At 41.5% G+C, this 60,948-nt stretch overlaps 1 protein-coding gene across 2 annotated transcripts; it reads right to left on the reverse strand.

Annotated features, from left to right (window-relative positions):
* Positions 1-6,974: 6,974 nt before the first annotated feature.
* On the reverse strand, positions 6,975-54,778 carry CSE1L (chromosome segregation 1 like). Of its 2 annotated transcripts, none has more exons than XM_030309439.2 (25): positions 54,638-54,778; positions 41,946-42,041; positions 35,824-35,966; positions 33,665-33,766; positions 33,441-33,586; positions 32,802-32,892; positions 30,585-30,692; positions 28,733-28,825; positions 25,946-26,113; positions 25,690-25,819; positions 23,294-23,359; positions 22,701-22,903; positions 21,903-21,987; positions 19,999-20,060; positions 18,692-18,828; positions 17,456-17,559; positions 15,709-15,806; positions 13,408-13,558; positions 12,832-13,040; positions 12,357-12,454; positions 12,170-12,255; positions 11,712-11,793; positions 10,246-10,392; positions 8,951-9,182; positions 6,975-7,569 (listed from the first exon to the last, which is right to left on the reverse strand). In XM_030309439.2, exons 2-25 carry the CDS (start codon positions 42,034-42,036, stop codon positions 7,480-7,482), a joined length of 2,922 nt encoding a protein of 973 aa, XP_030165299.1. In that variant the 5' UTR covers positions 42,037-42,041; positions 54,638-54,778; the 3' UTR covers positions 6,975-7,479. The 2 variants fall into 2 exon arrangements, with proteins under 2 accessions (XP_030165299.1, XP_030165300.1); XM_030309440.1 differs by lacking the exon at positions 54,638-54,778 and adding an exon at positions 51,124-51,200.
* Between the last annotated feature and the right edge of the window lie 6,170 nt (positions 54,779-60,948).

The raw sequence follows: 60,948 nt of genomic DNA on the forward strand, positions 1-60,948 counted from the left end.
AACATAAATACTTAAAAAATGTATAAAAATATTTCCTTTGGGGACACCTGGCAGGCTCAGTGTGTGACTCTTGATCTCCAGGCCATGAGTTCGAGCCCCATGTTGGGTATAAAGATTACTACCTAAAAATACAATCTTTTGAGGTGCCTGGGTGGCTGAGTCAGTTAAGTTTCCAACTTTGGATCAGGTCAGGATTTTGCGACCTGAGTTTGAGTCCCACGTCGGGCTCTGTGCTGACAGCTCAGAGCCTGGAGCCTGCTCCACATTCTGTGTTTCTCCTTTCTCTCTATTCCTTTGTAGATTGTTCCACAAATATTCATCAAAACCTGTTTCGACAGACCTACCCACTAGGCTTGCAAGGACAACTGAAAAATTTGGAAGTTATCCCCAAATCCTCCATGTTACCATTTTTTCCATCCCTTTTTGCATGTGGTTCTTTTCACGATCAGACATGCAGAGCACACAAAATGGTGCTGTTACAAAGCTGAGCAGGGCCAGAGCAGACAGGCTCCGATATGCCATCCACCCGCCCCACGGGAACCTGCGGGCTCTGGGTCAGCCTCAGCTCGTCACAGTCACCCCAGCTTCCTTTGGCCTCAGAAGCAGCAGAGTCTCCCTGACCTTTGACATTACGGAGTGGGGGTAGATGGAGGAGCACTCGGTCCCACTCTGGAGTGACCCAAATCCTTACTGTCATTATTCAGACTCTGCCTTTTACTCGTTGATTTTTGTATAAGATTTTTTAAAGTTTATGTATTTTGAGAGAATGAACAGGGGAGGGGCAGAGAAAGAATCCCCAGCAGGCTCTGCACTGTCAGCACAGAGCTTGGCATGGGGTTTGAACCCACGAACTGTGAGATCATGACATGGGCCTGAACCAAGAGGCAGATGCTTTACTGACTGAGCCACCCAGGCACCTCTATATCTTGCTTTTTAAATCGTGTATTTTCTCTGGTTGCCAAAAAGGCCTCCCCAAGAACTGGCCGGAGTTTCTCTAGGATTCGGAAGCCCCTTGGGCTTTTGTTGTTCAGTCCAAATACCCGCTGGGGGTCCGTGGCCGGTGTGTGTCCTGTGTATTGCACGCCCGTGTTCATCGGGCAGATGGTTAGATGGGGGAGACCTGTGCAGACAGCGTGGAAGGGCAGGCCTGGAAGCTCTCCTCTGGGCCGATGTTATGCTCCCGTCTGGTTGGCTCTTTCATGGACAAAAGCGATGCAAACGTGGAAGGGGGAGTCAGACTCCTCCACCTAAGGAACCAGAAATGTGCGGGCCTTCCCTAGCCTGGGGGAGGGGGACGAGTTGGTTTCTGGCCGTGTGGGACGGCGGCTGTGCTCATCACTGTACCACCAGTGCCGGCATTTTAGGCCATGTTGAACGGCTGATCTTGGGGAGTCTGGGCCTGGAGGATTTGTTGGCAAGTCTGTTCTCTGAAAGCCCCAAGGTCTGAGTGGCCCCAGACGTGGCCCAACCTTTGTCACTGCTCTCCTTGGCCATGTAACATTTTCCAGAGGGCCTGCGTGAGGGAGCAGCACGGTAGAGGGTAGACTCCCATGTGGACAAGGCTTCTGTGCTGTGAAGAGATCACCTCCTGAAGGACCAAGGTGCTATAACGTAGGTGGACGAATACCTAACGTTTGGCAGAGGAGCTGGTTGGAGGCCTTCTTGGAAGGGGAGGCAGTGTGCTGACCTAGACGGCAGTGTGAGCTGCTAACAAGCACGGGTACTGGCCAGCGGGTCAATCCCGACTCGTCCCCCTTTGCTGAGACCTCAATTTATTTCACCTCTCTGTGCCTCAGTTTCTCTCTCTAAATTAGAAAACCGCTTCTCTTGTGCACTTAAGACAATACACGTAAGTAGCTTCTCAGAGCGCCTGGTGCCGGAAGTACTTTGTAAACACCCTTCTGTTGTTCTTACGGCCCAGAGGAAGCCGTTGCTCCTGGTTTGTCTTCATGGTCCCACCACTCAGGGCAGTGGGTGGAGAGGAATTTGCCCACTTCCTTGCTGGAAATGCTGAGTCTTACTCTTGTTCATTCTGTTCTGTCCAGCTCTCACGGTCGTCCCGCTAGGATGCAGGCCCTCGTCCACTGCAAGTCTCTCAAGAAAAAGTACAGTGACACACTCCACAGGAGCGAGAATTTATGTCTGTCTCCTCTGTAACCGTGGGGAGTGGGTGACTTTTTGGAAGAGGTCCGCTAACGGGGCCTACTTACCCTCTGCCTGCCTTTGCTCCAAACTAAAGGTGTTCATTAATTGCACATCTTTAAATACGATCCCTTCTTACTTTTCAGGCCCTGGAGCTCCAGACAGCATGCACAGCTTTTACCATGTCTGTGTGTCTTCCTGATGGATTCACTTGTACTTGGCTTTATCCTGAATCAGTGTTCACCAACTTAGTTTCTGGTGCAGGAGGTCTAGGACTCAACATTTATTTCTAATGAGGTCCTAGGTGATGCTGTGGTACTTTGAGAAGCACCATCCTAAGCAATTAATACTGCTAGTGATTTGCTCCTAATACAGCACGTATAACCGTAAGTCACAGATGTTCCTTCTGACTGCACCACGACCCCTTCTACTCACGTGGAGAAGTGCTGCCTTTGAGTTAAATGGAGGACACCTCTGGCCACACGATTTCAGACGTATCTCCCCTGGCTCTGGAGACTGCTGTTGAAGTTCAGAGCCAGTCTGTCCTTGGGACTAAAGGGAGTTTCCTTCAGGACACTGGCAAGGACTGGATCGGTGGCTTGTGGCAGGAGGGTCAGAGCCAATCGTCAGGTGGTCACATGGTGTGGGGTTTGGAATGCGTCACCCGTGGCAGTTGGCTCGTTTGTTGTCCTCGCCCTGCTTCTCCCTGTGAGGGTTTTGTAGCTTCCCTGACGGACCAAGATGCTCAGCAGGCCCATGACTGCGGCTTCTTCCCTCTTTCTGCCCAACAGAAGAGCCTGTCCAGCTTTCGTAGGACACTTAAGCCTGCTCTGTGAGTGGGAGGCCCCGACAGGTGCCAGGCTCTACTTCCTGTTGTCCTGTAGACTTTCTTGGGAGACAGATCGGGACATCTGCTTAGCTGAGGTTTGCTACAGGAACCCAGGCACCTGGGAGCAGTAATCATTTTCTCCTCTAGACTCAAGGGGACTACTCTAATTCCCTGCAAGGAGATGGGACCCTGTTCCGATGCAGTAAGCTGCTTTTCTCCTAACGTTTCCCACCTAGCTTTGTGACACATCTGAGAAACTTTTCCCTGACCTGCCTTTTGTGGCTTACTCTTCACCTGGACGGTGCTTTCACGATGCCACGTTTTCTGTTTATATCCTCTTAACAGAGAAGGGAGGAAACCCAGAAATAGGTAAATGACTTCATACAGCTCCTGACTGCCTTCTCCACATATCGCGCAGCAACCCCAGTCCAGAAGGGTAGGTGGTAAGGGGAGTTGCCCACCCATGGGCAGGTGTTCCTGTGTATCTGTAGCCAGACCTTCTTAGCTCTTTTAGAGAATCCACTAGAAACTACCTGGAGTTATTTCCAACTGATCCATGAAGCTCCTTTGCCCTACAAAAGAGCAGTCCTAAGAATACCCCAGGGTGGACCCAAGGGTAAGTCCTGCCTTGTGGTCACACATCAGGGCTACCACGTCTCTCCCAACAGGAACAAAAGGGCACATCCAACAACCAAAAACAATCCTAGTATTTATACTTTTAAGGAGTATCTGGGTGGCTCAGTCGGTTAAGCGTCCAACTTCAGCTCAGGTCACGATTTCAGGGCTTGTGAGGTCGGGCTCTATCTACACTGACAGCTTGGAGCCTGCTTCGCATTCTGTGTCTCCCTCTCTCTCTCTGCCTGCCCCTCCCCTGCTCATGTTCTCTCAAAAATAAATGAAAAAACATGTATACTTAAGAAGTTATCAGCAGAGTACCTCATGATCATGCCCTTATTAACCGATTTCCTATTTCTGACTTGTGCCAAGCCCTATGCTGCCCGGGTGTAACTCCTGGTCCCATTCCCATCCAGCTGTGTGACCTGGTAGCTTCCTCCACCTCTCAGGAATAAGGATCACAGACCTCTCAGATTTTCAACCAAAGACTCACATCCAGTTCTCAAAAGTTTCCATGGAACACTGGTAGTGGGAGGCTTGACAGGGAGCCGTAGCGATCTGGAGAGCCGCAACGGCCCGTGAGAGCCAGTGAGCTGCAAAAAGAGCACCTTGGGGAAGAGTTAAAGAGATGCCATGTGACACACAGAATGAGAAAAAAGCCAGGATCCAAATATAATATAAGCTAACATGGGACTTGGCTTTCAGCAAGTGACGGGAGTATGACAAAAAAAGCAGTCCATTTGACCTTGATTCTAAGAATGTTCTCTTTTAAAGAATGCAAAAGTCAAGACCCTGGGCCCAGGGAAGAGGAAATGCAGCCTTGACACGCTGCCAGGCCTGGGACTCAGCTCTCTCTCTGCCGCCAACAAGTACTGTTCATCACTCTCTCCCTTTCAAAAGAGACCTACAGATACTGCACAGAGTGAAGCGCCCCTCCTGTGACAGCATGAAAGCGAAGGGACAGCAGACACACGAGAGACACCTTTCGTCGATGCTGAGGTGTCAAGAGACACTAGCCCAAGTTTTGAAGATAAAAAGAATCAAAGAATGGCATCACTAAAAACACCCAAAAAGACCCCAGGAGGGTAGAAGAGGGGTCAGCTGGAGTCTTACTTTCCACAGCAGGGAGGTAACAGATGCTGAAGGCTGATGTGTCAGGAGGAGGAGGAGGAACTAGGAGCTACAGGCAGCGCAGGCCGAAAGCGGTTGTCTCCAGGAGTGGAACGTGGAGACTTGTCCTCAGTTAACCTCACATGCACGTCAGTTTCATTAAAGCCAAACTGGTTATGCTGCACAAGTGGAAAAATGAGATCGCATTTTCACCCATCAAAATAGCAACAAAGGAAAAATGCCCAGTGTGAGTTGGAGGTGTGCTCAAAAATTGGCCCTGTTCGCACTGTTAGGAAACAGAGATATAAAGACTGATGTATAAGAAACACTCAGTTCAAGAGTCTATCATTTCCAACAGTAGTTTTCAGTTTTTCAAAAAGCATATAAAATTATAAATTATCTCAACTTTGGGGGGTGGGCAGAATATTTAAAGGCAGGAATATGAAGGATCTTTATATACATTTTTAAAAATCAGGTTGTTAAAAGGGAAGATGTGCATAAAGGAATCCATGGGCCCAGCAGGAGACTCTCATGAGGAACTCTGCAATTTAGCTACATTTCCCCCATGTCTCAAACTACCCTGGTCAGAGTGCACGCCTTACCTAGGCCAGGACCTTTCTGGAAAGTCTTCCCACACCCCAGAGCTCCTAGAGTACTGGTAAGATAGGGCAGTGCTCTGCACTGCTCAGTAACAAACACTTCCTCCCAGCTAGGCCCCCTGCTGGTCCTCAACCCCACCATGAAAAATTAAGTAGCAGCTTCTATTTATTAGTACTTACTCTATATATGTTCTCCTCTTTGAGTACGTCGTTATGTCTCCGCACCATCCTGAAAGTGTTTATTACTGTTTTTCAGAAGACTGAGTAATTTGCTCAAAGTCACACAAGTCCGTGGCAGAGTAATTCAAACCAGATTGGCCCTATTTCAAAGTACGAACCCAACTCTTTAAAACCACAAAGAATATGCTTCACCACTGAGGAAGTCACTAAGGCCTGTCAGAAACTCATGACAAATCATTTCAAAAATCTTTAAAAGCTAAATAAACCCTCAGATGATGGAATAAGAAACCTCAACAGAATTAACAACTCATGCCAGACTAAAAGAAAGTAAGTACCAGTCTTCCTGTTCAGAAATGATCTTAAAAGGAAACAGTTCACAACCTGATCAGTCCTCCAAGTTTAAGATGCTGTAGTGAGCCCTGGCTGCAGCAGTATGTACTATTCCACGACAGCCTCACCACAAAGAGCCAAAAAGGCGCTCTTGGAGCTTACGTAAGCAGCAAACATAACCATCGCCACCGACTGTTTTCCACTCCAGACTGTGTAGTTTAAAAGTAGATCCCAATACTATCTCAATATCCTTCCGCCGATGACCACTTACATAGTAATATAATTTAATGCCCTGTCACTATGTCAAAACAAAAGTGATTAGATTGGGACAGGAACACTTCAATTAAGCTGGACAATTTCTCAAGCAACACGACAAAAACAACGTGAAGAAAAAGGATTCAAGTCAGGTACCTGAATTTTAAATTTTCTTTTTTTTCAACGTTTATTTTTGGGACAGAGACAGAGCATGAATGGGGGAGGGGCAGAGAGAGAGGGAGACACAGAATGGGAAACAGGCTCCAGGCTCTGAGCCATCAGCCCAGAGCCCGACGCGGGGCTCGAACTCCCGCACCGCGAGATCGTGACCTGGCTGAAGTCGGTCGCTTAACCGACTGCGCCACCCAGGCGCCCCCAGGTACCTGAATTTTAAAAGAAATCAGTGATCTGTGAAGAATGAGATTCTAGTTTAATCTGCACTACATGGACAACAATTCCAGCATAAATAAACTGTGCCTCTCAGATGAGATAGTCTGCTTACTTCCTAAAAACGAATGGTCACGGAACTTGCCCAGGCAGCCTTGTTTGCTAGCATATACCCATTCCTGTGACTCACCTCGACCTCAGGTTCTAAGATGCTGTGGTTTGAAAAGTTCTAAGTAACCTCCAATCTGCAAAGACGACATGCTTTGAGTAAGAGCAGACTCCTACACTGTCTAGAGTATGGGACAGCCTCGTGAAGCCAGGCAAAGCATTTCTCTCCCATCCAGAGGAAACCATCTGCCTAGAGTTCATGCTGCCGCCTGGGAACAGGTCCAGAAAAGTTCTAATAGATAAGCTCCAAATCTGTATTAATGTTCCCTTTTCCCAGGTAAGGAAGAACTAATCTGAGTTTGAATTTGAGTTAAATTCTTCATTATTAAGTTATCAGCACCAAAAACCTGTCCTTAAGATGTTCTTGGATACATATTTGAGGGGGCTTTTTTTTATTGCTGATTACAGATTTCAAACTTGAAATGTGCATTTCTTGGCAAGTTACACCAGTGATTCTTCACTTACATTTCCAATAAAAGCTTAAGGAAACAGACAAAAATACAAAGGATGAGAGAAACACAAACAGCGATGCCTCAAAACCAAAGGATTTAGTAACAGAAAGAAGTCTCCACGCTCAGTGTCCGTCACAATTTTAAAGTTCTCCCAACAATGCAGATGCTCATCATGATCATGTACTGAACTTATTAATACCTGTCCCTTGAAGCTGCAAACTGGAAAAGTCAGCCACTTACATTTAGGATCATACAAACCACCTAATTTGCTCAGGGTTCAGCTTAAAGCAACATTTAATATTCATTACAAGATGGAATTTGTGACAAGTTCAAAAGGAAAACTTGCTTAAATGCAGCTGTACTCTGACGTCTACGAAACGTTCCCAGGCTTAGCCAATTTGGAAAATGCAGTTCAAAGCAGTGTCACGCTGGCCGCCTGAAGGTATCCTTGGAGATACTGGAGCGCTTCTGCATTGAGGCTGGTGCTCACCATTGATGGAACCTACCAGAGATGGAAAACACACATGCTAGTTGTTGGAGAGCCTAACAAACCAACACAAGCCCTGTCTTCTATGGGAGAACCACCACAGTCCGTCACCAAGGGCTCTTACTGGGATTTATAAGGAGATCAACTGCTTTATGCCTTCAAAGTTGGACAGGTCTCGGGACGCCTGGGTGGCTCAGTTGGTTAAGCGTCTGACTTTGGCTCAGGTCATGATTTCATGTTTTGTGTGTTTGAGCCTGGTGTCAGGCTCTGTGCTGACAGCTTGGAGCCTGCTTCGAATTGTGTGTCTCTCTCTGCCCCCACCTCCCCCCAGCTCATTCTTTCCCTCGCTCTCAAAAAAAAAAAAAAAAAAAAAAAAAAAAAAAAAAAAAACTGGACAGGTCTCAAAAGCAGATCCACAAGGAATTGCTGCTGTTCAGTGTGGTAGAGGTACTGTGATATTAAAAACTATATATGCATCACGGACCAACAAGGACTTTTTTTTTTAACGTTTATTTATTTTTGAGACAGAGACCGAGCATGAACGGGGGAGAGAGGGAGACACAGAATCTGAAACAGGCTCCAGGCTCTGAGCCGTCAGCACAGAGCCCGACGCGGGGCTCGAACTCCCGGACCGCGAGATCATGACCTGAGCCGAAGTCGGACGCTTAACCGACTGAGCCACGCAGGCGCCCCCAACAAGGACTTTTTCTAAAGTACATGTGGGTTAAATGACATGTTGCCCAAAGAGAAACAAATGCAACATGATTGGCAGGATGCTGATCATTTCTAAAGGTCAGCACATGATGGTTTGTTATGCTGTTATTTGTTTTTCTGTGTGTGTGAAGTTTTCCATAACACAATGGAAAACAAAAATTTTATCAGATAATCTAGAAGATTGGGTAAAAGGTGCTAGCTAATGCAACTCTACAGCCATTATTAGGTTTACTCCATGATCCATTCTTTAATTTTTGAGTATGTTGTGGCTAAAAAAACCCAAAAAACCATTTATATATACATATACGTGTGTGTGTGTGCGCGTGTATATATGCCTGCAATAAAAGATTATTTTAATCTGGGAAATACACATTTTTCTATCCAAAGAGTTTTAGGGCCCCTGGCTGGCTCAGTCAGAAGAACATGTGGCCCTTGACCTCGGGGTCTTGAGTTGAAGCTCAGGTCAGATATAGAGATTACTTAACTAAAACTTTAAGAAAATTATTTGCATAAAATCTATTTCTAGCACATTATTTTACTACAGAAAATTAAGGCCTAACTATAATTCAGTGGGATGTTTGATCACGCTGACCAGTGAAGACATGCGCCAGAGTAACTGCTACCTTCTTGGCTTCCCAAAAAACTCTCCACGACTTAGAGTTCTGTGACAGCAGTCACTTACCCTTCCTGGACAGGCGGTAGACAACTTGTGAAGTGACTGTGCCAGGTGAATTTTGGGGTTATTGACCATCTGACCTACAGGATCGTGCTCTTTTTTCCCGGCAAATGCCAGTTGTGAGAAGGCGGTCTGATACCCTGGTGTATCTTCTATGTCAATAAAATGCTCTTCATCAGGAATGGTATCATCTTCAGGTAACTCAAAAAGGCCAATCAGGGATTGTAATAAAGGAGTCCTGAATTTGAAGAAAGCAAACAGATGAAAAATTATTGTTTACATCTTCAGAAGTATTTGCTTAAACAGCAATTCTTCAGAGATGCAAAATTAGACCCACAGTCTAAAGAAAAGAACAGTAAGGTAGCTTTGAAATGGAAGAAGAAAAAAAAAAAAGCCCCAAATCATCAGATCCCTTTCTGGAAGAGGCAGCCTAAGTGAGCCCCAAATGCGGAAAGGAGATGCAAGAGGTCAAGAAAAGCCAGGAATACCAGACACCAACAAGCACAAGCATGCTATGTCTTCTCGTAGCCTATTCAATTTCTCCTTAAAAAGAAAATTGTTTTCAATGTTTGTTTATTTTTGAGAGGGAGAGAGAGTGTAAGCAAGGGAAAGGCAGAAAGAGAGGGAAACAGGATCTAAAGCAGGCTCCAGCTAATAGCACACAGCCTGACGCAGGGCTCGAACCCACCAACTGCAAGATCATGACCTGAGCCGAAGTCGGTTGCTTGACTGACTGAGCCACCCACGTGCTCCAATATCTCCTTTTAAAGATTTAAGCCAGTTTGGTTGGGTGTCATGAACAGTTCTAGATATCATGCAGACCAGGGACTTTCACCAGATTCTCAAAGGGACACATGAACCCTCCTCTAGTAAAGTTAAGGAAGCAGCAACAAGAGGTTTCTAGGCCCAGGGGTGCCGAGGTGGCTGTCAGTTGAGCGTCTGGTTCTTGATCTTGCCTCAGGTCATGATCTCATGGTTTGTGGGATTGAGCCCCATGTCAGGCTCTGTACTGGCAGTGTGGAGACTATTGGCGGGGGGAGGGTCGGGGGGGGGGTTCTCTTCCCCACTGTCTCTACCCCTTCCCCAGCTTGCTTGCCCTCTCTCTCGCTCCCAAACATTTAAAAAAAAAAATTCAAAGTTCCTTCTAGGCCCAGAAGTACCCACATGTCCTGTCTTGGATCTGATGGTTGCTAGTGGAGAACCCGAGATCAGAATCCAATTCTCAGCCCTCAAGAAAATAAGCTTATTTGAATTTGTAGTCATAAGGAAAGGAAGCTGTAATTTCTAACAACTTTACTTACCATAGCTTGGTATACTCTGTGTCCATCATTGGGGGACATTCCGTTAGTAATTTGGTTATTCCAACTGCACAAATCTTTTTCTCAACATTTCCAGAGACTTTTTGAATTTCAGGAATAATGATTTTTTCCAAAACCATTCCAAACATTCTATTAAAACAAATTTTACATTAGACTATCATTATAATACTGTGAAATTCTTAATGTTATTTACACTGACTCCTTAGGAATATAAGAGAATCCAAAATAACAAGTTGGTCAACTGAATGGCAGAGTCCTTGAGATGACAAAACAACAATAAAACCTCAGGCCTCGACTCTGTGGCCAAGTGCCACCAACAACTTCTGTGAAATACTAACAACAACTGTGCTCAAGGAGAATCTTCATGGCCACTTTTCTTTGTCTCATATGCTTTAAAAAAAAAAAAAAAAAAAAGAAATTCTGAAAAATTAGAAAACAGAAAAGCAAAGGAAGGAAGAAAATGAATTACCCATCACCCCGCTATCCAGCAGTAACTACTTTTAACATTTCTGGATTATAAACTTCCCAACCTTCTATGTTTACACACCTGTAATCATGTGAAAGTTGACAGATACATTAAAACAATGATTTGGCCAACAATTCTAATATGTTCTTGCAGACATCTGAAAGTAAAGTTTTTCATGGTACTAAATGATGCAAAATCCTCAGTGTATACTCTACCACAAGTATCTGAAGTGGAAATAGTGGGTTATCAAGGATACTGGAAATTTTAGCTCTAGATAAAATAAAAGTGTGCATAGGTTTTCCTCTATAGCAAGATCAAAGCAGTGTAGGCACCCACTAGCAGTTCATGAAACGGATTTCCTCACAAACCTCTACTGCTGGAAAGCATATTTTCTGGCATGACATTTTAGGCAATCTGGAATTCTGGGGATATAATACCAATACAAGGAGCTACCTTGAACATTTTCTCCAAATTGTTCTCTTTCATTTCTTTCTATCCTTCCTTTCCTTATTAAATGGGAAATACTACCAAACTATACTCTGTCTCTACACTAACTGAAAAGCAAGCTCCTGGAGACAACCCTGGCCATCAATAACACAGAACACTGGCTTGCAGAGATGGGGGAGAAAAATGTTTTGCAGGGGTTTTCCTTGCCACTCAACAGTCCTAAGAATATTTTGAAAACCACAAAGATACTATAACTCCACCAAGAACTATAAAACCATGCATAAAATAGAAATACTGATTTGTGCTAAAAAAGATCCATTTTTTTGCTTTAATAAATAAATTATAGGGGCACCTGGGTGGCTCAGTCTGTTGGTTTGTGGGACAGAGCCCCGCAATGGGCTCCTTATTGATAGCACAGAGCCTGCTTGGGATTCTCTCTCTGCCCTTTCCCCACTCGTGCACATGCTCTCTCCAAAATAAACTTTAAAGAAATTTTAATTGTATAAATTGTAATAAATAATAAAAACAAACTTACTTTGGTTGTATACCATCAAATATTTCTTGCAGTGCCAACGCCCCATACTTTATGCAGTACAAATTAATAAAGACTAAGAAGCCTGTTGAAAAGAGATACAGAGTATCAGTACAGAGGCCTCACTGTGCTGAACAAGCAATTCACCACTGAAGTCCTCCAAGTGAAATATTCCTAATCATCAAAACCAATGGCTAACTGTGGCATCAGTACTTGCCTTTATTATACAATTTAATATACAGTACAGACAAAAAATGTTTTGATACCTAACTTTAGAAACTAACCTTTGGAACACAATATATTTGAAAGTGATTTAGTGTTTGGAGAATACAAACATCTTAAAATATTGTATATAGACAGCTTATAACTTGATAAAACGTTTATATGTAACCAGAAAGTCTAGGAGTTTTAGCTACTTTCCTTCATTATTTGTGTAGGAATAGCCAAATGATTTTACTTACTCTTGATAAACTTTGTTGTTTTGGAATTCTGAAGTCTTTGGAACAGGAGAATGAAGATCTGCTTCCTATACTGATCAACCGACTCACTGAAGAATTGAATAAAAGAAACAATGTATCAATTCAGCATCTTCTCAGCACCTAACAGTCCTTGAATAATCCTACAGTGACGTTTTATGCTCATACTCACGGAGGCATGTGCTCTATTATACTGTTTAGAAGATAAAAACCTTGGTGGTCATTGGCTTTGGATGCAATTAGCTTCTGGAACACACCTAATAACCCAGGCTACAACAAATTAAATCAAATAATCAGTTAAAGAGACAAGGATTAATTGTTCCAAAAGTTACATTAAATAGGTGATGTCTTGGAAAAGGGTGCATGCTAGAAAAATCTGTTTTTGCTTCCGTTCTTACTTCTGAATATCCCATCGCAATAAGCCCTTAAAGTTAAGATCTTGAAATTAACCTACTGGACTCTTTATTTTCCAGCATGGAGATAATTAAAGGATACCTTATTACAATAATAAATCTACATTAATATTTTCTACTACTCCTTTCCTCACTGTTGTATTTATTTTAAATCAGGAAGTAAAAAAAAAAAATCTACCATCCTCAGTTTCTCTCAGCTACCTCAGAAACTTACATCAAAATAAATTCACTCACAATTTTGTCAGCCGCAGCACTTGCTATGGTGTTGGAACCGCGTTCTAAGAATGCTTGGAGAAGCCTCACTAGAGCAGGAATGTTTCCTGTTCTTTCCCAAAGCACCGGCTGAAGGAGATGAGGAAATAAGGCCATATAGGAAGATGGGATGTCATTTTTGTGTGTTTCCAGAAGCAAAGACATCACTTGAAAGACGTATGGAATAAATTCTGTTGATGAAAGTAAACACAGAGCTGTCAGATTCGAAAGCAATAGCTCCCATACAAAAGGCACACACCTCTTAGGCAGGCTGCATTCTATTAACCCCTTTAATAGCTGTATTCAGGGGCGCCTGGGTGGTTCAGTCAGGTGAGCATCCGACTTCAGCTCAAGTCATGATCTCATGGTTTGTGGGTTCAAGCCCTCCATTGGGCTCTGCCTACAGCTCAGAGCCTGGAGCCTGCTTTGAATTTTGTGTCTCCCTATCTCTCTGCCCACTCTACCCCTGCCGATTGCGCTTTCAAAAATAAACATTAAAAATCTTTTTTAAAAAATAGTTGTATTCGGTAATGAAGAAAGTAACTTCCTTTAACTTACCTTGAACATCATTTTGTAAAATTTCAGTAAACACGAGAAACAAAGCTTCCTCAAAATTTACAACAGCAGCAGGGTTAGCTTTGCAAGTTATTCTTATGGATAAACATATTGCTTCAAACATGTAGTGATTGAAGTGAGGTTTGCTTGGGTTCTGAAATTAAAAACGAAAGCTTATTACTGACTATATTAAATATCTAAAATAAAACACACCTACCCTTTCTAGAACACAGTAAAAGGCCATCTTTTTAAAAAAAAATCAGTATTAAAGCATTGATTACACTTGCCTGCATATATGCTGAAGTTTTGTAATTAACTTTAAAATTCAGAAAATATTGCCTTTTTCCTCGGAATTTAAAAAAAACATTTTTTATTTGAGACACAGAGGGAGAGAGACCGAGCACAGGAGGGGCAGAGAGAGAGGGAGACACAGAATCCGAAGAAAGCTCCAGGCTCTGAGCTGTCAGCACACAGCCTGACGAGGAGCTTGAACTTGCAAACCGCGAGGTCATAACTCGAGCTGAAGTTGGACGCTCAGCCGGCTGAGCCACCTAAGCACCCCACCTCACCTTTCTTTTTAATGGGCAAAATCCACCATGAAAAATACCTCTGAGTCACAGATTACTACACAAGCATCAGCTCCCAGGGCTGTAAGGAACTTGTCTAAAACCCATGTGCTCTAGAGCCGTCACTATAAACAGTGGTGGAAGAAGCAAGCAGGGACATGTTAAGTCCTGGCTATGCCACTAGCCTTGTGTGGGACGCCTCAGGCAAACGTTAACTTCTATGGGCCTCAATGTCTATATCTACAGAGTGACAATCCTTTTTATTTTTAATTTTTTTTTGACGCTTATTTTTGAGAGCGAGTGAGCGAGCGAGGGTGGGGCAGAGAGAGAGGGAGACACAGAATCCAAAGCAGACTCCAGGCTCTGAGCTGTCAGTACAGAGCCTGACGTGGGGCTCGAACTCATGACTGCAAGATCATGACCTGAGCCGAAGTCGGACACTTAACCGATTGAGCGACTAGGCATCCCTGAGTGACAATTCTTTCTATCAGTGGTTTTCAATGTTTTTTAAAGGAACATAACCCTGTTTTCCTTCAAACGAAATCCTTCTCGAAAGGCTACCACAGAAAGTAGATGAACGCAGGAGATGGTTGGGGGAGGCCCCAATGTGTCTTCTATCTTAATCCTCCAAGGCCCAAAGCAGTCCAACACCCTTACCCAGAACCCAGTGAGAAAATGATCCTTCTCCAAAGTCCCTGTAACAGTTCCAAGAATTTATCTCCTTTCCATAGAGTAATTAGGAACAGGCATCTAAAAAGGAGTTTTGGCAGCCTTAAAAGGACTTTTATTTTCTAAAACTTAGTGTCAACAAATAGGAATCAAATTATCTATAAAATTTTTAATCAAAGGAATGAAATTTACTTGGGGGAAATAAGAATAAAGAGGACCAGGGGTGCCTGGGTGGCTTAGTTGATTAAGTGCCAGACTTCAGCTCAGGTCATGATCTCGCAGTCTGTGAGTTCGAGCCCCACGTGGGGCTCTGTGCTGACAGCTCAGAGCCTGGAGCCTGCTTCGGATTCTGTGTCTCCATCTCTCTCTGCCCCTCCCCTGTTCATGCTCTGTCTCTCTCAAAAATAAACATTTTTTAAAAATTAAAAAAAGAAAAAAAAGAAGAATAAAGAAGACCAGACACAAAGGTCTGCACCGTTTTACAGAAGTCTAAGTAAGGAGCCTCTGTGTCCACTTGGTACAAAGTCTGCTTTCCTCCATCTAAGATCAGTCATCTTACCTTTTCAATTTTATTTACTAAAACGTTACTTTTTTGTTTTTAATTTTTTTTTAAATGTTTATTTTTGAGAGAGACAGAGACAGAATGCGAGTGGTTAGGGGCAGAGAGAGAGAAAGGGAGACACAGAATCCGGAGCAGGCTCCAGGCTCTGAGCTGTCAGCACAGAGCCCAATACGGGGCTCAAACTCACGAGCTATGAGATCATGACCTGAACCGAAGTTGGACGCTCAACCGACTGAGCCACCCAGGCGCCTCAATGAAACGTTACTTTTAAAGTGAGAATAAATTAAATGAAACATTTTCAAGTTACTGGGCCTGCACTTAAAGGCGAATGCTGCTAGGTCTCCAATCTAGTGACTCTCCACACTTCTCATATGTGTATTAATTGTTGGTCAGGAAGAATTCAGGGAACTTTTCCTATGCCCAGTCTATTGCCAGGGAATTCTGAGGCTCAAATAGTTTGAAGCGTAAGTTAAAAAGCAACTGCACTTTTAAAACTGATCTTGTTACCTTACTAACAGCTAATAGCTTCTGTGTAAGCTGAGTGATGAGGGTGGGGATGTAGGGGATTATGGCTTCTTGTAGGAGGGAAAAACTTCTCATGATAGCTGTAAAATATAAAAACAGCAAAAGTAAATAGTTAAACTTCAGAATAAAATCGTGATTAAGGAAAAAAAGTCCACTGATTCATCAACCAAAACTTTAAGACCCTTAAGTAACCCCCAGATAGCTCTCTATATTTCAAAATAATCTAACTTTCCTTTCATCTTAAAATTAGGCCAGGGATTGACAACAAAATCTAGTGTGCTAGGAAATATTACTTTCAGAAGGCCTAAGGCTTAAAAGAATTAAAAAAGGGACAAGAAAAAGTAGTAAGTGACTAAAGAGGCAGACACAGAGCAGGAAAAAGGGTAGAATGACTGGGGGAGGGGGCAGGGAGGAACGACAGTAGCTGGAAGGGAGTGCAGTTTCCAGTGTCTTTCACTTAGAAATCAGTGGCAGGAAATGTTTAGCCCTAGCCTAATGGACACATCACAGCCCACCAAAAACTGAGAAAAGGCCACTGCCCATCTCCCCACAAAAAGAGAGATTAGGAGCCTAAAAAAAATCTAAAAATACATGTAAAGCTATGGAGGTTCCATACTGCAAGAATACAGCCCATTAATAAATGCCTAAAAACATTTTGCACAGATTACTAAGCTTAAAATATAAATAACTGTTTCTGCATGAGTAAAATAGATGTTTACTAAGTACAGCCACTACTACATGCCAAGCAAGAGAGCACAAAAAGTCATCATCTCATCTCCTCAACTTTGTGGATGCTTCTCCTACCTGAAGCAGACTCACCTCCAACTAGCTAACCACTGCTTATCCCTCACTTCCTAGAGAAAGCTTTTCCTGAGCTCAGTTTAAGGGGCTTAGAGGATGGATCGGTTCCCCTCCTCTGGGCTGGCAGAGTCCGTTCACTCATTCATCCAACAATATTCATTGAGAAGGTATTACATACAGGTGCTCCTTGTATAGTCCAGGAACACAGTAATGGGACCACATGCCAGGTAACCTCACAGAAATGGACGTTAAACAACAGTAATCACACATCACTGTTGGGAAAAGAACGATACTGAAAACACACACGGATACACACCTATCCACATACATAAACACACGTGTACACACAAACACACAACACATGCCAGGGGCCCTGATTGGCCACGAGGGACAGTTTGTTTGAAAAACATCTATGAGTCAGACACAGCTAGGCTCTTGGAACGTGACAGTGAATAAGACTGAAATTGCCCCTCAAGTCAGAGCTGTCCGCATGACACTCTCCTAATGTAGCACCGGGCAGATGGTTTATAGCTGCCTGTGTCCTCAGCAGTAGCTCTATGAAGGCAGATCTGTGTGGAGTCTCTCAAGGGCATCCAGGTTGCACAGCAAAGATGTAACCTAGCATGCCACCAAGAAATGTCTGATCTGAGCTCTGCCCCCAAATTCAATCTAGGTAAAGAAGAAGGGAGTTTGCTACTTTTTAACAAGAGGAGTATCTACATCAAACTAGGGTAGACTTTTTTTCTGAAAACACTTGTTTTAATATATAGTAAACCAAACATTTTCCACGTAAAGATATCTAAACCTACCGACTTCATAGCCAACAGTATCTGGTCCATTGACTATGAAACCTGAAGTACAACTCAGTATTTACCCCTGTAATTGGAGATGGGATTCTTATAGTCTGTACACCAGGGGAACGGCCTACCTTTCATAATATATTCATTTTCTGAAGAGCCAGGAAGTGTGAGAGCTTTGAAAAGGTTTGTTAGCAGAATCTCAACAAACGGTGCGATTTCTGCGGCTGTAAAGCTATAGATGAAAAAACAGCTTTCAGTCACTGCCAACTCTTGAGCTTGTCACTCTGGAATACCCTTGGCAACCACTAAGTCACACTTCTTGGCATAAGAGTGAGCCATCTCCCACCACTGATAATCAGCTGACAGCTTAGGAAAGTAACTGTTTACATGTGTTCATGTTAAGTCCCTAAAAAGGGCACATCTGTGATCAAACACAAACCAAAAACCAGGCAAACCCGACATCATCTAAAGCCATTCAGGTCGTCCTTGGTTCCTATCCATCACTGTCGAGAACAGTACTCAGACTCTCAGGGTCTCAGTCATTTGTTTTTCCCGGAGGTGGAACAGATTCATAACTTCTGCATGAATTCCGGGCCTGAAGACAGGTACTGGTCTGACTCACCTCAGAGGATGTCCTTTCAACCCTTAATTGGTCACTGAGAAGATGTGTACTTCAAGTTCTTGATGAAGAAAAGAACCTAGAATTGCTTTCCATCTCTCACCCAAAGCTCAGTTTCAAGAAATAACACTGGTGGATAATGGCCTGAAAGATCTGCAGACCGTCCATCCCTCTACATTTATCCTCGGATCAGGCCAGAAGAGCTACTACCGCCTAGGTAGCTTTCTTTCACTCAGCTATGTCGTATCTCCGCAATGAGTAATAATACAAAAACACCAGGTAAAAACAACACTGTCGCGTGACGGTGCTAAGACCACTCCCTTAATGAAGGCCCATTTCTGAGATGCCTTCTGAGGAACTGTTTTAAGTTTAATCTCAAGGACGCCGAAAATTTTAACTGACCAAGTTCCTCTCTTTGCCTTGGTTTGCCAGAAGACAGCACATAAATTTCAGGAGCTTCCTTAATTCCTGTATAGGATCCTCTGACACCTATTTCCTTTTAGTAACCTTACCCCGTTATTTCCCTTTGCTCCGATTTCCTGTTTAACTTTTTGCCATTATGTATCTTCGTAGCATACTGCTTCATCCTTCTAGACTGACACACAGTATAAATAAATGAGGAAAAAGTACACATTTTTCAAACTACTAATGAAATTATGAATATAGTCAAAGAGATCTCTGACAGCACAGAACAGTTCCCACCCCAAGCTGAAAAAATAAAAATTGCTTAGAATCAAATACTTACAGAGTGGCGTTGTTAGGTCCTCTCATAGTAAACAGCCTCTCAAGTGCATGTGCCGCGTAAGTATGGACAACAATGCTTTCAGCCTGAAGGTGATTAATCAAGAGAGGAATGGAAACTAAAAGATGCTCTTTCGGTACCTGAAAAACACAGTAACGTGCAAGCTTTAACTCAATGGTGCTACCTTAGAGTAAAAGACAACTGGAATAGAAGGGCTTGACGATTCTAGAAAGTGTTTTTTCAGCTGTTACAATGGGAGATGATACGGTTGAGAAATTAAAACTTCTATCTCCATGTAATGATTCAATTCATGTTAACTTTTCTTATTCTCCTTCTCTGAGCATTAAACTACGGTTAAAATCTTACAGATAAAAAAAGAAGCACACCATAAAATAATATGGATAAAGCACACCATAAAACAATATGGATAAGCACACTAATTTCATTACTACTAAGAATTATACTTTTCATTAGCAGGTAGTTCTTGGAAAAGTTATTCAAGCTCTTTGTGCCTCATTTTTTCTTCTAAAAAAAGAGGTGGGGGCAAAGATAAGAATACTAATCTTCATTAGAAGCCTCTAAAAATTTAGAACACCCATTCATTACTCTTTAAAACAGAATAGCTTCACAAGGTTGCATGTAACCCTGGTAACTACCTGCCAAAGACATAAAAATTATAAATCAAGAAATTAAAGAATCATCCATAGGAAATAAACTGTGGCATATTCTTATGATGGGATACTACACAACTATTAAAAAATGAACTACGTCTACTAAAATGAGTAACTCTCAAAAACAATGTTAAGCACACACAAAAAAACCAAGATGTGTAGAGCAAACCTACAGCATATCATTTATACAAATAAAATTTTAAGCCTATAAAATACTACAGAATTTTTGTGGAAACAAGTTATGTAGTAAAACCATAAACACACGAGAATAAAATTGGCCAAAAATACAATGTGAGAAACTCCACAAGACAAATGACTGGTTTCTCCAAGAACTAATAGTCACAATAAAGGGGAAGGAGGACCTCTCTGTTGTAAAATAAGAGATAAGAGACAATCAACCATAAACAATGTGTGTACCTTGTTTGGATCCCAATTTTTATTAAAATCACTATATAATGATATTTTTGAGACAAAGGAGAAAAATAAGCATGGTCTGGATCCTAAGTTCTTAAGAAGTTATTGTTAATTCTGTTAGATGTGGATGTCAAGTATGACTGCACGGCAGGGAGAGAAGCTGGTATACAATAAAACTCTTAAGAGATTAACTGGTATAAAACATGTAATTCAAAAGCTACTTACTTGATTCCTAAAAATCATTATGTATTTGATACCATCAGCTTTAAGGACAGGAAATTCATTCACTATTAAAAAAATAAAGCCATAGTTATTTAAGTGCTAAAGACCACTACTCCCAAATTGGTGACATTATTGGATCTTTGAAACAGTTTGGTAACCAAAATGTCAAGTAACTGAAACTTAAGTACATAAAGATCTACTATGTAGTTATTAGTAAGATTATGAGTAATTTTATTTTTTCCCCTTGTTAAGTTTCATTACAAATGAACATGTACTACTTACATAACTGAAGGACCACAAACTAATGACCATGTATCAACTTCTTCCTAGAAAGGAAGCTATTCTGAATCAAGAGTATGTGTCTCTGGAAAGAATTTGCTTTAATATTTGTGCTACCGAAGTGAGCAATGGCTGGGATTTGCTTTAAACTACTCTAATTATGGGAAAATAAATTAGTAAAAAAGATAGAATATTGGTCAATTATTAAAAATTCTTGAATCTATCCAGATTCAAGGTACATTAAAATATTCTCCCTTTTAGTGTATTTAAAAATCCATACAAAAGTATTTTTTTCTTTATTTTTAATATTTATTTTAAGAGAGAGAGAGAAAGAGAGAGAGAATTCCAAGGAGGCTCCATGCTGTCAACACAGAGTCCAATGCTGGCCTTGATTCCACAAGACTTGAGCTGAAATCAACAGTCAGACACTTAATCAACTGAGCCACCCAGGTACCCCCAAAAGTTTTTTAAAAAGGGATTAAAAAAAAGGGGGGGGGGAATACATAAGGTATCTTAATCAACATACTTTCATAAACATAGAAAATTATCCTTAAGACTTACTCAGTTTCAAGTACTTTAAATTTGCTTCAATTTTTAAGATTTCAGTTTTTATTTTTTTCTGCCATTAAATATAAAAATATTTTTAAAAATTTTAAAATTCATTGTCAATTGGCTAACATACAGTGTAAAGTGTGTTCTTGGTTTTTGAAGTAGATTCCCATGCTTCATCACTTACACACAACACCCAGTGCTCATCCCAACAAGTGCCCTCCTCAATGCTCATCACCCATTTTCCCCTCTCCTGCCCGCCCTCCCCTCCCCCATCCACCCTCAGTTTGTTCTCTGTATTTAAGAGTCTCTTCTGGTTTGCCTCCCTCCCTCTCTGTAACTATTTTTTTTCCCCTTCCCTTGGGGAAGACGATGGGGGCATGGTCTTCTATTAAGTTTCTCAAGGTCAACGTATGAGTGGGATTTCAGTTTTTAAATAAGAAGGAAAAGAAAACTAAAGTATAATTCCTATAGGAATTTGTAGCTGAGCTACAAATTTCGTTTTAGTTGTTCCCATTTTCCTTCTACACAAGCAACATCTTCTTTAGACTGTTCATTTCAACTGGGCAAGATCTGGGGAAACCATGTGAGATTTTATTCAGTAAAAGAAGTAACTTCAACAAGGATAGGAGCCATTTTTTTGAGTGTCATGGTGATGCAGAATCCGTTATGTCTTTTGCCATAATGTTAGTTATTTTGCAGTATAAAATAACAAGCAGGGGTGCCTGGCCTGGCTCAGTTGGTAAGAGCACGTGAATCTTGATCTCAGAGGATCATGAGTTCAACTCCCACATTGGGTGTAGAGATTACTTTACATACATACATACATACATACATACCATTGCAAGTAAAAAATGTTGTAAGCTGTATTAAAAACATTTTTAACAGGGGAGCCTAGGTGGCTCAGTCAGTTAAGGGTCCCAAATCTTGATTTCAGCTCTGGTCTGGACTCCATGGGGTTCATGGGATTGAGTCCTACATTGGGCTCTGCACTAATAGCGTGGAGCCTGCTTGGGATTCTCTCTCTCCCTCTCTCTCAAAATATATTAAAAAAAAAACCCCCCCCCCCCCCAACTCACCGTTAGCTGATTTTAAATCGGGGAGAATGTGATTCACAAAGAACTCAGTCAGGTTTACAAGTTCATTTGCTTGTGTAATTCCATGCTGAAAAACAAATTTTTAATATGATAAAATAAAATACTTCTATCTATCTAACACATAAGAAATTAAGGCAACTTTTAAAAAACAGGTTAAAAATGGAGATGAACACTTCAAATCACAACTGCTTAAATATATTAAAAAAAAAAACAAGACTTTTTTAATAAACAACAAAGAAGCGTCCCTAAATTAAAGAACAGCTAAATTTAAATTTAGCACATTCTATACACCAAGTCTCAGTGAAGGGAATCCATCAGTTTTTTGTCCAGGAGAAAATGAAGTGCTTCATACATCAATGTCAACTCATCTTTGGAGACTATATGATTCTCATCAGAACAAACAGGTTACCTAGCAGAGTAGGCTGCATCATTAGAAATCTATTACTTCTTTCTGATTTCTGTGGTTACCACCAAGACTAAAAAATTCTAACGTTTATTCATTTTTGAGAGACAGAGTGCGAGCAGGAGAGGAGCAGAGACAAAGAAAAAGAGAGGGGGGGAGGGGGAGAGGAAGAGGAAGAGACAGAGACAGAGACAGAGACAGAGACAGAATCCAAAGTAGGCTCCAGGCTCAGAGCTGTCAGCACAGAGCCTGACGCGGGGCTCGAACTCACTGACCTGATCATGACCTAAGCTGAAGTCGGATGCTTAACCAACTGACCCACCCAGGTGCCCCACCAGCAAGTCTATTTTAGAAACAAAACTACATTGAAGATTCACCTTCTGTGTTTGGGCTTTTGATGCCAACGATGTCACGAGGTAAATGGCTGCATCTTTGTGTTTCCAGTTGACAGACGGATTTTTTGCATATTCCTGCAGCATGGAATTAACATAACCAGAGAAGATTCCTGTCACGGGTCCCTCAAAAAACTTGCACAATCCTCGTACTAGATCACAAGCAGCCCTGCGTCTAGTATCAATATCTATAAAATCAAAGGGAAATACATCACAGGATAAAGAAACCACCAACTGATCAAGATTATAAGGCAAAAAATTGCCATTTGATAGCTATCAACAACATAAACAATGAAAAAGACCATTATTTTATTCACAAGACACACAAGAATGGGAATGAAACTAAAAAGATTATCGTAGTAGTTACACACTAATAAGTATGTAAGAGACAGAGGACATTCAATGCTGGACACTTGGATAGAACTCAGACGAGAGCTGCTCTTAAAGGTGTACAAATTAAAGGAGGAAAGGCAGTTGAGACAACACACTTACTCTGACTACTCCTCCTCCCACAGTGACAAGAACTACTTTAAAAGTGCCTTGCTATCAGACTAACAGTTAAAAACCAAAATACATACCAGATCCTTCCAAATCTCTCCTTATGTACTCCTCAGAATTATCTTCAAAGGCTTCTTCATCGGCAGCTACAAAGAGAGATGGCATTCCAAATAACCCCTCAAAAGACATGACAAGCCACTGTACTTTCATAACTGAGTACACAGAAGAGTATGTAGATGTGCCATATTTTATAGCAAAGTGTTCCTAACAAATGACGACTTAGTGTATTCTTTTTTTTTAAAAAATGCTTATTCATTTTGAGAGAGTAACAGCAAGAGCAAGACAGAGCATGGGCGTGTGAGCTGGGGAGGGACAGAGAGAATCCCAAGCAGGATCCACGCTGTCAGCGCAAAGCCCAACACGGGACTTGATCTCACACCCGTGAGATCATAACCTGAACTGAAATCAAGAGCTGGAAGCTAAACTGAGCCACCCAAGCTTATATATATTTCATTTATTCTTAATCATTACTTAGAGCACAAATGCTACCCTGAGAGGGTAAGTATAGGTAATTCACACAGCTCACCTGTTCTAATGTGATAGTGTCCCCAGAACGGGACTTTAACCACCAACATCAAAAAGGTGACTGCTGGAGCCCAAGCTAGGGATGCCAACTTTTTATTCTGCTAAATAAGGACATTAAAAAACCAAACAGCCTAACAAATATAACCACCATTATTTCATAAAAGTCATTTCCACACCAATAAAAGTAGGATGGACAATATCAGAATAAAGATCTGTCCTTTATAGTTTCATGAAAAAAACACAAAAGGAAATAAAGCCTTACATGATATTGTCCTTTATTCCTTTTAGTTCCTGATAATTTGAGAACCACTGATCTAATGAATACTTTAACATAAAACACAATTCCTTCCATATTTACTACCTGTCCTTCTCAGCTCTAAGAAGGAGAGACAATTTGTACACTAATACTCTTAAGACTCTCTTAACCTTGGGGCGCCTGGGTGGCGCAGTCGGTTAAGCGTCCGACTTCAGCCAGGTCACGATCTCGCGGTCCGTGAGTTCGAGCCCCGCGTCAGGCTCTGGGCTGATGGCTCAGAGCCTGGAGCCTGTTTCCGATTCTGTGTCTCCCTCTCTCTCTGCCCCTCCCCCGTTCATGCTCTGTCTCTCTCTGTCCCAAAAATAAATAAACGTTGAAAAAAAAAAAAATTAAAAAAAAAAAAAGACTCTCTTAACCTTAATTACAAACTAGGTGGGCTTCAGCTCTGTATTTACAGGTTATCAATCACTTCCGCTCTCAACTACACTGTTTGAAAACTGCTATCTGCCTTGGTGAAACACTAACTCAAACAACACCATCCTGGATGGTTTACTTTCTTATCCATGGAATAGGAATTTTTTTAGTCTTATTCAATATTTCTGTGAAAAACCCTCCACAGTGTAAAACAAACCTCACCACAGTGATACAAATGTCTTTTATTTTTAAAATTTATTTTTTAATGTTTTATTCATTTTTTTTTTGAGACACACACACACACACACACACACACACACACACAGTGTGAGCGGGGGAGAGGCAGAGAGAGAGGGAGACACAGAATCCGAAGCAGCCTCTAGGCTCTGAGCTGTCAGTACGGCGCCCCACACAGGGCTCAAACCCACGAACTGTGAGATCACAACTTGAACCAAAGTCGGATACTTAACCGACTGAGCCACCCAGGCCCCCCCTTACAAATGTCTTTTAAACTACACTTTGTCTTAGTGTAGAAAATAGGCAGTAAGTGGGGGAACCCCAGTGGCTCAGTCGGTTAAGCATCTGACTCTTGGTTTCAGCTCATGTGATCTCACGAGATCAAAACCTGGCATCAGTCTCCTCGCTGACAGTGTGAAGCCAGCTTGGGATTCTCCCAAAATAAATAAACATTTTTTTCAGAAATAGGCAATTAAATGACCTGCAGAAGTTTTAATTAGCAATAAGAAAAAAATCAGACTGGCTTCCTGGGTGGCTCAGTTGATTCAGCGTCCAATTCTTGTTCAGCTCAGGATTCTCTATCTCCTTCTCCTGCCCCTCCCCTGCTAGTGTGGCATGTGAGCTCTCTCTAAAAATAATTAAGTTAAACTTAAAAAAACTAGGGCGCCTGAGTGGCTCAGTTGGCTAAGTGTCTGACTTTGGCTTAGGTCATAATCTTGTGGTTCATGGGTTCGAGCCCCCACATCAGGCTCTCTGGTGTCAGAGCAGAGCCAGCTTTAGATCCTTTGTCTTCCTCTACCCCTCCCCCACCTGCACGTGTGTATACTCTCACTCTCGCAAAAATAAACATTTAAAAAAAAAATCAGACTCAATATATTATATAAAAAGCAGCAGGGAACAGACTTACTAAATTTATACTAACATACTCTTCAAAAAAACAAGCTTTTAATCTTCTGAAAAGGCTTCAGACTTTGCCATAATTACCTCTAAATTCCATGTTAGGCACGATAACCTTTTCACAGATACTTGTCAGCGTGTTCTGGTCCTCAAACAGATTCTTATAGTGAGGTCTCTCACAAACTGAAGCCAGAAACTGAATTGCATTACTTACTAACTGGGAAAAAACAAAAACAAAAACACAAAAACAGGCATATTTTTAAGAGCAAAACTAAATCATTTCTTTCTTGGGGGAGGTAGGGAGGGAATGTCTTAATTATCTGTCTCTCCACCATCATCTTACCAAGTCATATTTAACCTCTTGACCTGTTGTAACCAGTAAATTCCAGATGGCTGTGACAAAGCGAGGCAGGTACCGCTGAAATTCCTCATCATACTTCTGTGCATAGAGCGCAGCATTATCACAGATCTGGGATTTTAAGAGCTCCAACAAGCCGGCTTCCTCTTCATCCTCATATATGAGAAAACAGAAAACTCAAACATACACGTATAATGTTATCATACATAGAGAATAGCTTTAATTCCTGAAACAAACTCCTTAAAAATGTAATCCAAAGCCTAGTGTTACAAATGGCATTGATGCCACTATCAATTTATTCATTTAGTCTTTCAAATACAGAACAAATGAAATACTTCTCATTTATTAATCAGTGAGAGTAATTTCAAGTTTTCAAGTTAAAAAGACTTTTCTTGGGGCGCCTGGGTGGCTCAGTCGGTTAAGCATCCGACTTTGGCTCAGGTCACGATCTCGCGGTCCGTGAGTTCGAGCCCCGCGTCGGGCTCTGTGCTGACAGCTCAGAGCCTGGAGCCTGTTTCAGATTCTGTGTCTCCCTCTCTCTCTGACCCTCCCCCGTTCATGCTGTCTCTCCCTGTCTCAAAAATAAATAAACGTCAAAAAAAAAATAAAAAAAAAGACTTTTCTTCAGGTTGTTGAATTATAAAATATTTACATGTTAAAGTGAAAATAATGTATTCCTACAGAAATCTAAATGATAAAGGCCATATCACACTTTCCTTTGCAACATGGTCAGGTGTCTTGCTATCTCCTCCCAAAAGGCTGTCACTTCAAATATATAAGATAATGCTGTAAGATTCTCACCAACAATACTCTGGTTATAAAGTATTAAACAGCAAACTAATTCAGGGGTCAAACTACGGTCTGCAGGCCTGCTGCCTATTTTTGTAAGTAAAGTTCTACTGAAATACAGCCTTGCTCATTCCTTCTTTACATTTATATAATTTATAGTATTGCCTATGGCTGCTTTCAACTCCAAATGGAGGGCTGAGTAGTTGGGACAGAGACTGTACAGCCCACAAAGCCAAAAATATTTACTACCTGAACCTTTACAGATAAAGTTTGCCAACCCCAATCTAAACCATGACAGTCATTTATATGATGCTCTCTACTGTAACAGCAATCCATAAACACCTTTTAAGCTATACCATGTGACAAAGAATTCAAATTTAGAAGAGATAAAAAGAACTCCCTAACAGGTGGCTCCTCAAGGCATAAACATAAGGAATGTTACATAGTAAGAGGACATAAAGTATAACTGGTTAAACGGGCTAAGAGCTCCCTGTAAGAATCCTAGGTGAAAATCTTCCTTTAAAGTGTGAAGACGAGCTTTGTTTTTCTGAGGGCATTGTTTTTATTTCACTGGACTGAAAGAATTATGTCATAGGAACCATAGATTTTTTTGTTGCTTTAGTCGGTAAATCTCAGAGAAAATTTGCTATACACCCACTGAAACAATTCTCTCTGCACCCCACTCCCCAAAATTGATTTGAATCACCTATTCTAATTTTATCTGAAATTGAAGCATTCTCAGTATTTTATTTTTATGTTTTTTATTTCTTGGGAAAGAGGTAGTAGATCACGAATCTATTAATAAACAAACAAACGAGCAACACAAAGTAAGTGCCCTATGTTGGAAAGTATGCATTATTACAAACCCCAGACCAGAAACTATAACACATTACAAACCTTCATAATGTCCCCATTTTCCCATGCTGCGGATGCTTTTTATTTTATTTTTTTTAATTTTTTTTTTTTTTTAACGTTTATTTATTTTTGGGACAGAGAGAGACAGAGCATGAACGGGGGAGGGGCAGAGAGAGAGGGAGACACAGAATCGGAAACAGGCTCCAGGCTCTGAGCCATCAGCCCAGAGCCTGACTCGGGGCTCGAACTCACGGACCGCGAGATCGTGACCTGGCTGAAGTCGGACGCTTAACCGACTGCGCCACCCAGGCGCCCCGCGGATGCTTTTTAAAAAGAGGCTATTGTTGCAAAGGTTTATGTTTTCTTAGTATCTTCAGTGACGGTTTTCTATTTCATAAAATGGTCATAGTGTGAATACTCTGAGGTTTTCCTTTTAATAATGTAATGATATAGCCTTCTCTATAAATCATGGAACTACCTACACCAGGCCCACAAGAAGAGTAATTCTGTATGTTACAAATAACCAAACATAGAACATCCCACATAATTAAATATTACTTGCCTTCTTGGGTTCTACCTATCAACAGTGCAAGAGTAAAAAAAATTTTAGGATCCAGAATTTAATGTTCAGTAAAACAGGAGACTTTTGATCTCTGGGTCTTGAGTTCGAGCCCTATGTTGGGCAAAGTTTACTTAAAAAATAAAGTAAATGTGGGGCGCCTGGGTGGCTCAGTTGGTTAAGCGGCCGACTTCGGCTCAGGTCATGATCTCACGGTCCGTGAGTTCGAGCCCCGTGTCGGGCTCTGTGCTGACAGCTCAGAACCTGGAGCCTGTTTCAGATTCTGTGTCTACCTCTCTCTAACCCTCCTCCCCCATTCATGCTCTGTCTCTCTCTGTCTCAAAAACAAATAAACGTTAAAAAAATTTTTAATTAATTAAAAAATAATAATAAAGTAAATGTTCTCAAATAACTATTTCATTTTTTGAAGTCTAATTATATTCCAAAGGTTTCAGAGGGCATTTTTTTTTTACATAGTTAAAAACTGAGATATAATCAAAATCTAATATTTCAAACAATTCTTCATTTAAAAAAAGGCTACTTGGGAAACATTTTAAAACAATACTTACATCAGTTTGTAGAAGCTTGTTATCTAATGTCAAGAGGGTATGAAAATTGTTCATCCAAGTTTCCATATTATCTTCAAAAAACTCAGGGAGATCCTAGAATAAACACTGACTTGAGACTTTTGATTAAAATAAATGTTATTTTAGTAAGTTTTGCCCCATGCCAAACATTTCCCACATACCTACTGCCTGAAGTCCACACTTTTCAGCCTGAGCCAACCATTAACTATTTAGACAAGACTTCTCTATTCCAGCTGGGTCTGGCAGCTGAATAAACCATTGTGTCTTATGTTTATACACTTTCAACCACAAAATGAGGCCACCTTATTTCCTGTCCCAATCTAAATTTACTTTCTCTCGGAAGGTCTAAGACTGTATGAAACCTTTCCTTACAAAAACTCAGTGCTTACCAATATCTTCCTTTTCCTTTCTGAACTATCGCATTTATTGTAAGATGACCACCCATTCAAACTCATCATCTTACAGTTACTGATTTCCTGTGCCATAGTACTGCCTTTTTAATGAGGGATACGCCCCCCAAGGTAAAGATTATATTTCCTCTTTTGGTTTCCTTAACTATGCCTAACAAGTTATTAAGAGCCTCAATTCTACCTGATTTCTAAAAATAGAATTCAAAAGAAGGTATAAGCAAAAACAGTGATATCCTTTAAGTAAAAATTTCTCAAACTGGTGTCCAGCGGAACACAGATGCGGATATGCCATTTTGGGATGTTCATCTCCTATTCCACCCATTCCTTTTAGAGAATGCTTTTCCTACCACTGTGAGTGTAGTCATGTTATGAGGATGACGTTCAGGTACTTGGCCCTGGCTCTGAGCAAAGAAAAAGCCAAATACCTTCCTCCTGTCTATTTGACATCAAAGAATCAAAAGCAAGAAATACAACAAAACTGGGGCACCTGGGTGGCTCAGTCGGTTGAGCAACCAACTCTTGGTTTCGGCTCAGGTCATCATAGTTCGAGGGATGGAGCCCCCCATCAGGCTCTGTGTTAAGACCCTTCTTCTCATTCTTGGAGCCCTGAATCTTAAAGTAACATTTCAAGAAAAAGAATGGAGGCCACTATCTCAGTAGCAAGAGGGGGACCAGACATTTTCTACTAGAAGTCCATGGCTGTGTTTCCTCTGAAATGCCACAAATTCTTACACCTTTCAACACCTGGCTCTTCAGCCTTCTGTACCCTATGCTTCCAATAAAAGCCTTTTTTGTATAAGCTAGCCAGAGACCTGTAACCAAATCATGGTTCCCCCAGTGTTAATATCCACTTAAATGAATAAAAGAGAAAGGCCTGAAAATGTGATCTCTCAGTGTCTTCAATACTGTATACAGGGTGACTCTCCAAAGCAGTGATTTAGGAAATGGGGTTTCTCTAAGTTATTGGACTACAAGAGAACACTACCTTTCCCCACAAAATACCCACCAGAAATATCCTAGAAATATCTCCAGAACAACTATAAAGTAGAACAGTATTTGCAGACAAAAAATGGAGGAAGTCAGAGAAATACTAATTACTTTCTTTGCAGAAAAATCAATGCTGGCCAAGAAGTCTTTATCAATTCAGAACCTATATATTTGACATCAAAGAATCAAAAGCAAGAAACACAACAAAACTGGGGCGCCTGGGTGGCTCAATCGGTTGAGCATCCAACTCTTGGTTTCGGCTCAGGTCATCATAGCTCGTGGGATGGAGCTAATAGCTATATGTGCTATTATATGTGCTATATATTAGCTATCTGTGCTAACAGCATGGAGTCTGCTTGGGATTCATTCTCTCTCTCTCTCAAAATAAGTAAATAAACTTAAAAAATTAAAAAAAAAAGAAATGTAACAAAACTCACCTGAAAGTTTAAACTGTAGAACAATTTTGAGATAAGGATCAGGGAAGAAAAAAGGATCCTTAGGGCAGAGGCATCATTTGCATGGGTACTGCAGAGTTCAATAGTGGCCTTGGAAAGGAAATTAGGAACACAGTTTTAATGTTACTATAAACTTTAGTCAAATAAGGTGAGACTGCTTATATCTTCTCCAAAATTTACCTTTTAAATAGTATACGGTCATATAAGAGATTCTGAAAAAATATATTACAACAGTATATATTTTTACATTGTCCATAATAGCACTACTAAAAAGTCCAATGTTAATATTTCAACTAGATCCTTCTACTCTCCTTTGTGCATATAAATATATTACAAAATTGTCTTTATCTGCTCCTATTAAATAATTCCCCTGCCACCTGGCATTTAATTTGTTTCCAATTATTTATTATTCTAACTATAACAGGCTTTTCTAAAACTATGCATACCTCTAATTTTTGCAGTATGAAATTCTAGAAGTGTATTACCAAAGCAGAGCACTATGCTATGAGCACAGGTTTTGCAAGCCAGATAAAACTGGATATAATCCAGACTCTTGTTCATCATGAGCATTACTTTGAGCAATTATTTTACTGAGCCCCAATTTCCTCCTCTGTAATCTGAAAATAATGCCTACCTCAGAGAATGAGAATGAAGAAATACACATAAAATATCCTAGTACTTCGTGGAATATGTAAAAGACACTCAACAAATCTTACTTCCTATATCCTGGAGTTAAGAAATATGAATATAAAGGTTTTCTTAATGAAATGTCAAACTCCAGACACTACCTTTTATAATCCAATGGACAGGACATCAGACTTCATTTCACTGCACTCTAACACTTTTAACATTAGTAAAACGAAATAAAAATCTGTGCCAACCCAATAGGTGGAAAATCTTGATTACATTTTATCCAATTTTATTTTCTCAGATAAAAATGTACAGTCGGCAGGGAGCCTGGTGGCTCAGTCGGTTGAGTGTCTGACTTTGGCTCAGGTCACGATCTCACAGTTCTGGGGTTGGAGCCCCTTGCTCTTGCTGTCAGCACACAGTTCACTTCAGATCCCCTCCCCACCCCGCTCTCTCAAAAATAAATAAACATTAAGAAAAAATGTACAATCAGTAAGACATCCTAACCATGAAAAATTTCTGTGCACACTTTACATCTTAGAAGTTGTGAGTATCATACAACTTTCCTTTTTTGAAAATAGGAAAGGAGTAGCTTTTCCAGAGTTATTAGCAAAACTAGGTTAAGGCTTGGCTCCCTTTTTTATTAGCTGGGGGATACTGAATCCTCTCTCCTTATCTGAAAAAAGGTTAAAAATATATCTCTTTCGGGGTGCCTGGCTAGCTCGGTCGGAAGAGCATGTGACTCTTAATCTTGGCATCTTGAGTCCAAGCCCCTTGTTGGGTGTAGGGATTACTTAAAAAAACTTAAGAGGGAAAAAAAAAAACGGGGGCACCTGGATGGCTGTTGGTGGAGCACGTGACTCTTGATCCCATTGGGGTTTTAAGTTCAATCCCCACATTGCACGTGGATATTGCTTAAAAATAATTAAAAAAAAATTTTTTTTTAATCTTTCAATCTTATAGGATTCTCAGAGATAAAGAACATGTTTAGGAAAGCAGCCTGTTCACCATAAGATGTACAAATATATAAATTCATTAGTTGAACTATATGTAAAATCAAATCAAAATGGGGAGCGATTCCTTTAGAAACACACATTCAGGCAAACCGTAAGAGACTCTTAAGGACTGAAAACAAACTGAGGGTTGATGGGGGGTGGGGGAGAGGGGAAAGTGGGTGATGGGCATGAAGGAGGGCACCTGTTGGGATGAGCACTGGGTGTTGTATGGAAGCCAATTTGACAATAAATTATATTTTAAAAAATAAACATTCAAATACTTGAGTGAAATATGATGTCTGGGATTTGCTTTTAAGTATTCCTACAAAGGAGAGGAAGGGAGGGGGAAAAAGTAATACTGTTAACCTTGTGTAACAGTAACAGATACATGGGAGTTAATGAGATCATCTTCTCTATTTCTGTACAGGTTTGGAATTTTTCAAAAGAAATGCTGCTCTAAGTATTACCTATCAAATAGACTTAAAGCATTCTCTTAAATAAAATCCACACAAATAATTAAGCAGTTTAAAATATTAAGTAATTTTACAGTATCACAAAGATAGTATTCCATTACCTTAAATAGATTAGTCAAAGGTAAAGCAAAGGCATCCAGAACAAGTTTAATTTCAGTCCATAACTCATTAGACTTAAATTCATGGCGATATCTAAAAAATTAAGGTAAAGTAGGTAAATTTACAAGCTTTATGTTTATTGACTTTAGGCCTTCAAGGATAGATTAGACTACTTAAGAAACAAACATAATAATGAACTGAGAAGATTATCTCTTATTCTAAGATTACCAAGTTCAAAGGAATGACAACAGTCACAAAAATACAACTATTTACACAAACAAAAGCATTTGAAAAAAAGTATTTTGAAAATATGAATTGAGCCTCCTGGGTGACTCAGTTTAGCTTCCAACTCCTGATCGCAGCTCAGGTCATGATCTCACAGTTGGTGAGTTTGAGCCCTCTGTGTTGACAGCAGGAAGCCTGCTTGGGATTCTGTATCTCTTCCCTCTGCCCCTCTCTCTCTTAATAAATAAAATTAATATTTTATAAATATATGAATTTATCGGGGCACCTAGCTGGCTCAGTTGGAATAGCATGAGACTCTTGATCTGGGGATTGTGAGTTTGAGCCCCAAGTTGGGGGTACAGATTACTTACAAATATTAAAAAAAAAAAAAAAAAAAAAAAAGAATTTATCAATACCTTTTAAATAAAGAATGTGCTGTACGAAGGACTCCATTAATAACATGGAAATCTCCACTCTGAAAACGATTCACCATTTCTGTCAACAAGTCAGGCCATTTCTGAGGGAAATCTTCTCTGCCAATAATGCTAATAGCATCACTTAACTGGAGCGGGAAGGGAAAAGATTAATTAGATCAAAGCTTTGCAAACAAGCCTCCTTAAATAGTAGGGCCTTACATTACCTGCTTCTGAATTTGCTCTGGGCTGCTAAGCATCAAGTGCACTATGTTGGCTTTAATAGCTACACGGTCAGCTTCGCAAATTTTGTTCGGTTCATCTTCAACCTTAAAAGCAAAACATCAATACCAAGTAACATGAAGTCCATATCCATGACCATATTTATAGATAAAAATGTATATTCTATCCCAAATGCAAATATTTTACATACAAATCAATGAGCTTCACTGGCTCCCTGATGCCAATGAAAAATCAGAGTTCTATATGTCACCATTCTCAGAACACATGGTTAAAGTCTTTATGGACATGCACGGCACAGGCCACATCCATCTCCAGAACCTTCAATCTGACCCTTGCCTTAAGTCAGAGGTCTTTTCAATGAAAACTTCTTGATCGTTACCAGTTGGAAAACATCCAGGACTACATCACTCAAAGAGGTTCTGGAAGTCTCACCACTTTTACAAATCAAGACAGAAGAAGAGGGCTAGCATGTCTGCAGAGGGATGGATTTTTAAACATCCTACGTTTCACTAGTTGTTTCTTCACTATGTGTGGTAACACCTAACTGCACAAGCTTAAAAAAACTACTACATTTACTACCTCATAAACTCTTTCACGAAATGAAGACAAAAGAAGAATTCTAAATAAATATTTAGGCATATTTATAGTTGACTTTTTAGAAAAACTGACCATTTTTGTCAACCTTAATACTTTCTAAATATCATCACTGCTATCACTTCAAAACAATTCTTTTTTTTTTTTCTTTACCCTAAGTCAGGGTTTCCTCAATCGCAACATTACTGGCATTCTGAGTCAGATAAATCTTTGGTATGGAAATCTTTTTTGTACGCTGTAGGGCAGTTACCAGCAACCCTGGTTTCTACCCACTAGACCGTAGTAACACCCTGGGCCCCCAGCTATGACAACCAAAATGTCTCCAAAGATATTTGCAGGCAAAATTATCCCCCATTGAGAACCACTGTCATAAGGTAGGGAAAATACCTTAATTTCTAATTTTGCAATTAAACTTGCAATATAATAGGATTCACCTTAAAATTAGAATCTATTTCCACATACCCCTTATCAAAAACTCCAAATCTAAATTATTTCACATTCTGCAAATTTTTAATATATGTAACATGGTTTTACAACTGTGTTTAATTTTTTCCAGTCCATGAGAGACACTGCTTCAATTATTCAGTAAGATCTGTGTCTTCCCACAGAATCTCTCTTCAGTTGACAATGAGCTGATGTATAAATTCAACCATAATGGATGGGCGCCTGGGTGGCTCAGTCAATTCCTGATCTTGGCACAGGACATGATCTCGCAGTCTGTGGGATGGAGGCCCATACCAGGCCCTGTACTGGCGGCATGGAGGCTGCTTGGGATTCTCTCTCTCCTCTCTTACCCCCGTCCATGTCTCCCCCCCACCAAATAAATAAGCTTAAAAAAATTTTTTTTTTCAACCATAATGGAGGCAAAAACCAAGTCTCACACTCTACCAACCTGGGTTAGCAAGTTCAAGTTATCTACATGAACTCAAATGAAACAATAGGAACTTTGGAGAAGCATCCTGTCTAGCTTTTGTTAAGTCTTTCAGAATTTCTATACAGACAAATCATGTCATCTGTGAACAAAGTTTTATGTTTTCCTTCCCTATCAGTATACCTTTTCCTTCCTCTTATTCCATTAGCAACAACTTCCAATACAATGTTGAAAAGGAGTGATGAGAGGGGACATCCTTGCTTTGTATCTCATCATAGTGAAAAAGTTTCAAGTTTCTCACCATTAAGTAGGATATTAGCTCTAGGCTTTTTGTAGTTAGTCTTTATAAAGTCAAGAAAGTTCTCTTCCATTCCTAGTTTACTGACAGTTTTACCATGGATGGGGGTAGGATCTTGTTAAATGCTTTTTATTCATCTACTGATACGATGCATTAACTGATTTTTCAATGTTGAACCAGCCTTGCATACCTAAGATAAATCCCACTTGGTCATAGTTTGTAATTCTTTTTACACCTTTTTGGATTTGATCTGCTAATATTTTGTTGAAGAGGGTTCTATTTAATTTTATCTTTAATCTGTGTCTGAATCTTTCAGGAGCGCTGCATATATAAATCTTAAACATACAGGTTGTGAGACTGTGTGTTCACAAAATACTTACAATTCTCCAATTTCTTTTAATATAGTTCTTGAATGTTACTGAGGCACACACTTTGATAACATTATCCTGGGACTTTTCCAGCAAAGTTAAAAGCAACAGTGGATAATTCTGATTTCCTTCTACAGATTCAAGAAACTTCTCAGCTGTAAAAGAATTTTCATGTTAGAAGATTTGTTACTTTAACCAAATCTTTCCATTTTATATACAGGTGAGCTATGTAGATCTGATTAAAAGCATCAAAAAATTAGGGGCACCTGGGTGGCTAAGTTGGTTAAGTGTCCAACTCTTGATTTCAGCTCAGGTCATGATCCCAGGGTTGTGGGACTGAGCCCGCATCAGATTCCACACTGAGTGTGGAGCCTGCTCAGGATTTTTTCCCTCTCTCCTCTCTGCCCCTTCCCTTCTTGCACTGTCTCCCTCTCTCTAAATAAACAGTTTCAAATCACTTTACCATCCATTAAAACTCACTTGAGGGCACCTGGGTGGCTCAGTCAGTTAAGTGTCAGACTCAGGCTCAGGTCATGATCTCAAGGTTTGTAAATTTGAGTCCCATGTTGGGCCCTGTGCTGTAAGTTCAGAGCCTGGAGCAGGCTTCAGATTCTGTGCCTCCCTCTCTCTCTGCCCCTCCCCTGCTTGTGCTCTCTCTCTCTCTCAAAAATAAACATTAAAAAAAATTTTTTTTTTAGTTAAAAAAAAAAACACCTCACTTGATTCTGGCAAACCTGTAACATGGCCTGACTGACTGATCACCCCTGCAGAAGGAAAATCTGCTTCTCAGATTAAGTGACTCTCTGGCAAATTCATAATGAGATCTTCTTCAACTTAGGATGGAACTATGTCCCGATAAAAGCATGCTAAGTTCAAAATGTCAGAAGTCAAAACTGCATTCATTATACCTAACGTACTCATTAGCCCAGCCTACTTGAAAGTGCTCAGAACACTTAGATTAGCCTACAGTTGGGCAAAACCATCTATTGCAAAGCCTATTTTATAACAAAGTGTTTCTATCGCATGTAATTTGCTGAGTACTATACTGAGAGTGAAATCAGAAAAGTTATATGGGTACAGAATGGTTGTCAGTGTGCTGGTTGTTTACCTTTGTGACAACATGACTGAATGGGAGCGTGGCTTGCTGTCACTGCCCAGCACCGTGAAACAGTATTGTACTGCCGCCTATCACTGGCCCAGGGAGAAGTTCAAAATTCACAATCTGAAGTATGGTTTCTACTAAATATGTGTTGCTTTTGCACCAACCTATCATCAAAAATTCACTGAGGGATGGATGGGGCACCTGGGTGGCTCAGTCAGTTGAGCGTCCAGCTTCAGAGCAGGTCATGATCTCAAGGTTTATGGGTTTGAGCCCCGCGTCGGGCTCTGTGCTGGCAGCTCAGAACCTGGACCCTGCTGCAGATTCTGTGTCTCCCTCTCTCTCTGCCCCTACCCCACTCACGCTCTGTCTCTGTCTCTCAAAAATGAATAAATGTAAAAAAAAATTATAAAGAATTACAGTAAAAAAAAAAAAAAATCACCAAGGGGCACCTGGGTGGTTCAGTCAGTTGAGCGTCCAACTTCAGCTCAGGTCATGATCTCACGGTTTGTGGCTTCGAGACCCACACTGGGCTCTCAGCTGTCAGTGTAGAGCCTGCTTCAGATCCTGTCTCCCTCTCTCTCTGTCCCTCCCCTACTCATTCTCTTTCAAAAATAAATAAAAACAAAAAACAAAAATAAATAAATAAATAAATAAATAAATAAATAAATAAATAAAAACACTAAAAAAATTTTCACTGAGTGGAACCATCAAGTTGAAGACTGTTCTGGTTTATTCCAGAAGGATTATTATTAGTACTATTAGTAATGGCAGTAAAAAAAAATTTATACTACTGTGATGAAAATCAAATGAATTAATGCATGCTAATGTATATTTTTATTAATCATATGGGTCTGGTGCTTTACTCACATCTCGCATCTATTATTTCCTTAATTGTCACTACTACCCATAGGTATATTATCCTTATTTTAAAAACAAGACCCCTGAAAATAAATAAATAAACAAACAAACAAACAAATAAATAAATAAATAAATAAAAACAAGACCCCTGGAGTTAGGTAGTCTTAAGATCACACAGCTAGATTTCATCACTGATAAAGTTTTAGTGCAGTCCTTATCCTATCATACTGGCCCTCAATGTTCTTCTCAAACTAAACACTGTTAATACCAGCAAAAAATATTCAAAGATTTTACCCACATATTTTCAACTCCTACACTTAAGGGATAATCAGTCTTCTGAGTTTACTGATCACAGTGAGGGTTTACAACATTTCCTCTTTACAAGCTTCATAAGGCAACACCTACCCTAAGGTCCCGATATGTATTGAGAAGGTCTCCTTTTAGCATCTATTAGTTTCTACAATTTAGTATTTTCTACAATCTACACCTCTCTTCTTTCTGAACTGGGTCCCAAGAGTTTGACGTCCATCCTCAAATCTTCCCTACTTTGTGCTCATCATGTCTTTTTTATTTTTTTTTTTTTCCAACGTTTTTATTTATTTTTGGGACAGACAGAGACAGAGCATGAACGGGGGAGGGGCAGAGAGAGAGGGAGACACAGAATCGGAAACAGGCTCCAGGCTCCGAGCCATCAGCCCAGAGCCTGACGCGGGGCTCGAACTCACAGACCGTGAGATCGTGACCTGGCTGAAGTCGGACCCTTAACCGACTGCGCCACCCAGGCGCCCCCATCATGTCTTTTTTAAAAGATGAGGAATATGGGGCACCTGGGTGGCTCAGTCAGTTAAGCATCCAACTTCAGCTCAGGTCATGATCTTATGGTTCATGGGTTTGAGCTTCACATCGGGCTCTGTGCTGACAGCTCAGAGCCTGGAGCCTGCTTCAGATTGTTTCTCCCTCTCTCTCCGCCCCTCCCCTGCTCACATTCTGTCTCTCAAAACTGAATAAAACCGTTAAAAACATTTTTTTTTTTTAATAAAAAATAAAAGATGAGGAATGCTAGGGGGAGCCTGGGTGGCTCAGTAAGCTGAGAGTCAACTCAGGTCATGATCTCACAGTCAGTGGTAAGACTGAACACTGCATCAGGCTCAGCACTGGACATAGAGCCTGCTTAAGGTTCTCTCTCTCCCCTTCTACCCCGCTCCTACTCACACGTGCACGCTCTCTCTTCTCTCTCATTCCCTCTCTCTCAAAAAAAAAAAAAAAAAAAAGATGAGGAATGGTAAACTGGAAAATGTTGGGGCGCCTGGATGACTCAGTCAGTTAAATGTCCGACTTTGGCTCAGGTCATGGCCTCACAGTTCGTGAGTTTGAGCCCCATGTTGGGTTCTGTGCTGACAGCTCATAGCCTGGAGCCTGCTTTGGATTCTGTGTCTCCCTCTCTTTGCCCCTCCCAAGCTCACTCTCTCTCTCTCTCTCTCAAAAATAAAAACATTCCTCTTGCACTGTTGGTGGGAATGCAAATTGGTGCAGCCGCTCTGGAAAGCAGTGTGGAGGTTCCTCAGAAAATTAAAAATAGACCTACCCTATGACCCAGCAATAGCACTGCTAGGAATTTATCCAAGGGATACAGGAGTACTGATGCATAGGGGCACTTGTACCCCAATGTTCATAGCAGCACTCTCAACAATAGCCAAATTATGGAAAGAGCCTAAATGTCCATCAACTGATGAATGGATAAAGAAATTGTGGTATATATACACAATGGAATACTATGTGGCAATGAGAAAAAATGAAATATGGCCTTTTGTAGCAACGTGGATGGAACTGGAGAGTGTAATGCTAAGTGAAATAAGCCATACAGAGAAAGACAGATACCATATGGTTTCACTCTTACGTGGATCCTGAGAAACTTAACAGGAACCCATGGGGGAAGGGAAGGAAAAAAAAAAAAAAGAGGTTAGAGTGGGAGAGAGCCAAAGCATAAGAGACTGTTAAAAACTGAGAACAAACTGAGGGTTGATGGGGGGTGGGAGGGAGGGGAGGGTGGGTGATGGGTACTGAGGAGGGCACCTTTTGGGATGAGCACTGGGTGTTGTATGGAAACCAATTTGTCAATAAATTTCATATATATAAAAAAAAAAAAAGTTAATTTCCGAAGAAATAAAAAAAAAAATAAAAAAATAAAATAAAAACATTAATAAATAAAATGAACTGGAAAATGATTTTCAAGAGGGACACACTATGGTTTTGTAGGAGTCTGGAAGGCTTTGGCTGTTTCCTCTCAGTGGTTAGCACTGCCCACAGGGCAACACACTGTATCCATGCTCTGGGGAAAGCCCATATAAATTGCCAGATCTCTTTCTTAAATTGAAATCAATACCCTTAAAGAAATCTCATGAGTTTAAGTCAAGGTATTTCTGTGCTCATTTCCTTCAACTTGCTCACAAAATATTTACAACGACATGTTTCTACACACTCAAAGAGCCTCAAACTGTCTTCCAGTTCATCCATACCAGTCTCATCTCAAGAACCAAAGGAGCACAGTGCTATCTATAAGCTGAGATCCGCTACACATTTCAACCTCCAGATCATTTTCTAAAGATGTTGAGTTGGTCTAGTACAACCTGAGAAATGCTATGTTCATAACTCTTTTCCAGAAAACATCAATTTATTCCTACACTCTGTCCCTGAAATCGTAAAACAGTAACCACCTCACCTTACAAACACACAATTATTAAAAATCATTTTCAACAGACAGGGTTTGCAGAGGCTTTCTGGGAAAGTCTAAGAAGATTACAGCCATTAATTTTCCTTCCTCCAAGAACACATTACTTCTTTAAGCACTAATGGGGAAAAACCACAATTTTCCCTCTCAGAAATCACAAGGCTATCCTAGAAGAGAATGGATGTATTAACATGTTTACAATTCTACTTATTTTACAGAACATAAATCTTCAACACACACACATACACACATGCACTCACTCACTCATTTCTTTGTGAGGCCATGCTAAAAGCCTCTTTCTGAGCATGCACATTAGTATGTTCTGCAGAAGTGGGATGAGCATACCTGGTTTTAATAAGGCTTACATTGAGAACCATCAACTTACTACCCCTCCCACAAGAGACATCTGGCTCTCAGAAGTAGTTTGCTTTTTCTGCACAGTATTTTAATTTTTTGAACTCAGATGCTATCATTTAAAAATGAGGACATTGCACACTTCACAGAGACGTCTTTTATTTTTGAAGCAAAGCTGGAAATCTGATCCAGCAAAACTGGTTTGAATCCCCCAAAGTTAGCTCATCCCAAAAGCCCTTAACCAAGGTATGTAAGTCACATATTACCAGTCCCCACTTGGCCTGCCTCCATCATTTACCTTCACATCTGACTCCTGTGGGCATCTGAGTTTACAATTCCAAGCTTAGGGGCACTTGGGTGGCTTACAGGGTTAAGCATCCAACTCTTGATCTCTCTTGTCTGACTTTGGGTCAGGTCATGATCTCCCGCGGTTCAGGAGTTCAAGCCCCACATTGGTCCAGCACTCCGTGCAGAGCCTGCTTGGGATTCTCTCTCTCCCTCTCTCTCTCTGCCTCCCCTGCACTTGACAGGCACTCACTCTCTCTCTTTCTCTCTCTCAAAATAAATAAACTTAAAAGAAAATCTAAGCTTATACTAAATTTCTAACAGAAACTGGTCAAATACAGAAGAGAGGAACCTTGGTCTTAAAATGTATTAATTAAATCGAACTCAACATGGGGATTATGAGACTGTCTCATTACCTGATTTAATTAATCACTTTTTAGGCAATTAACTTTCATCTCTGTGCCCTAATTATTATCTCTCTAAAACTGGCAAATGTGGGGATTTTCAGAAAGGTGAAGGGACAAGGTATTCTAGACACAGTGCTTTTTAATCCAAGACACCGAATAAAAGAGATTTTACTCAAAAAAAAAAAACCAAACCAAAAACACCCATCACCATACATTACAGCAGCTATAAGCAGCCAACCATCTACTTTATAGCTGGAGAATGAAAAAGAAACTATGCCTGAAAATCAAAGTGTAAATCTTTTTTTTTTTTTTTAACTTACAAATACAGGTAGATTATGCAAAGTTTTCCTCACCTGTTCTTAAAGAATAGATCAAACCACAAAACATCTATTCTCTTTACCTGGACGTCTGATGGCAGGATCCGGATCAAGAGTTTTCTTTAAATATTCTGTTAGCGTTTGCAAATTTGCATCGCTGAGCTCCATTGCCATAGAACCTAAAACAAAAAATGAGGTTTGGTAAATTGGTCACATTGGGACATAGTGATTTACATAAAAGAGTACTTTTGAACTATGGGTCTTCCCTCTCTGAAGGTCATCCATTTGTTACATTTTAAGGTATGGGCTATATAAGCCTGACTCAGCTCAGACAAGGTTCCAGAAGATAATGGGCTTTTTTGAAAATGGTTAGCTAATTTTGAGATGAAGAATATACATACCACAAAGTAAAAAAAGAAGGTGCAGAAAAACAAAGCTGAATAATTGATCAAAGTCACATAACATTTATTAGATTTAATGCTACAAAAAAGGGCAGACAAGAGTTTAAAAAAAGACTCAGTAGGAACTTTTTTTTAAAAAGGCCCACCATGGGGCGCCTGGGTGGCTCAGTCGGTTGAGCGTCCGACTTCAGCTCGGGTCATGATCTCGCGGTCCATGAGTTCGAGCCCCGCGCTGGGCTCTGTGCTGACAGCTCAGAGCCTGGAGCCTGCTTCCGATTCTGTGTCTCTCTCTCTCTCTGACCCACCCCTGTTCATCCTCTCTCTCTGTTTCAAAAATAAATAAACTTAAAAAAAATTAAAAAAAAAATAAAAAATAAAAAGGCCCACCATAGGGGTGCCTGGGTGGCTCAGTCGGTTAAGTGTCCGACTTTGGCTCAGGTCATGATCTCACAGTTCGTGGGATGGAGACCCATGTCAGGCTCTGTGCTTTCAACTGGAGCCTGGAGCCTGCTTCAGATTCTGTGTCTCCCTCTCTCTCTGCCCCTCCCCTGCTAGCACCTGTCTCTCTCCCTCTCAAAAATAAACATTAAAAAAAATAAATAAAAGGGGCCACCATAAGAAATTACAATTTTAAGAAGTAAGGATCCCATAAAGAGTTCTGAGATTAAAGAAACTAGAATAAATTTCTTTGTGCACAACATGCAATCACAAGCACTGACAACAAACCAGATGCTAAGAATCTGTACCTGGGGAGAGAACGCTGGGGTTCAGAGGATGACAGCTATCATTATGATGAAAAAGGAACCTTCTACACTAAAAGCAAAGATAAGCAAGTGGGACTACATCAAACTAAAAAGCTTCTGCACAGCAAAGGAAACCATCAAAATAGAAAAGGCAGCCTACCAAATGGGAGCAATTATTTGCAAATCATATATCTGATAAGAGGTTAATATCCAAAATATATTTTTAAAAACCCACACAACTCAGGGTGCCTGGGTGGCTCAGTCGGTTAAGCCGTTGATTTCGGCTCAAGTCGTGATCTCGCAGTCAGTGAGTTCCAGCCCCGCATCAGGCTCTGTGCTGGCAGCTCAGAGCCTGGAGCCTGCTTCTGATTCTGTGTCTCCCTGTCTCTCTGCCCCTCCCCTGCTTGCTGTCTCTGTCTCTCTCTCTCTCAAAAATAATAAACATTAAAAAAAATTAAAAAAAAAAAACCCACACAACTCAAAAGCAAAAAAAAAAGAAAAAAAAATCTGAGTAAAAAATGGGCGGAAAATCTGAACAGACATTTTTCCAAGGCACAGAGATGGCCAATGGTTACATGAAAAGGTTCTCCACTTCACTAATCATCAGTAAAATGCAAATCAAAACCACAATGAGACATTACCTCACACCTGTTAGAATAGCAATCATCAAAAAGACAAGAGATAACAAGTGTTGATGAGGATGTGGAGAAAAGGGAAGCTTTGTGCATGGCTGGTGGGAATGTAAACTGGTGCAACCACTGTGGAAAATAGTATGGAGATTCCTCAAAAAATTAAAAAAAGAACTATCACAGATCATGTGATCCAGAAATTCCACTTCTGGGTATTTCTCAAAGGAAGTGAAAACATTAATTCAAAAAGATATCTGCACCTCTATGTTCACGGCAGCATTTTTTTTTTTTACAGCAGCCAAGACAGGGAAATAACCTAAGTGTTCATCACTGGATAAATGGATACAGAAAATGTGATAATGTGTATACAATGGAATATTATTCAGCCATAAAAAGGGTAACCCTGCCACTTGTGACAAAACAGATGGATTTTTTTTTTTTTTTAATTAGGCTCTATGCCCAACATAGAGGTTGAACTCATGACCCCAAGATCAAGAGTTGCATGCCCTGAGCCAGCCATGTGCGCCCTGGACGGACCTTGAGGGCATTATGCTAAGTGAAATAAGTCAGAGAAAGATAAATACCGTATGATTACTTTAATGTGGAATTTAAAATTTAAACAAACAAAACACACCAGAGCTCATACATATAGAGAACCAAATGGTGGTTACCAGAGGTGGGGCTTAGGGGTGTATGAAATGGGTGAAGAGGGTCAAAATGTACAAAATTCCAGTTATAAGTAAGTCATGAGGATATAATGTATAGCATGGTGACAAGAATTAATAATATAGGGGACACCTGACCAGCTCAGTTGCGGGAACATGGAACTCTTGATCTTGGGCTTGTGTGTTCAAGCACCACAATGGGTGCAGAAATTACTAAAATAGATAAACAAACAAACAATACTGTATTGTGGGGCAGCTGGCTGGCTCAGTCGGTAGAGCATGGGACTCTTTATCTTGGGGTCATAAGTTCCAAGCCCCATGTTGGGCACAGAGCCTATGTAAGAAAAACAAAGTTCTAATGACAAAAAAAAAAAAAAAAAAAAAAATCTGTAAGGGCACCTGAGTGGCTCAGTTAAGCATCTGACTTCAGCTCAGATCATGATCTCACAGCTCGTGAGTTCAAGCCCCACATCCAGCTCTGTGCTGACAGCTCAGAGTCTGGAGCCTGCTTCAGATTCTGTGTCTCCCTCTCTCTCTGCCCCTCCCCTGCTCTTGCTCTGTCTCTCTCTCTCTCCTTCAAAAATAAACATTAAAAAAAACTTTTTTTTTTTAATCTGTAATTATGTTTAGTTATGGATGTTAACTAGATGTGCTGTGGTCATTTCACAATATATACATATATTACTCATTGTATTATACACCCGAACCTAATGGTAATGTCAATTACAGCTCAATAAAAAAAGATAACAACTTAAAAAGGGGGGGAGGATGGAAGGTCTCCATGGCTCAACTGGTTAAGGTTAAACGTCGATTTCAGCTCAGGTCATGATCTCACAGATCGTGAGTTCAAGAAGCCCCCTATCAGACTCCTCACTGACAGTGCAGAGCCTGCTTGGGATTCTCTCTCCCTCTCTCTCAAAATAAGTAAACTTAAAAAAGTAACAATTTTATTAAGAAAATATTCAAATCTTAAACAACACCAAATATAAATCACAGAATACACTGCCACTGACCAAAAAAAATTCACATCTAATACATTATAAATTCTAAACTAAATCTATGGCTTATACCCACATGACTGATGACATAAAGAAATACAGACAGAAAAAACAGCACATATATACAGATTATAAGAGTGAGTGCATGCACACATCATTCTCCATAAACAAAAAGCTTGAGAATGCTATAAAAGAGGACTCTGTGGTCTCTGGGTTGTTGCTGAGTAGGTAAAATTAAGTGCAAAATGACAGAACTTTCTGGGGCGATAAAAAATGTTCTAAAACCGTGCTGATGAGATGGTGGTGACAGATGCACAACTGTATACAATTATTAATGACACTCACCAAAAAGTACACTTCACATGAACTCACAGTAAGTTATACTTCAATAGTTATTTTTTAAAACTGCACTTCTGCTTAGATCCCAGGACCCAGCTTTAGGGAAAAAGTCACACTAGCTCCCAGGAACCTAGGAAATGTCGCCTTTTCAAGGCAACCATGCACCCAACTAAATTTGGAGCTTCTAGAGCAAAGAAGAAAAAAATTAAGTATGTAATAATTTTTGTAAAATGTAATTAAGCTAAGTGGAAAAAAAGTCAAATACACCACAATTCAAACTATGTAAAAAAAAAAAATTTAGGGGTGGCTGGCTGGCTCAGTTGATAGAGTGTGCAACTTTTGATCTCAGGGTGCAGGGTTTTAAGTTTGAGCCTCACACTGGGTACAGAGATTACTTAAAATCTTTAAAAAATGTACACATACCCCCATCTATAGAAAAATACACTCCAAAATGTAAACAGTGATAAATGTCTATGTGATGAACACTGGACATTTTTGTTCTCTTCATATTCTTTTAGATTTCCCTGATATCCTACAGAACTACCTATATGTATTACACTTACAATCAGAAAGTTATTAAAATTTTATGGCATTTTTAAGGGGACCTAGGTGGCTCAATCAGGTAAGCATCCGACTTTGGCTCAGGTCATGATCTCAGTTTGTGAGTTTTAGCTCTGCACAGGGCCCTCTGCTATCAGCATAGAGCTCCCTTCAGATCCTGTCCCCTTTTCTCTCTCCTCCCCTGCTCGCACTCTCTCACTAATAGTAAATAAACATTAAAAAGTAAGTAAATAAAATTTTGTTGTCTTTTTAAAATGACCTTGTCACAGGTAATTAAATTTAGGCTCTCAATGGAGCTTATATATTAGTTGGAAGACAAGACACAACTGTGATTCCAGCTACAAACTAATCCCTTTCCTGCAGTTTTGAAATCCAAAAATCTATAAACTGAAAGGTTTTTGTTGTTGTTGTTTTTTAAGTTTGTGGCAAACTCATTTAGCAGCAAAACCTGGCCCAAACTGCCTGAGGCTATAAATAAAGTATCTTATTTTGTATAAAAATTTGTCTTACTTAAGAAATACTAACGTGTTTGCAGAGTGCTACCCCACATCCCACAGAGAAAGTTGCATAATCCACAGTATGTGCATCCAAAAAGAAAGCCTGAAACACATTTGTCCCCTGGAGTAGAGGTGCCAAATCAGTCACACAAAAACTTAACTGTTAGGAGGTTGTTAACAAGAGAGTCACTTGGCCTACATTTCCATGTGGGCCAAGATTTCCAAGAGGCTGTCTTGAGTTGAACTTGAAGGATACATAGAACTGGAAAGGCAAAATAGAATGAAGACCCATCCAACACACGAACTAGTGTGAGCAAAGTAACAAACAGGAAGCTACATAGCTCCTTTGGGGAACAGTGGAATTGAAGGCTGAGATCAGATCTTATTATTAGATCCTTAAGACTTAGCTGAAGAGTTACATGATTTAATGTACAATAGGAAGCCACTACGGTTTTTTTGAAATGGGTCAAAACTTAATGAAAGTGGAGTATATGAACTTTGGGCTGGTAATGGTTTCCGGAATGGAGCTGTAGGGAACAAGTGAAGATCTGTTAGGACCCTTTTTTTTTTTTTTTAAACGGGACAATCTATGAACCAGGCACATCTATGAACCAGGCACAATGCTATGGACCACAATCTATGAACCAGGCACAATGCTAAATGTTTTTGTATGCTTCATATCATTTCATATAAGCATTTTACATACAAGAAGACTCAGAGATTAACGTGCCCCAAGTCACACACAGTTAATAAAAATCAGATTCAGGAACGCCTGGGTGGCTTGGTTGGTTACGTGAACGGCTCTTGGTTTCGGATCAGGTCATGATCCTGCAGTTCATGAGTTTGAGCCCTGTGTCAGGGTCTGTGCTGACAGCGCAAACCTCCTTGGGATTCTCTCTCTCCCTCTCTCTCTCTCTGCACGTCCCCTGTTCGCTCCTGCTCTCTCTCAAAATAAATAAACTTAAAAAAAAAATCAAATTCAAATCAGTCTGACTCTATAGGTCTACTCTCTTCCTACCAAGGCTATCTTATCTCTCAGGTGGAAGAAATAATGACAGAAGCCTGACCTAGAATGGAAGCACTGGGAATGGCAATAGAAAGGACATGTTGAGGAAGGGAGAAAGGAAGAAAGGAGGAGGAAGGGAGGGAGGAAGGAAAGGAGACAGATAGACAAAGGGCTATAGTTAATGCTGTGCCTGTGCAGCTTATACCTCCACAGCCAGAAACCACAACCTTCTAAGGAGAATATTTGTTTGAAACTATCTGTATTCTCCTTATTAGAAACTGGAAACATTTTTATCATAAGGGAAGCCAATATTCTGACTGTTCTAGTAGATTTGCCCACCAATCTATTCACTTCTTTTGACCCAGGGCAAAACACTCCATGGCATGAATATTAAGTCCTACTCAACCATACACACAATTTGAGAGGCCACCCTTTCTGGGTTTTATATCAAAAGTTTGGAAAAGGTAGGGGTGCCTGGCTGCTCATAGTCGGTGGAGCATGTGACTCTTGATCTAAGGGCTGTGAGGTCAAGAGATCCTTAAAAATAAAATCTTACAAAAAAATAGTTTGGCAAATGCTATACATTATAATCCCCTTTTGGAGATTCACCTTAAAGTCTTCAGGAACTGAAGCAGTAAGTTATCAGGTTAATGTTGTTTAACCCAGAGTTCCCCCTCATTACTTGGCCACAGAACTACTTCATTATATAAAACTTCGCAACATGTGATTTAATCAATTTATTTCCCATTCTTTTTTTGTGTTGAAATGCTCGATCTGTTATGAAATCATGAAAGTTGGCTGTTGCCAAGCAAAATTATTTACATCAGTATACACGAGCTTAAAAAATACGAAACAAAACTCATCTTTTTCTATCACACAAATTTGTCCTACCTTTTTGAGATTTAGGCAAGGCAGCATGTTAGAAACTGTGTGTGTGTTGGGAGGATTAGAGATTAATTGGATCTATTCTGTTGAGTTTAATACACTCCTAATAATTTTGCATTTCACTAACTTTCTTCATTATGTTCCTATAGCACTGTACATATCACAACCAAAATCTCTTAGATTCCTCATAATTTATCTGAATTAAAAATCCAAACTCTTTACCATGGCAAAGTCTTATGCAATCTGACACCTGTCAACCTCACCTACCTTCCTTTTGGCTCTGTGCTCAAGCCACAAAGCCTTCCCTCTGTTGCTTGAACCAGCCAAGACAGTTCTCCATGCCTGTAATAATGCTCTTCCTTCTAATCTGATACTGGGCATCATTCAGCTGTCAGCCCACCATCAACTTCTTAAAAAGGCCTTCCATCACTATCATCTACACTATTAACAGCAGTAACATCATCTGAAATAGCTTTTTTGCTTTTTTTTAAGTATCTTTAATGTAACTGCTATCCTTATTTATAAGCTCCTTAGGGCAGGGACTTTGTATGTCTTGTCTCTGTAAGCCCAGGACTTTTACCACTGCCTGGCACATAGAAGATATTCAGTAAGCATTTGTTGCATGAACTAAAGGATGAGTCAATGTCAGTCAACTAGCTAAAACAGGAGTTCCCGGTATGGATTAGAGACTATTCTTCAAGGATCAGTTATGAGGAACCCCAACAACACAGGAATTCAGTTACATGACCAACTTACCCACCATAATTCGTTTCTGTTCACTTAAAAGTGTTTCAAGGAAGAAGTGAATCCGACAGACTTCAAGCTGTATTACAAAGCTGTAATCATCAAGACAGTATGGTACTGGCATAAAAACAGACACATCAATGGAACAGAATAGAGAACCCAGAAATGGACCCACAAACGTACAGCCAACTAATCTTTGACAAAGCAAGAAAGAATATCCAAGGGAACAAAGACAGTCTCTTCAGCAAGTGGTGCTGGCAAAACTGGACAGCGACATGCAGAAAAATGGACCTGAACCACTTTCTGACACCATACACAAAAATAAACTCAAAATGGATGAAGACCTAAATGTTAAGACAAGAAGCCATCAAAATCCTTGAGGAGAAAGCAGACAAAAACCTCTTTGACTTTGGCCATGACAACTTCTTACTCAACGCATCTCTGAGACAAGGGAAACAAAAGCAAAAACGAACTATTGGGACCTCATCAAAATAAAAAGCTTCTGCACAGTAAAGGAAACAATCGGCAAAACTAAAAGGCAAGCGATGGAATGGGAGGAGATACTTGAAAACGACATATCAGATAAAGGATCACTATCCAAAATCTATAAAAAACTTATCAAACTCAACACCCAAAAAACAATTAATCCAGTGAAGAAATGGGCAAAAAACATGAATAGACACTTCTCCAAAGAAGACATGCAGATGGCCAATCGACACATGAAAAAATGCTCAATACCACTCATCATCAGGGAAATACAAACCAAAACCACTATGAGATACCACCTCACACCTGTCAGAATGGCTCATTAACAACTGAGGCAACAACAGATGCTGGTGAGGATGTGGAGAAAGAGGATCTCTTTTGCACTGTTGGTGGGAATGCAAACTGGTGCAGCCGCTCTGGAAAACAGTATGGAGGTTCCTCAAAAAATTAAAAATAGAACTACCTTACAACAAGCAATTGCACTACTAGGTATTTATCCAAGGGATACAGGTATGCTGTTTCGAAGGGAAACACGCACCCCCATGTTTATGGCAGCACTATCAACAATAGCCAAAGTATGAAAAGAGCCCAAATATCCATTGATAGATGAATGGATAAAGATGTGGTGTGTGTGTGTATACACACACACACACACAATGGAGCATTAGTCGGCAATCAAAAAGAAGGAAATCTTGCCATCTGCAACTACGTAGATGGAACTAGAGGGTATTATGCTAAGCTAAATTAGTCAGAGAAAGACAAATATCATATGATTTCACTCATATAAGGACTTTAAAACACAGAACAGATGAACATAAGGGAAGGGAAGCAAAAATAATATAAAAACGGAGGGGGACAAAACATAAGAGACTCTTAAATACAGAGAACAGAGGGTTACTGGAGGGGCTATGGGTGGGGGGATGGGCTAAACGGGTAAGGGGCACTAAGGAATCTACTCCTGAAATTACTGTTGCACTATACCCTAACTAACTTGAATGTAAATTAAAAAAATTAATTAATGGGGTTCCTGGGTGGCTCAGTCGGTTAAGTGTCTGACTTACGGCTCAGGTCATGATCTCATGCTTAGTGAGTTCGAGCCCCACATTGAGCTTTGCGTTGACAGTGCAGAGCCTGTGTCATCCTTTGTGTGTGTGTGTGTGTCTCTCTCTCAAAAATAAATAAACATTAAAAATAATTTAAAAAAAGAAAAAAATAAATTCTTTAAAAAAGTGAATTTGAGATCTGTCCTATATTACTGTTCATATTATGTCAGTGTTCATACTTTTGTTTCAGGATTCTGCACTTACCGTCCTCCCTGCCTGAACAGCTCTGCCTCTGGAGAGCTGCATGGCTCACTGACCACTTCACTCAGGTCTTTTTCCAAGGTTGTCTCTTTTCAGAGATAAGTTCCTGGACCATCCTATCTAAAAGAGCACCCACATTAGTCACTCTCCATTCCCTTATTCTATTTTTCCAAGCTCCAAATTCCCAAATATTATAGGCCATATTACTTTGCTTTCTTGTTCACTGTGCTTCTCTCTTCCCTAGACTCTAGGTTCCATGAGAGTAGGGGCTTTGTGTTTTGTTCATTTCAATCTCCCTAGAGCTTTACAATAGTGATAAATACCTAATATGTATTTCTTATACTATTTTCAAAAGCTACATTCCCTTGATTTTTCCATCAAAAGCATTATCATTTCACACGTTTGTTCTGGTCAATTGACTGTGAAAAATAAGAGGTGGGGAAAACTGATTCTAAGACCACATGATAGAATGACCCTAAAATGACAAAGTTGAGGTACTAAAATACGACTATTTGTAAGTTAAAAAAAAGTGGGGGCGGGGGGGCACCAGCATGGTTCAATTGGCAGAGCAACCAACTCTTGATTTGGGCTCAGAACTGACAGCACAGAGCCTGCTTGGGATTCTCTCTCTCTGCCCCTCCCCAATGCACTCTCTCTCTCAAAATAAAATAAACTTTAAAAAAGTGTGCATTGGGGACAGGGGAGATATACAAACATACATGCAACAATCCCTAAAAGTCAAAATACTACACAGACTCTACAATTTAGTATTAGTTAAGGAACTAAATATTTATCAACAAACCCTTTTTGTATCTCCTTAATGATAATGTCTATAAAACCAAATTATAAGCTTAGCCCTGATTTGGGAAAGCATGACAAATAAGGTAATTTTAGAGAATACTCCATAGGTATTCACCATACATGGGCAAAATCAAGGTCTAATTAAGCTACCTAATTTGGCCACGGGTGAAAGTACTTTGACTTTTTAAAATATCAGCAATATGTAAACATAGAAAGTGTTACTGATTTTAAAATAAAGATTCAAACTAAAAATGGGAAATACATTCTTTTGCCTTTAAAAAAGGGGCGACGCTTTAGTTTTTCCACAGAACTATCTTTGGAAATCCTTACCAATTCAGTTAAAAAATAAAACACATGTGCCACAGTAACTCAATTATGAGAAACTTATCTAAATTCCAAGTTCTTCTTGTTGAATGAATGGCTGGACCTAAGTCTAGCCTCTTCCCACAGGCCCTCAGTTATGGATGAAGACTTGGAATAAAAGCTTTCCAAGGCCATCTCACAGACATCTGTGACATAAGCTGATTCAAGATCCGTGCCTTTTCCTTAGATATTTCTTCCACATTAGAGAACCATTCCTGAGTCCTTACATCTGGGGAAAGGGAAAGAGTTCCAATGAATGAAAACTATCTGGCACATACACATCAAGAACATACCAAGGCACTTTGACCCACCCTCTGCTTTCTAATCACAGGAACATACCATTTAGAATCAAATCCAAACTCTGTAATTGTCTACAAAGCCCTACATGATCTGGCCCCTGGACACCTCTCCTTTCTTCATACACTACTGTAGCATGCTGGATTTTCCTCCAATATTGTAAGTCTATTCCTATCCTCGAGCCTTTGTACTTTCTATATCCTCTGCCTAGAATCCTCTGTCCCCTCACCTTTCCATGGCTGGTCTCAGCTCATATGCCACCTTCTTCACCTGTCACTTATCAGTATCTGAAACTATCTAATTCATTTATTTGTATTGTTTCTTTCTCCCACTAGGATACAAGCTCTCCACGGGAAAGGACCCTGTCCATGTTTATTTCTTCACTGTTTTTCCAGAGATTAAGTGGATGCTCTGTAGTTATTAAATGAATAAAAGAACAAATTAATTCCAAAGCTAGAGCAGTGCTCTCAAACCCATCCAATCCTGTATAGGAAACCTCTGCGCCCACCGCTTCTCAGCCTTTTGGCTAAGGTCAAATGTAGGAAACCTCTGTCCCAGCCCCCAAATAGCAGAAATCAAAGTAACCAGATGGGAAGAGAAAATTCCCTTGCATTGATGGAAAGAAGGGGAAGAGTCTTGAGGCGGGCGGGGTGGCGAGAACAGGGTGAACTAAGAGTCCCGGGAATTATGCAAAAACTGGAGAAACACACACACAAGTAAAAACTTCGGATGGGGGTGGGGGGCGAGGGGATGAGAAAAGAACGCTGGTGGGATCCAAGAGTAAAAGTCCCCTTCTGTGCTTCCAAGGAATAATACCACGTGGCAAGCACTCATCACCAGAACACAACAACAAAGACAGGCAAGGTCCTTGCTCTTGAAGTTCACAGCCCAGCAGCCGAGAGACAGTGAACAACTCTAAGTAGTTCTAGATAATGATAAATGCTATTAAGAGGTGAAAGAAAGAAGCCCTCAGAGAAGTTGGTCAAAGAAGGTGTAAGAGGCGTGAAACAGGGAGCCAGTCTTGCAAACCTAAGAGGTCGGTAATTTTCAAGCAAACGAAAAGGCAGGTCCAAACGCTTCACGGTGGGCACGAGCTTGGAACATTTAAGGAAACAGAAGTCAGCAGTACAGCTACAGCGGCTAAGAGCAGATGGGTGGAAGAGGCGGACAACGGTCACTTCAGGTGGGACTCTGTAAACCACGGTAATAACTGAGTGGATTCTCACAGCCACTTTACCAAGCAGATTGTTTTCAAACCCACTTTGCGCATAACGAAATGGGAGACACCGAGGGATGAAGTGACTAGCCCTGCATTGCACTCCTAGGGAGAGGCCAAATCTGGAGCGAACCCAGGCCTTCCAATTCCAAAGCTCATGCTCCGAACTACCGTATTATCGCGTTTCCCCCCAAGAGCTGGACTCTACATTACTGGGCAGGTGCAGGGACTAGGACATACTCCTTAACTCAGCAAAGTGAGATCACGATGCTCAGTTACGGTCGGGGAGACTGAAGCACAGGGAAGTTAAAGTTCCCCCCTCTCAAATCAGAAAGTGAGTCGGAGTAAGAGGAGGTCTGGGCGGCGGCCGTCCCTCACCCAGCAGCCCGGCCGGACAGGCCTCGCCGCGGCACTCAGCTCACGTTGCGGGTGGCCGGGAGCGACGAGAACGGACGCGCAGGCGCGACCAATGAGAGGCGGCCTTCCCGAGCGGCCCGGCGGCGGCGCGACCAATCGGCGCGGCGCTGGAGGGGAAGGGGCGGACGCTCGGGCAGCTCGCGTTAGGCCGCGCCTCGGGGGCCCTCGCCCCTCACAGGCCCTGGGGCCGCCCCGCGTGGGCCCGAGCCTCGGGGCGCCGCGAGGTGAGGTGAAGAGAGACCCGTCGGTGCAGGCAAAGACCTCGCCCGAGGGCGCCTCCCGAAGCATGGGCCCGCATTCCGCTCTCGCCCAGAGGCGCGGTCCTTGCTTCCCAGCGCTCGGAAGTGTCAGGAGCGCCGCATCCCTCCCCTAGCTGGGTCCCAAGAAGCCACCCTGCCAGGCCATGCACGCCCCGCGCCTCACCTCCTGGGGATACGGGAACGGAGAAGGGAATCTCAGCCGCGAACTGTGGCCGGCACTACCCACCCCTGCCGCTCCGCCTCACATTCAAACCCCGGCAAAATGGCGCGGCGGCGAGGCTGCGGCCCGGGCGCATGCGTGAGAGGGGCAGAGGCGGGGGGGCGGGGCCAGGAGCGCTCGGGCCCCACCCAAACTCGAAAGACCAATGGAAACGCGCTCCGTGTTTGCGCTGACGTCACAAGCGACAATGCCCTTTGGCTTAGATCACCGCCGCGGGCATCGCAATCCTCATCCTCCCCCCCCCCCCCCCCCATGGACGCTGGTTCGGCCAGGGGCCGCTGGAGTGCGACTTCGTCTGACGTAGGGCTTCAGTGAGGCACGTAGTAGGTCTTATATAACTGTTGAACGAACTGCTCAAAGTCCTGTCCATAGCCTTAGACGGAGAACTTTCTGCCCCCTCGCAGAGCGCATGTTTTACAGCGAGAGAAGGAATAAACAAAATAATTTCAGATCTTGATAAGCGCTATGAGAAGAAAATTTAAAACAGGGTGATATGACAGGCAGTGACTCAGAAGGTCATTGGATGGTCAGAGAAGGCCTCTGAACAAGTGACATTTGGCCTGAGTTTCAACAAGGAGACAGCTGTGTGAAGATCAGGCGTGAACTAGGCTGGGGCTTAATGAAGTGCGGAGGAACAGGAGGCGGAAGGTAGAGAAGCCAGCAGGGGCCAGATGATGTAGGGCTCATAAGCCTTGTTAGACTGTGCCTTATGTGCATCCACTACAGGATGGCCACCAAATCTACATTTTATTTTATTTTATTTTATTTTATTTTATTTTATTTATCTTATTTTATTTATTTATTTTATTAAGTTTATTTATTTTTGAGACAGACAGAGCATGAACGGGGGAGGGGCAGAGAGAGAAGGAGACAAAGAATCGGAAGCAGGCTCCAGGCTCTGAGCTGTCAGCACAGAGCCCGACGCGGGGCTCAAACTCACGGACCGCGAGGTCGTGACCTGAGCTGAAGTCGGACGCTTAACCGACTGCGCCACCCAGGCGCCCCCCAAATCTATATTTTAAAAGGCCCACCAGTTGCTGTGTGGAAATGGACTGTATGGGGGGAAGAGCTTGAAGCAGAGGAGACTAGAGGCCTCCAGGAGAGAGATGAGATGCTCGGACTCAGGTGAGTAACGGTGCATATGGAAACAAGTGGACAGCTTCAGGAGATACTGTAGAGGTAGGGCCTGCAGGATCTTATGATCCATTGAGTGTGACAATGACAGGAAGCAATGAGGACTTATGGAAATCCCATCCCTCAGTTTTGGCCGCCAGCAGGCCCAGCTCTTTCAGAGCCCATCCCTTGCAATTGCTAGTTTGCTCCTCCAGGGACTGAAAGGCACATATTTGGTTATCATTCAAGGAAACAAATATAAGAACACAGAATTACATAGGCACTGAGAATTGCAGAACTCTCACCACGTAATGACTCTGTCCAAACCTCTGCAGCAAGAAATGACCGAACTTGAACTTGGCTTCTAGCAGCATAAAGCCATGACCTTAGTATGACCCCAGTGTCCCCCCCCCCCCCCCCCCCATAACTGCTTGAGAAAACTCAATGCTGCCAGGAGAATTTACTGTTTGTGTTTGTTCTAGCCCAACACCTAAGGATAGGCCCTCACTTTCTTAGAACATTTACTTTTTTTTTTTTTTTAAGTTTATTAATTTTGAGAGAGAGAAAGCGTGAGCAGTGGAGGGGCAGAGAAAGAGGGAGACAGAATCCCAAGCAGGCTTTCGGCTGTCAGTGCAGAGCCCAACACGGGGCTCAGTCTCATGAACCATGAGACCATGACCAGAGCAGAAATCCAGAGTTGGTCGCTTAAACGACTGAATCACCCAGGCTCCCCATCTTAGAGCATTTACTAAGAAGGGCTTACAATTGTGAATTCTTCTTCAGTCTCTTTGAGATATATATGTATCTGTTGCAATTAGGAGTGTCTTTCTCAATGACCTGAAAGCCGTTCCTTTGAAATATAATCATCAGGAAGGTGATTGTCTCTCGGTCTCTTGGTCTCTGTGGGAGGCTGCAATCTTGATAATTGCCAGCTAGCAGACATAGCTAACCTGATCACATTTACACCGACCAACCCTTTGTAAGTTTTTACCTGTGCCCTCACTCTCTCCCGCACTCCCTCATTCTCCTTTAAAATGCCCAATCACCTCTGCATAGTCGGAATCCACTCTTTCCCCTACTGTCAGTAGTTACTGAATAAAATCTGTTTTTACTGTTTTAACAATCTCCAGCTTTGTTTATCTTTGATAGCACCCTGCCTATGAACATGTAAAAGCAATTCCTGAGATAAAATGTAAAAAAAAAAAAAATGCTGTTTGAGTGAATGATGTAAGTTTTTGTAAAATTGCTCAACATCTCTTATCACAGCCCACAAACGCTGCAAGATCTGGCCCCTGCCAACCTGCCTGACCTCATCACCTTCCTTCCTCCTCCTCTCCACCCTCACTCAGTGTAGCCACCTCACCTTCCTTTTTGTTCTTCCAAGATCCAAGCTTTCTCCCACCTCAGAGTGTTTGTAGCTGCTCTTCCCTCTGCCTGGAATGCTCTTCTAGACCCCTGAATAACTGACTCCATCTCTGTACATTCAGATTCCAACTCAAATGTCACCATCCTGTCTGAAATTGCCCACTGTCCACACCCAGTAACTCGACATTTAGGTTTGCCAGATTTAGCAAGCAAAATACAGGACACCCAGTTCAATGTGAATCTCAGAAAAGCAGTGCATGATTTTTTTAGTGTAAATATTGCATGGGACATACTTATACTAAGAGATTATACATTGTTTATCTGAAATTCACATTGACTCAGGTGCCCTGAATTTTATCTGGCAACCCTAGCCTCATATCTTTCTGTTTTCTTCATAGCATTTATCACTCTTTGTGATTGTCTCTTTGTTAATTGTTCCCCTCATCATTAGCTTAAGGACTTTATTAGAAAAAGTACCTTGGGGCACCTGGATGGCTCAGTCAGTTAGGTGTCAGACTCTTTTTTTTTTTTTTTTAAGGTTATTTATTTTATTTTGAGAGAGAAAGTGCAAGTCAGGGAGGGGCAGAGACAGAGAGGGAGAGAGAGTGAATTGCAAGCAGGCTCTGCACTGTCAGTGCAGATCCCGACACAGGGCTTGAACCCACAAACCGTGAGATCATGACCTGAACCCAAGTTGGACACTTAACCGACTGAGCCACCCAAGTGTCTGATTTTTGATCTTGGTTCAGATCATGATCTCACAGTTTGTGAGATCAAGCCCTGGATCGGGCTTTGTGCTGACAGCTTGGAGCCCACTTGGGGCTCTCTCTCTCCCTGTCTCTAAAATAAAGAAATAAGCTTTAAAACAAAGGACGTCATTTATCTTATTTACAGCTGTACCCCCTAGCACCTAGCACACAACACCTGCTCAATAAGCATTTGTTGAATGCTGAATGAAATACCCTATATAAATAAAGTTCACTGAGAAAGATGTAAGTTACTGGGACATTGGTGGAAAAGATGTATTTTTACCATTACAGCAACAGGACAAGCAATCAATCATACGTATCTGCTTTCCTGGACAAACATTGTCTTCCAGTCCTGGTGAGAACAATCCTGATGATTTAACAGTTTTCCATCTCTGAGAGCTAATCACGAGGGAGGCTGGCTGGAGTCCTGTGTCGTCCAGCATCTCTGCCAGTTTCTGCAGAAAGCCCTGAAGTGTGCCAAGGTTCCCGTGTCTGTGGATACAACTCTAGTGGTGCCCACTCCCTTTGCTCCCTGCAGCTGCAAGAAGAACTGTGCAGGTGAGGGGCACAGAAAAAGGTTGGTGTGTCCTCCAGCCTCCATGGGTGATACCTGAAGACTCCCCTGGGAATCTGTATTGTGTTCTCTATGTCCTTACTTTTTTTTTTTTAATTTTTTTTAACATTTATTTATTTTTGAGACAGAGAGAGACAGAGCATGAACGGGGGAGGGGCAGAGAGAGAGGGAGACACAGAAACGGAAGCAGGCTCCAGGCTCTGAGCCAGGCTCGAACTCATGGACAGCGAGATCGTGACCTGAGCTGAAGTCGGACGCTTAACCGACTGAGCCACCCAGGCGCCCCTCTATGTCCTTACTTTTAATTTTGCTTTATCAGATGTTCTCTGAGAGGCTCATTTATTGGTCTCCCACCGTGATTCTGGCATCGTCATTGTTAAAGTGTATTCACTGGTGTTTTGTTGTATGTTGTAAAGCTATTAGGCAGATAAGGTTCCTGCCATTTCTTCCAGATGTTGAAGTCTATCGACCATCTCACAATGCGCAATATTCCTCTTTGGCCTGTTCAGACCTTTCGTCTTCCAATTCTATCTTGTCTGACATCAATATTACTAGACTTGCTTTCTTTTGGTTAACAGTTTCCTGGCGTATCTTTTCATCCCCCCGGCTTCATTGAGATAGAATTAACATGTCTTGACACATCTTTTACCAGCCCTTTACTGTCACTCTTTGATCTTGTGTCACACTAGTTAAGACCATGGACTTGACTACCCATGGACTTGACTTAATGCCATCTGCATGACAGTGGGCACGTTACTTGTAATTGAGCTGTCTAGTCTCTACAGTAGTGATAGTAATAGGAATTGGCCTCACAGGGTAGGCAGGAGGATGAAAGAGACAGGATAGATGAGGCCCGTGGAGAAGCACCTGAAAAACAGTAACCGTCCAAACAATGTTAGGTCTTATGCCCATCCTGTGACGGGGTGGCAGTGTATTTTTGATGTCCTCCTGTTGTCCCCAGTCCTGCCTTTCCCAGGCCCCTGTGCTTTAAAAGGTGCCATTCTGGTCCTGCCCCAGCTCCCACAGGTGAGGAGGGGGCCCTGCTCCAAGTGGGTGTGCTCACCCGGAACCCATACCACCTCCTTTCAGACCTCGTTCCGGTGACACAGGACCCTGGAATTCTCCACCGACAGGCCCCAAGCCCTCTTCCAGGGTCTGTGGAAACCTCTTGCCTGGGTCGCTCCTGGGAGCTGAGACACAGCAGCTGTGAGCATCCCTAAACGGGCAGTGGGACTTGTGGACAGATGTGTTTGCAGGGGGTTTGGACAGAGCTGTGTATCCTCGCACACACATTCAAAGCCTCGTGGTACAGGTTGAGGCCTGGGGTGGGAAGAGAAAGGGTGCAGGATGAGGGCTGATTCTCCCCATGTTGCTGTGTTCTGACATGGAAGTCTGAGCCTGAGAATTCCATCTTTTTTTTTTTTTGTAGAATTCCATCTTTGAACCTGGGCTTCCAGGTTCTGCAAAGGTGTTGCTTGTCAAGGAAGGAAGATGGAATGTGTGTTTTTGAACACTTACTATCTTGACATATAACTTTTAAATATGTATTAGTTTAGTTTAGTTTTAATGTTTATTTATTTTTGAGGGGGGTGACGGACAGAGGATGTGAAGTGGGCTCTGTGCTGACAGCAGAAAGCCGGACGTGGGGCTTGAACTCACAAGCCATGAGATCGTGACCTCATGATCAAGCCGAAGCTGGAAGCTTAACCCACTGAGCCACCCAGGCACCCCAACTTTTAAATATTTACACTTACTGGATGCAAGGCCACATCTGTATGTCTGCCCCAGAGCCACAGACGTCAGCAGTGTGCTGTGCTTTCTGCCGAAGGGGGCCAGTGCCCTACATCACCTACTTCTGAATGTCTGCTATACCCTGTACATCAACACAGTCCTCCCTGTGTGAGATCCGTCCTTGGAGACAGACCGAAGACAGCATCAAGGATGCAGTGCCTGGAGGGATGGGGCCAGGAGCTCATGGCTCTCCAGCACCAAGAGGTGGTGTGGGACAGCGTTTAAGAGGCAGGCTCTAGAGCCAGACTGCAGGGCTTTGAATCTAGCTGTGTTGCCTTAGATGAGTTCTTTGACCTCTCTGAGCCCCAGGTACCCTTCTATAAAAAGCAGAGCGTGATGATGGTAACGACACCTACCTTAGGCAGTGGTTGTGACAGTCTAAGGAGATGACGTGTGCAGGGCAAATGCCTGGCACGCTCAGAATCCAATAAATGATCATTATTACTGTTATTAATCTGCTGCTAGGTGCTATCTCAATAATGAAAACAACAATAGCTGACATGGAAAGAGCATATAAAATGATCAGTGGGGAAGCCTGACAGGAGGAGTGAAGTTCTCTTTCTCTTATCCTTTGGTGGAGGGGGAAGAGTCCAGGGAATACGGAGCTTCAAACCAGAGCCCTTTGGGTACCTGTGGCCTTTGGAGTTGAGGACTGAGCACCT

Source organism: Lynx canadensis, chromosome A3, assembly GCF_007474595.2.
Source record: "Lynx canadensis isolate LIC74 chromosome A3, mLynCan4.pri.v2, whole genome shotgun sequence".
Lineage (NCBI taxonomy): Eukaryota > Metazoa > Chordata > Mammalia > Carnivora > Felidae > Lynx > Lynx canadensis.

What these genes read in the sequence shown, in the direction of transcription:
- CSE1L (XM_030309439.2), bottom strand. Translation starts at nt 42,036, where the DNA reads ATGGCAATGGAGCTCAGCGATGCAAATTTGCAAACGCTAACAGAATAT. An exon ending in CTTTGACTAATCTATTTAAG is followed by an intron (nt 30,693 to 32,801) that starts GTAATGGAATAC and finishes TTCCTTTCCAAG; the next exon opens with GCCACTATTGAACTCTGCAG. An exon ending in GTGCTGCGGCTGACAAAATT is followed by an intron (nt 12,455 to 12,831) that starts GTGAGTGAATTT and finishes AATTTGTTGTAG; the next exon opens with CCTGGGTTATTAGGTGTGTT.